We start from the raw sequence: 67562 nt of genomic DNA, 5'->3' as shown, positions 1-67562 counted from the left end.
TTGCTCATCCGGAAAGAGGCGCTACCGCCTCCTTGTCACTTTATTATGAACGATATACCGTATCTCGATAAATATACAATAATATTATGTATCAACTTTTTTTGAGTTCCGTAGGCTGTTATGCGGCAGAACGGCCCTGTAGAAATCAGGGGAAGAGTCACATGTTCTTTTTCAGAAGTATTGTCAACAAGACTCGTGCACTGGAAGCAACAATTAAGTAAAAGATGGTTTCCTCTCCACTACTTTACACACAAATTTTTTTTTTGGTTTGTTTTAGAAAAACTTAAAAAAACGTAGAAATTATAGCGGTTACGAGTAGGAAAGGACAATTACAATACAAATTATGCGGGATGCCCCCAATAATGCAACAAACACACACCGACCGCATAAAAGATGAACATAATCAATAAATATAAAGAAGCATGCACATGCTTGAGGCAGGCAGGCACGGCGTTTTGGTTGGATTGCAAATGGCGATTGCGTTGACTACACACGCTCGATGGGAGAGAGAAGAGAAATAAGACTCGAAGCGAGTCAACATGCGTGTGCGACCCACACCTAACTTCAGCAGGAACGAATACGACTTGCCTTACGCAAACCCTTTAAAACAGCTATAGAGCTATTTATGCAGAAACAAAATCAATAAAATTTTGTTAAAAAGTTATGAAGACCTAAAATTTTTTCAAATTTGTCCATTAGCCTTTCATTAATTTTTACAATAAAAATATTACTTCCATGAAGTTTTGAAAAAATCGAAATTTCCAAAAGTTATGAATTATTGCTTATGAAAATCATTATGCATTAGTTAAACAGTGAAAAGCTTAGTTGGGCCAGGGCCGCCAAGCGCAAACCACTGTTTAACTGACCGTTTATGAAAGATTGACATCCAACTACTTAAATGTTTTCGTTGTACTCGTACTTATAAACTGATGATCCCTATAATTATTTATTTGCTGAATACACTGTTTTCATTGCAATGGCAAGTTGCCCTCCGAGAGTCCGAATGACATCGCCCCTTACTGCACCGACTTTTATTTAGCCGCCATCCACCATGCCAATATGGTTATCGTTATCCTAATATCTGGCGACCGCCAGCGAGCAGCCGTCCCAAATGCAAGTTACGTATTGAAACTATCTGTGTGGCGCGCCATATTATGGCGTTTGGCGTAAGCCGTATGTAAATTTCGATGCGTTATGTATCTTCGAATTTCTCGCCCAGCTTGTAAAATCTGTCCAGGCGTAATAGTTTATGCACACTGTACCGGCTCGGCTGCTGTTGCCGAATAAAAGCAATCATTAGAAGTTTTATTGCCATCGCACGTTGCACGACTGCAATTTACCGTCATTTTCCTGGATAGTCCCTATCTGAGGTTGTTTTATACCACATGTTTTATAGCCACCAATAATCAGAAACGAGTTTTATGAAATTCCAAACTGCTAAGTGGTTTACCTTGCTCAATGACACCGAGGAAGTTATGGTAAAGGTAACCACAAAGAAGTAACAGGGCTCGGATATTACGTATACGGTATACCAATTATAGTCGTTATTTACCGGTATCGACTTTTCTGATACAGTAATACCACGCAATGTTATGCAAAATGGTGGCAGCATAATTCAAAACAACATGACGAAATAAAAACCACCAATTATTTGAAAAAAGTGTACTGCTGCAGTACTCCGCAGCGTCGTCTCCTTGAGTCCAGTTTGTGGGCAGGACGAACGGCGCCCCGGAAGTCCATATGGTTTCCACAAATAGTCCTCCGCGTAAATCTTGCAGTTCAACTGTCCCAGTTGCCAGGCATAACGCACGAAGCCCGCGTGTTGTCCGCATGTTATACTGCCGACCAAGACTATGTTCTGCATGGCTGCGTTCTGCATGATCGAATCCACCGAGCCGTTACATAGTGCCAAACTTTCCACTCTCGGAAGTTACCCAGTTAGATCGTCGGCAAAATGACGGCAGACCTATGCGGCTCCGGTAACAGGAAGTTTAGCAGCAATATATTTAGAATTGACCCACAGACTGACCTAGACTTTCAGTAGTTTTTACGGTTAATAACATCTTTATTGTATTCGATAACGATTTAGTTTCCATCTGGATCTGTTTCGGAAAGAGTTCTCGCCCGGTAGGTGGATGTAATAGAACTGCGACATCATCCCGGCGAACAGGCGGTCCGCAATTTCGTCCTTTTGGCGTGTGTACCGTCTGCTCATAAAAACCGTACGCTTCGGGATTCATCGCGGCGTCCGACTCGCCTGGGTGCCACAGCACCCGCTCAAGCAGAATCTGACCGCCGAACCGGTACTATTAGGGCGTTAACATTCTGTTCATCTGCCTAATCTTGGAAAGGCCAAGCCTAAAATTATTGACAATAAAAACCTCTGGATTTGTAACTACTGTGTTGACGTTTCAACTGAAGACGCTCGGCAAACGGCAGTTAGTAGCCAGCTAGCTAAGGACGTTTGTAGCTTTTCAAGTGACCTAAACAAGCCTGATTGCCTGAAGCCTGCCACGCCCGTTTACAGTGGAACGCAAATTTTGCATTTGTTGCACTAATTTTCCATTCACAACACGATCATTCAACATCGCGGTTTTCACCGCAGTAAAAATCACCATGACAGGTAAAAGTTTTAATCACAAAAAACTTTTATAACTTCAGATTTCTCTCAATCTTCGATCATTTGAAAGGTATGCTCTTATTCAACCGTCTAGAATTTCAGGTATTATTTGTTTTTTGAATAAATCTAATATCTTAACTGTTTATTCTACTTTTTCTTTGATATTGATGAACGAAAAGTTGATTATTAACAGACCGTCATTCTCAAGAATTCGCATTAAAAAACGTAGAAGAACCCAGATTACAGTACATCTATACTAGAAAATTCAAAAGACGCACGCCTCACTAATTTTAGTCAGGGTCGCTATTTTACGTAAATCCAGTAATACTCGTATAAAACAGCAATCTGCATCGTAATAGTTCATACACCTCGAATCCCGCTATATCGTTCATCAGTATTGATTACAGCGCTACGATCGGACTACCTGTCGAGACCAGCTTTCAGCGTTCCTTACCATGACCAAGAGGTCCCGTTGTTCCGTGCCGTTTCAGACTTCCTGTCCACCCCGACATTCTATTACGCCCCGGCTGGCATCTTCCAGCCTAACTCCACGGAAATCGTCTTAAACAACCAGACAGGCAAGCACTCTGTCGTGGCCACCATTCAGTTATGGGATCCGACCTCCAGCAGTTTGTTTAACGGGAGACACACCACTCTAAGCGTGTCTAAGGTGTTGCTGTTGCCTGTTCCGTTTAAATGGATGCGTGTCACGATGGGGTCGGACAATGGTCGCTCATGGACCACAAACGGTCGCTGGCAGCGTATCTCCCACTTCCCACATCACATCCGAATTGCACTTCCTTGTCAGAATACTACCGACTGCCGAAACACGCGGGAATCCAATTAAACTGATAGAGAAGCATTTACAGCGCGTCTGGCCATATCGTTCGGATTTCATATTCCGCATAACAGGAAAGCAGCCGTTTGCAGAGGTCCGCATCATTTGCACCATTCCTCAAATTTTCATAGTCTTATCGAGTAAAAAACCGGGTATGAGTATGTTTTCCTGTCGGAAACGGATTACATTGATTTCGTAGTCGAAGTGGTGGAAAGCGGTATCGAAGACACCGTACATGTTGGTGAATTCGTCGACGACGGACAACTGAAAATCGCCATCAAGCAGATGGCGTCGCTGCTGCGCCATAACATGACATCGAGTGCGGATTTCACGGAGAATATGTGGAATGCGACGTACCGCCGTGGGAATGACCTGCGTCGTGAAGAAAATACTGCTAGACCGGTGGCGATGCATTGCGTTAATCTGAAGAAACTGTCCGAGGGAAGGCCCTCGCACAATATTTCCGTGCGGGTCAGCAGCGGGGACGCGGACTACACGGCAACTGTACGGCCCATTACCGATAGCAACCATCGGGTGCAACGCGCGCCGACGACTCCCGAGCTAATCGGTCCATGGTCTGCCCAAGGGCTTGTCATAGACTACTTAAGCCCTCGGAGGTCGACGACACGACGTCCCATCCAAGAGTCCACAACAGGGCGTACCATGGCTACCACTACCAGTCCGCTACCGGAAAGGGGTAATTTTACTGTTTTCTTTGCTTCGGTCTTTTGATTGCCAATGATTGGTAACCATTAATGAAGTAACTGCAAGTTGCGCTGCAATTTTTTATTGATAGAATTTCGACTACAGTAATTATAATTTTACTCCAAATTTAATTTAGTGCACTGTGCACTCCTTTTAATTTCGGTTCAAGTTACCTCAAAATTTAATTATCTGCACCCACAGCAGAGCGAAACGCTTCATTTAATGTGACAGTCAAACTTTTCCAAATCCATATCTCCAGCACAATTTCCCAGTTCCCAGTATGTAGTACCAAAAACTAGCTTAGTGCAATGATTAGCCTCCCTCGAATAATATTCTGAGTCATCAGCCGTGATTTCTGCATTAAACGTTTTGCTGACGCTTGAATCCATGCAGCTTTTATAAATCCGACTAAAATTAAGCATTATAGCTGGAGAAGAGCATTGCGTGATAATTCTTGCAGGCTCGGCAATGTACAGTAAGTGATAAGTGATTAAAACCATTTTCGTTTGGCTCAGGTTGCGGTGGGCGGGTACACGTGGACACGACCATGCCCGGTTACATCAAATCACCGAATTATCCCGAAGATTATCCCGACCAAGCCTCGTGCACTTGGACCATCACCGCTCCTAGGGGTCAGAGAATCAAGGTACAGTATAAAATATTGGCACTAGACCAAGTATATACGTAACTGAAAGGTGGACTGCAAGTATGACCTCAATAAGCGGTGGGTATTTACGTTAATTATTTTCGATGCACTCAAATCTGATGTTCCCGTATCCAGCAGTTCTTTTTAACTGACATGATTGTGTTCTCTTTGCAGTTTACGTTGGAAGGCGAATTTGAAGTAACGTCATCGGCTTTTGTTATACTGCTATTCTTATACTGTTACTGCCAATACCAGCATACAGGTGGTCTGCAGTCGCTAGAAACAACCCTTATATCCTTGCAGGTCGAGGGCGGCTTCCAATCTAGTGCAACACTCTGTCCGTATGACCACTTAAGAATTGACGGAACCAGATACTGCGCGAATAATCCCTTCACCAGCAAAATCCTGTCAACAGACACAACGGTACGATGCATTCTCCGTTCGAAAAATTAACCGGTATTCACCAGGGCTGTAAACACCTTGATTTTGCTTTAGGTGGCCACATTTACTACCGACAATTCGAATACCGAGACGGGATTCTCCATTATAGTGGAAGCAGTCTCGTAGTTTCAGTACAGGAGTTTAATAAAATCAGTATAGCAGACATAAGGAGTATGTAATTTCCATTAGCTTATGCTGATTTGAGGATGTTTCACCTTTTGAATTTTTATCTTTTCCGAATCTATCTAAAAATCTAACAGAGCATTGCTGCCGGAGAAGTTTTCCTTGCATTTTGATCGCTGAGCTTGTCCAAGTGGTTCCCAGTTTTGCTAAATAAAGGTTTACATGCAGAATCTTCCCGCTAATAATTGCACACTTTCGCCATATGTGTGCAGCCATAAGCACATTAGTCAGCAGCTGAACTGCACCAATAAACACGCAGTCGGTCACATTCACAAAGCTATTTACAAAATGCAAGTTCCAGTGCTGCTTTTTGTATGCCCGTAGGCGTAATTCACCAGTTAGTACCCCGGGTCATTAGTTAATAAATTAGGTAAGTCTCAGTAGTCTGTGTTTTCGAACATACAGTAGTGCCGACGCTTTCGCTGCAATTGGTGCGAACTCATTGAATCCAGTCCGTTAAATTAGCGGTAAATCCAAATGATAATAACAAGACCGCAATTGTTCGGCAACACTTGCGACCGAGTGGATATGGTTTCCTGCAAAAAGTTATGCGCACACCAGTCAGCGATCACACATACAAGCAAAACAAACAAACAGTTTGAAGCGCCTGTTTCCCACCAGATGCTGCAACGAGTTCAGGCAAAACTTCCGTTCCGAGTTCAGGCAAAACTTCCGTTCCGAGTTCAGGCAAAACTTTCACATCAACAATATATATTGGCAACACGGCAAAATGGCATACTACTACCGATGTTTCCATAGGAAATTTCGGTAGCAGCTTGGCAAATTGACATGTCGTCTTCAACAACAGTATCCACATGAGCAATCGCCACTATTCTCATGATAACACTTCGAACCAAATTTACCACTCGGCCCAATATTGTCCGGCATATTCTGCAGCTGAATATCCATTAGCAAAACGTTTATAAAGACATCCGCAGCGGCGACGACGACCTACTGTACCATATTACGCACCATATTATTATTTAGTACATAGTGCGTGCGGTAGCAGCGCATCGCTCGGTAAATATGTTTACTCAGCGCACACTGTGGTCTCAAACTCTCAGCATTTAATGCATTTTGCCAGTCGCATTTAAAGTGCAATTCAGAAAGAGCATAATAAACTGCACCGCACCAGCTACTGTGTGCAGAGTATGCTTGCACAATAGCGCTTTGCCGGTAATCAAACAGCCTTCTGTAGACACAGCTATTACGTAACCGATGTTATTACCAAACAAAGCTGAGAGAAACAGCGTACTATAACCGAAGACTAGAACGTGTTTCTATTAAAAGCCGCGACATATTTTTTTAAAAAAGCCCAAATACGAAGAAGGTGACCAACATGGAAACACAGTTATCCGAGGTGTTTGCGTTTGCTCATACTGATATTGACCTTTTACGGGGACACAAATGACATGCGGTAGCCGGAAGGTATGTGCAAAATAGTACGGACGCAGCCGAAGTGATAACGATATGACAAAGAGAGAACAAATAATATGCCGAAGAAAGGAGCACTGTCCTAATGCAGCCCATTGGGATAATAATTTTTTCGTCCGAACTGACCGTAGCGGTTTTTATGCGTGCTGTAATACCGTCACATACTGATTTTTAAAACTTCAGTAAGGGACGCCAGTTTCTGCGCAGAGCCGTAGAAAAGTTGCAAGGTAGTATTCTTCTCCATTCGTGAACTTCGTGTTCCAACATCAAAATCAAAATTTTCAACAAGACATAACGGCTGCAAAACTACAAGCCAAAATGTGCTGTAGCCGTGCTAAATGAAATTGCACCACTTTCAGATCCGGCCGTTGCCTATCGCACACGTTTCTCAGAACAACTTGTGCGTCATTTTCCGTATACCAGACTCTGCAGTACAATTTCATCTTGCGGCTACTATAACCGCGCACCTAAAACTGGAGGCAATGGTAATTGTATTCCCATATCGTAAACGATCTTTTGGTCATATTCGAAATGCACTTGAACCTTTTCATCTGGATCTGCTGGTTAGAGGATATATGAAATGGCAGGCGGAGGTGGTGCATCCGGGCTTCTATCCCCACGGAAAGCGCTCATGAACTGTTTCTTGTGACGTATAATACATTTTTGCCCCAAGAAAACTTTGCACGATATTCTGACACCAATTTTACGAACGTTCAAGCTGCTAGCAGATTTTACCTTGCTTACTAAAACCGGGGAAGTTATGACAAAGGCATGTACAACGTAGTATGACGACTGGTGCGACAACAGATTTTACCCGGGAATAATGATGATCGTCATTTACCGATACCGATACAGGCCTTTCTAATACAGTAATAACACATGGCAACTGTGCAATATCGTTGCAGCAAAATTTGAACGACTAGACAAAATTAGTGGCACCATTGACGAAAAAAGTGTACGGTTTTAATATACCGTTGCTTCCTCTCCCTGGGTCCAGTTTGTGGGCAAGACGAACGGCGCCCCCGGCAAACCATATGAACTCCACAAATAATCCGAAATGTAAACCTTGCATTTTAAATTTCCCAGCTGCCACGCATACCGCACGAAGCCCGCGTGTTTTCCGCATGTTGCACTGCCGACGAAGACTTTATTGGGTTCTGATCGTATCCAGTTGGTCGTTACGTTGTGCCAGACTTTGCATTCATGCCAACTACTCAACTGGATTGTCGGTGAATGACAGCAGACCTACACAGCGCCTGTTACAGCAAGCTTAACGGGAAGGTACACAGAATAACCCGCAGAGTCGCAGACTGACCTGAAAGCATTCTTTAGGATGGTCTTTACGATAAATGACGTTTGTATCATATTCGATGATGATTTGATCGCTGTCCGTCTGGATCTGTTTCGGGAAGGGTCCTTGGAACGGTAGGTGGATGTAGTAGATCTGCGACATAATTCCGGCGAACAGGCGCTCCGCAATTTCTTCCTTGTGGCGTGTGTAGCGGCTGCTCATAAAAAGCGATATTACCATTTGGGGTGAGATTGAAACTTTCTTAAAGTTATTAAGTTATACCTTGATAATTCCTAATTCAAAATTACTATTACCAATAGTTATTATTACTATTACCAAAAAGCAAAAAAAAACATGTTTAACCGAAAAACCAAATTTAAATGTCTAACCAGTTCCACGAAAAATAATAATTTTTCCTTATGGCGACAACTTTCGAGTAATGTTACATCAGTTTTCCTTCTTCTTTATTCGTTTTAAAGAAGGACAAAATACTGGTTGAGTTCACTTACGACCCGAACGGTGAACCGGGATCGTCCAAGTCAAATGCCGATGCCATGAAAACCCGTGGCAGCGCTTTATTCGGCAGCTGGCCGTAATGCGCGGTCTGCTGCCAGCGAACCAACGCAGTTCCGCCGGGGATCTTCTCCGTGCTCTGCGTGCCCAACTGGACAATACCGAAAGGCAGGCCCTCTGCCCAAGGATAGCGTCCTTGCCAGGCATTGATCAGCGCTTTGAACCGGCATCCGTACACCTCAGGATTCGTCGCGGCGTCCGATTCGCCTTGGTACCACAGCACCCCGCTCAAACGGAATTTCGTTAGCGGCGCAATCATTCCGTTAAACACCGCCGAATCTTTTCCAGGCTCGACCGACATATTTCGTTTATTATTGCACTGCTTGATCGCTTCCGGTGGCGTCCAGGTTCGGATTGTGGTGTTGTCATAGTAAGCGCCGATCAAACCAATCGGAATTTGTTCATCTACAATTTAGAACAGTAATCTGTTACTGCCCGTCCGCCGGCTCCGTAGACCAACAGATCGAAATGGTTATGGTGGGGTCGACGTTCACTTTAACAGCAAGATAAACTCGGTTTTTTCAGACTCGCACGGAGTTCAACTTATGAGGCAGATTGTGACATTACAGTACTGCTACTGACTTTTATTTGCGCACTCTATACAAACCGAAGCAATTGCAAAAGTGTGATCAAGTGGTGGAATGGGTGAAATTTTAAAAATTATCGCATATATCGGGAAAAAATCAAGCAGCATATCTTCTCGAAATAAAGTACAGTGCAATAATCAGATCAGCTTCTGTTTGGCTGCTCAAAGCGATTAATTAGTGCGTTTAAACAGTGCAGCTCTGGATTTGTACGAGGCGTGGGATATACATGTTGCGCCCAGCTGTCTGGAGTAATGGAAAACGGTCGGTTGGGAACGTTACGTGAAAAAAAACGTTCGCACAAACGTACACAGGCCCCGTGTAACGTGTTCCAGCAAGCGGAGCGGAAGCAAGAGAGAAGTGGAGGTTACGGAAATAAGATGCCCTTGCGGACTTATGTGTTGCGCAACCGGTGCCTTTCAAACCTGGCCGAACCATTCCGCTAGACTGATACATGTATTTACTCATAGAACTTATAGTCGAATTTTGAAATGCCTCAGTAAATTACGGGATACTTGGAAATTGGAGTAGAATCCAGTTGCTGCTCAGTCTACTTATCTCATGCATTTTCCGTAAGAGCGTACCTGGCTTGCGCTTGTGGTTAAGCCTGGCATATACGCGGCGCATTGTTGTCCAGCATATAGCCGAGAAGTAGCGCAGCGTGTCGGGGGTGACTTTTGTCCAGTTTTGCAGAATGTGCGGCTCAGTGAGTGGCACCGGCGATGTCGACGGGTATATTGTCATAATACGCATAAAAGGAAAATCTGACGATGCAAGAAGTTCCGCTGTTCCGTTTCGCATCTAGAAATATACACATACATTTATGATTCATTATTACAGCAATAGGCATGCTTTTGATTTTCGGCAACCATGTCAGCGGTCAATTTAAAATATTATAGTCACTGCGCATCACAGTAAATAAAGGAATTATGCTATCTTTACATGCAGTACAAGCGATGGTTATTACTGTATTTGGAACTAATCAAGTAAAAAATCAAATTTATATTAGCATGTTTGAAACCCTGTATGATATTCACGGCTTGTGGGTTAGATAAGTGTCTAGGCTACAAAACACCTCTACCAAATGATGGGAGACCGATGAAATATAAACGAATTAAATATTAATGCATTTTTCTTCTTAATAAAACAGCCAAAACCATAAATTTCTGGTCCACATCGCATAAAGATCTGATTGCGTCGCAGCGGAAAAATGGCTGTTCTTCTGTGAGACGTATCCGAGAACTGATGTTGCTAATTTACTTATAGTTCTCAAAAACCGATCGTGTATAATAATGCGTCGGCGAAACATTTTAGGGTTAAGAATTAATTCGGAAATACACTTACATGTTTGACCGGAAAGGCCATATTCCCTTCGCCGGCACACAAATAAACCTCCCCAAAATAAACGCCGCGAACCATAGCGTGTCCGGCGTGCTTTCTCTTGATCTGTTGTATCACTTCAATGTCCAATGGTCCGCCAGGAGAATCCACACATAAATAGGTTTCCCATTTGCCATTACCTGTGAAATTACGAGTAAGTAGCAATTTAGCAGAAAGGTTACAAGGGCGTAAAAAATGGATCAAATACCATTGACTCTAGTATCATAGACGTCAACACGCAAATCAATGATGATATGAGCGCCGGGTTCTCCATAGCCCCACAACCGGGAACCGGGACAGGTGGCGCTGAGAATCATCCCATCGTGAAAGATGTTAGCTATGCGCAGTTTCTTCCAAGGGCCGTTAGGTTCGGGCGCGTCGGAGCGGTTGGCCTGAACTGGTATATCTAAAATGCGCAAACGACAATTCAACTAGATGGTTCCTGGGAGCGATGAATTTAAACTGTACCTCGGTTGCGCAGAAGAACCGCGTCGTTCCCGCTACAACACAGTAAAAGTGCGGCCCAAACGAAATTAACTGCCGTCATCATCAAGTAATTTTCAAACTGTTTTTTTTAGAACTGAACAGTTTTATCCTAGAAATTCAGCATCCGCTACACTGCAAATGCAAATATACCTCCACAACGGTCCTAATGGCACACATCGTCGGCTACCCCACTGCCTTGACTGGGCCAGAAGTAAACGCAACAGCGGCGTGTGTGTATCTGTCTCTGCGCAGTGAGTTATGATAAATTTGTGGATCGATCGTTCGAAGGAAAAGCTGAACGCTGTGGCTACTCATGACTGTCCTATTTGTGGGCTGATCATTACGGTGGCTGCGCGAGGGAGAGAGTGGTCGGTTCAGACCCAGCATGCAATCCCTACTCTTTTCGCCAACGTATGCGCTCGTGGCTAAAATTAATCGATAGTAATAACTGTATTGCAGCGCCAGACTGCGAATAAAATATCATACAGCTTCGACTGCAACATCGATTCGATTGAATGACCAGCGCATTTGTCCGATGCGGTGGCACTTTACACTGATGAGCGTGAGCCATCATTAGGAGAAAGTAAAAATAAAATTTTACACATGTAATACTTAGAACATGCACACTTTTTGATTTCTTGTAACATTTTTAAAAGAGATTTTAGGTTTAAAGTGAAAAACTGCAGAAAAATGAAAGGCGTCTTAGAAAATGTTGAGAAGCAGCATAAACATGATGGTATATTTTCAGTCTTTGCACAGTTTGTCACAGCGTACAGATGCACCGTGGGCCTACGGTCATTTGCTTTGTGAAATATAATGAATTTAAAATTATTTTTAATTGAATAAAACCCATCCGATGTAGATAATAATTTCCGGTGTTTTTTTTCCTCAGATGGTTATGAAGACTCACAGTTCACTGCCGACTCACTGCACATAATTCTGAGAATGGTGACTGTAACCACCCGCATTGCGCAAGATACGAGTACTTACATTTAATGCTGCGCATCTAATGAGCAAAAAAATTAATGATTACAGTATTTCATAAGGTGTCGTTCGATAACGTGGTGTAACGCATAGCAGTGTACTCGTAGAACGATGCTATTACAGCGCTTCGTGGGGCAAACGACTAAAAGAATGCGCAGTATACAGTAGATTTCAGATTTTTACTGCGCACCGTAATTTCTGGCCTCACTACGACACAAAGTGCAATTTCCCAATGAAGGCTGCCCACGCGTATAGACAGAACTTATTCAGTTTTCTCACGTCCAAACTGTCCAGGTCGGACAACGACCAGTACTGACGGAAGTGGTGCCTGCTCGCCCGCGGATCCGGGCTTTGGTACGTGTCCAAGACCTGCAACAAATAATATAATTTCCCTTGCTTACTTTATCAACTGCCATAGCAGAAGAAGTATGCGGAATGCATGTCACTTACAAAAATTGCCCCGACGAGGGACTTTTCAAGATCCTTGACGTTCCTGGCAATTAGTTCACCGGTCCAATGCTCCAGGATTTCCATGTCCAATGATTCGCTGCTGACCAGCCGTTCTTCAAACAGGTCCCAAATTTGCGCCGCATCCACATTGCTTAGTCCGAAGCGAGCGTAGGGAATGCGGAACTCCATCGGAGGCGAATTGAAACGTAACGAATAATCCTTCCAAATCACACGGTTACAACAGGTCTTCAAGCTGGAGTACAGCTCCGCGATACTGTCGAAATACGCTAGCGAGGCTTTATCGAAGGGTATGACGGATATCGACTGCTGGTAGACGATTAACCGTTCCAGACGGGCACCGGCATCTTCCAGCGCTTCCTGGATGCCGAGCATAATTTTTCCGGCGGGCATACAGCGCTCCAGCTCCATGGTATTCTTAAAGCCAGGAAAGTTCCTCCAACGCTGCATCACATGCGAATTCGCGGCATGATAAATAGTTTGCCGGTCACGCAGACAGATAGTCCGCGTGGCGGCCGTTATGTGCTTGAAGATGCAAGTGTACACAACGTATTCCGCGCTCCAGTCGTTCGGCACGTGGGCGAAAAAACTGGGCAGCTGGAGTGATATGCGCAGATCTTGGGATAGTACGGCGGACGTGAGAATCTCCTCCCAGAGATGACAGGTACGTCGGCAGCGTTGCCGGTCAACGGTTTCCAGCGATTGAAAAATTTCGGTCAGCAATTCCGGCAGCTCTAGAAAAGCGCACTGGTCGATCATGTGGTATTCGGTTTCGCTTGTAACAGCTTCCGAGGCTTCGACTCTCAGTGAACCCATTCTACTGTCATTGTCGAGCTTGAGGCTGCTCCGTAACCTCGCCTGTAGAAAGAAAGCGGCGTCAAATAAAACCTTCATGCTATCGCATATAGCATAACTTTATGCAATAATGAGCTTTTTCAGTGTCACATATTAACGGTTAAAAAGCTAGTAAACAATTCTGGGTACAAACTTCAAAGCATGCGAAGATCAGTGACACATCTGATGCAAAAGCCGATTTACTGTGGCTAAATTGGCATTATTGTTTCCGCTTTGTCATTGGCAGTTACAAAACCTTTAACGAGTACAAACTATGTGCCAGTTCGATCAGCAGACCACCTATTGGCAGTTCGATCAACAGACCTGATGGTCTCTAGATCGGAAGGATATTACGTCTTAAATTGCATTTGCTTTTAAATAATGCTACATAGAATACTCATGAAACCAGTGGCGATTCAGGCGACTAACAAAGCGATCAGTGGTCCGTTGGAAGTAAAACGTCTTTGCATCGGAGTTGGGTGTCCACTGAAGCTCCCTACGGGACATGGCAGACAGTATGGAGTCCACTGGATGCCGGGCGCTACCACTTCCGGGCTGGAAATGGTCCGGCCGCAGAATTCTGCACGCAAGAGCCTCGGGCGACGATAGCTGTCGAACTTGAATGGAGGGCAGCACCACGCGGACGCGATTCCCTTCCAGCAATGCATCCACGAAGATGTTCGCCCCCTCCGCAATCTGATGCTTTAAGGCAGTGGCGGGGTACCATTTCCATGGTTGATCGGGGCGGGTTCGTAGCAGTGCCTCTACGGTCACCTGACGCTTCTCATTACGTCTGTCTCCCCATCTCTGTGAGCAGTCGAAAGCCTTATCGAAATCAACCAATACGGACCGCTGCGATGGACATCCGAAGTCGACGATAAGACGCGGTGAGTCATCTTGGACGTTTTCCAGGTCAATGACATGGCCCTGCTGCAGTACTCCGTCCACTTCGACATTCACCGCATTCCAGACCTATACTAATCGAAATCCATTTTCATATAGATACATTTTTCCCTTCTCCAAGAGCCAGCAAAGCAACAAGTCCCTAAACTTCCCACGTGGCAGGGTAAATAAAATTCAGCTAAAATCAAGTGTAGTTTAAGGTTTCGCCCCTTTGTAACTCAAACAAGGGCTGCTTTGGCTTGCTTTGGCTTCTAGGCAAGCAAGACAAGCAAGCAAAGCAAGAAACGTTTGCAGTTGTTAGCGTTCTGAGTGTAAATAGTGACTAAACACACGCTCGAAACTACAATTTAATCTCGTTCAGCGCTGCTAATCAGTTGGTGGAGTTACACAGCCGTGCTTGAACGGTACTTTGCACTTATAGTCCAAAGGTAACCGGAAACGTTAACAGAATAAATCTGTAAAACAAAATTAACAAATATCGCTATAAAACTGTATAAATTAACAGCGTTTCAGTTTTGAACTTCGAATGTCTGCACTTTGGCTAATTCAAAAGCCGTCGCTGTTTTATACACTTTGCCATTGAAAACAAATTAGCTGTTGGCGATATCGCCAACAGTTTACACGTCATCGCGCGATAACGTTGGCAGTCTTGTTTATTCTTGAAGGAGTCCGGATTGCGTTGCTACTTGTAAACCACGCAAACATCTGTAATTCTGTACACCAGAGACGCTTTCTTGGTTGTCACTGGTTGGGCAGCGCTAGTTGCATTTAAGTATTCGTAACGTGTAACACCATATATTAAAAAGAGTGCCATAAATCCTTTGTTTTTCGCCCGTGTTTATTTTTTTGCTCTTAAGACTGACAAATGTTGTGGTCCAAAAAATTGGCCCAACATTAGATTGACCGTTTTCTTCTAAGAATTCCTAAATCGAATACTTCTTAATTCGAAATGCATGTCATTTTCACCGGGTTTTCACAATGGTTTGTATTCGCCCGTGCAGTTTTCTTACCAAATGTGAACTGTGGAGAATTTGTGCGAGTTATACAACTGTGTGGAAGTTGATTAAAAAGCTGGTTTGTGCGCGTGACCTTGGCACACTAAGGGCCATTACGATAGATCGGCGCAAAACTTTTCTTCGTTCCGATATCCGTATTATTGAAATTTCTGCCAGCTCCGACAAGCGACCACAACGGCAAACTCCAGTGGGGCGAGCACACGCACAAACTATCGGAGAACAAGAAATTCTACCGTAAACCCTGACAGAGGGATTGCCTCTTTAATGCCATCCAAATTTTCGGAACTTGGTCGATGTGTTGGTAGCACGAATATAGAATACAACGGAGAAAAATCCCGCTCCACCCCTTTCAGACATAAAACTCTTGCAAGTTTGACTATCGTTGAAGGTCATAAGGCTGTTGTTGAGGCGGCTGTTGCACCATAAATGCGAAGCGCCAAAATTAATGTACTTAATCACGCAGTTACTTCTTTGTAGCCTAAATTTCCCCAATAACTTTCCGCGGTATCGTATTCATGCATGATACAAAAAATACTTGTACATGTGCGACGATGTTACGCCGGTATACGCATAGCGGTCATTTGAAAGGCGACTCTGTTTATGAGCTTTATTGCTAAACTTGTGTTTGTGCATGATGCGTTTTATTACAGCTTGTTTAAGTGCGTGTGTGTTTGCATGGATGAGCACGTTATGGTTTTGGCCATAACGCTTGACAATCTAAGAGATTGTTCTCATGTTTATTGTCCTCATGAAAGTTACCGAACTTTCTAGAATCGTTGCAACACGGTTGCACTAAGATATAAGGTTTTGCTTTGCTGTGAATGATATCGATCATTCCAGCGATCGGTCTACCATTTCCTGTTGCTTTCCATCTCATTGTTATTCTTGCTTGTTGTGTGATTAAAGTTATAGTTAAGAACTATTACTTTCACTTTCCGTCAGCACAGTATACGAGTATATTGCGCAGTCATATACGGCACTGGCCCCTATTATTGGTGCCGAAACCGTGGACGGAAGCGTTCACAGTGTGAGTTCGTTTAGCGGTGCTTTTACCAGCTATTTATTCCGTCACGACGCGTGACCTTTATCGAACTGATACCAGTGCTTTATACTGACTGTGTTTATATTGCCTGCGTTTATCTGTGTGATCCGAGTCGTTGATTGCTGCTACGGAATTTTTATTTTTTGACACGTCGTCGACAATAATGCCCACCACAGAGTCAGGGACGACGAAAGTCGGTGAAACGCAAGACAGCTCGAGCCGGAATATTGTGCTGGATTCACGAGCGCTGGCCACACAATTTTCTGACCTTTGTATCGGTACGGATATGAGGCCACCCCTTTACAGCGCACGTGCTGGTGAAGACGTCGAGCAGTGGGTGCGCCGATACAAAGTCATCGTTGCTGCCCTGGAGTGGAACGATGCCAAGGCGCTACGTCAGCTCCCGGCTTACCTGGATGGATTTGCCGCAACATGGCGGTACAAGGTGAGCGAAGACGGAGAAAAGAAGCCGTTCGCTACAACGAAGTTGTTTCTGGAAGCCTTAGTCAAGCGCTTCCAGTCCAAAGATTACTGCACCCGTCTCAAACGACAGTTACGTGACCGAAAACAGGACCCCGACGAGCCACTCAAAGATTACTATAACGATGTTCTGACAATGTGTGACCGCATCGACCGCGACATGGACGATGATGCCGTCATCAATCGGCTCCGCAATGGTCTCCTTCCAGTATTTTGTCAGCGCTTTGCCATGAGCACAGCTAACACGCCTATGGAGTTCCTTACGGATATGCAGCGAGTTTCGCACGTACTGTATTTGGAGGCCAAAAACAGTGCGTACGATGACTAGCGTTACGTCATGGCAAGCGACCACACAAGGTGTGGGTCGCAGAATACGGCCGGGATTACGGATCCTGACTGGTACGATGTGTCGTGGCTGGAAGCGATACAGTTGTACGCAGTACCGCCGGTATACGAGAAGGAGCAGTGTGAATGTCACGTTTGGTGCAGCTGGCATCGTCAAGGACGATGTTGCAGAATCGGCCAGCATGCTGATGGCCGAGAAGGACAACGATGGCTGCCTGTGTGGTGATGCCTTTTGGTGCGTATTGAATGCGTTGTCCATTGTACAAGTTATCTGCAGGGATTAACTGGACCTACGACAGCCACGGAGCGTGTCGGGAAGTGTCCGAATCAATGCCGGCTTAACGAGATGCAGGATAGTTCCATATCCCGAGAAACCCCATGCAGAGTTTACCAAAGTGGGACATGGATCCCCTTGGCTCCGCCGGGAATGGAGTGCGGAACGGCGACAGTCTGATCAGCTGAAACCGTGGCCGAAGATACTCAGATGTCCCGAAGACGAAACGCTTTTGGAACAAAGCGGTGTACTGTAGTGAGTCACGCGCGCGTAGCGGTACAGTGGAGGAGCCAATGGTCGGTTGTGGTTGCCGACCGGTAACCGATTACGCACCCGGTTACACGCTGAATGTCCGTTCGACATCCAGTTGCGGGACGTTGGACGCAACGGTGCCCAAATGCGATGCCAGTTTTACTGGCCCAGTGATGGCGACATCCTCCCCCGCCATACTTCCTCTCCAGCCAGTGCGGAGAAGCAGAGAGAAGCCTCATCTCTCTTGTCATGGAAACGTTCCATATGGTTATTTGCAAACGTTGCAAGCGGGCTTGCGTTCGTGAATGCATCGCCTACGATCACCTGGATGGACCTGATGCCCCCGGCAGTTGGCGTTTCCGGTTGCGAGGACGCAACCGTTAAGGAGGGGAGAATGTTACGCCGGTATACGCATAGCGGTCATTTGAAAGGCGACTCTGTTTATGAGCTTTATTGCTAAACTTGTGTTTGTGCATGATGCGTTTTATTACAGCTTGTTTAAGTGCGTGTGTGTTTGCATGGATGAGCACGTTATGGTTTTGGCCATAACGCTTGACAATCTAAGAGATTGTTCTCATGTTTATTGTCCTCATGAAAGTTACCGAACTTTCTAGAATCGTTGCAACACGGTTGCACTAAGATATAAGGTTTTGCTTTGCTGTGAATGATATCGATCATTCCAGCGATCGGTCTACCATTTCCTGTTGCTTTCCATCTCATTGTTATTCTTGCTTGTTGTGTGATTAAAGTTATAGTTAAGAACTATTACTTTCGCCTTCCGTCAGCACAGTACGGGTAAATAACGCAGTCATATACGGCACTGGCCCCGTATTAACGACAAGAGTGCGACTGCAATAACATGTTTCGATTTTGTTATTTTTTGGGATGTTGCCTAAGGGATTAACGGTAAGCGTGAACTATGCGGCAAAAATATAACCAAACGCTTCCCATTGATGTATACGCATTTGAGTTACTGTTTTATTAGAAATTAGCATTACATATTACGATCAATAAATTTTTATTTCCTTGGGATAAGCAACAGATAACACCTACAACGCATGATATGCAGCGCTCCATACGTTTTGTACAACATTGTTCATGGTGTAATTACCCGATACAAGCAAACTGATCATGTGCTGTTATTCGGTTGTGAATCCGTACTATTTTTACACATTGTCGTTTGCTTAACATTAGATTGGCTAAGTCACGGGTTTAAATTATATGGCGCATCTAAATAATGTGAATGGAGCTGCACTAGACAGTATTTTTATACGGATAAATTTAGGCAGTGGGGAATTTCCGCCAGAAAACCGTACGATCTTCGTGATCTTCTTATGATGGCAGTCGGATCAGCAACGGCTTCGCGCACCTGATAACGTTGGACGGTGGGACGTTGGCGAAGCGCCGGATGCCCACTGCGATACTAAGCTCTCGCTCTGGGATAGCAATGCCCCTATTAGCAAGTCCATCATTTTTCTGTACATTCTTATATAATCACTTCGCCAGTGCTGCTTTAAAGCGGCATGCTCCAATAACGACAATCCGCGTGTGCGTCATTGTTCAACAGACAGAAGACAACTGAGGCATAAGCGTTGTGAGTACTGTATTACGGCGCATTTTTAAGTCCGGGATATAATCAGTGATTCCGCTCACTGATCAGAAACGTACTGCCGCTCGACGGGGTGCAGTGAGGATGTTAGGATACAGGTTAAGACGGTTAAGTAAGCGCTGTGCGGGAGCGGAACAAGATGTAGTCGTCAGATGCCGACGACTCAGTTAACGCACGCATGACTGGTTTGGACTGTGAACACTGAGCATTAAGTGTGAGACGCGACGTGCACCTGTGATTGTAGAAAGTAGGGCGGTGATGATTGTGCGGATGATTCAACGTATGCCGTAGACTGAACCGATAATCCGCTGTTCCTTTGTGACGAAAAATCAACCAACTGGATTTGTAAATGACCAGCTGATAACGATCGCATTCAAGGTCGCAAATTTTTATCAGGCGCGACAACCTTAGGCTTGTTTACGGGAACCAGCTAGTCTGCATACATGTGCCTATTTTTAGCATCCAATAATAAAATGGTGAATTGATTCGTGATTCATGCGTTTTCATGGTGCATACCGACGATACCGTACATGACTCACAAGACGCACTTGCGCTGCATACTCCCGTATCATAATACAGTCAACTGAAAAAAAGTTTTAATGAATTAAGTACTCGTTATCACGGTGAACATACAAATAGCTTTTTCTAAAAAATTAACACTGTGTACAAAAAAAAATTTCATTTTTGAAAAAAAAACACTTTTTTGAAAAAATTAGCACTGTAAATCAAACGACGCACCAGCTACACTGTATTGGAATCAGCCCGGTGATTTTGTTCAGCCAGCTGTTATTTAATGTAACGTTGAACTTTGAAATTATTTACATGATTTGTAAATACCTTCGCTTTTTATTTCACAGCAGTTAGCGGTAACCGTTAACACTTAACAGCAAGTCGTTTATCAGTCAGCAGACGATACTCGTGGATGCAAAGTGTGAGCCAGTTTTGTTAGTGTTTGTGCGAATATTCAGAGCAGACAAATAACACAAAACCATGAAGAGATGAAATTATTAAAATTTATATTAATTTAAAATTTGTTAATTGCATAAACAGTGTTATCTCGAGCTTTATACCAGCACCGGTACTGTGGGACTGTTACACCAGAGAATGATGCGACAATCTGATACCGCCACGTTTAATCGCACTGCTGATCAATAACCTCATGGACCCGTCGGAATGATTTCGTCATTCCGTGGCGTTTTCCGCCCATCTTGCACGTGCTGCGGTTTCACTGGACTACGCCGGCAACTTGCCAGGTTTCCCTTCGCACAAATAGCCCTGATGTTTTTGCTGGCTCACCAATGTGATACTTCTTAGATCAAATAATTTCAGAACGAATCGGCTGACTAGAAACATTCTCCAAACCTGACATTGATGGTATTGACATTGCTATTCCCAAATTTTCAATTCCAGCTTTGTAACGGTTTTGGATCTACACGCATTTCTATTGGTACTTTATTTTCACCAGTTAAGAATCCCTTCTTCTACAATGTGCAGGACGGCCGTCTTCGTCATATACATCGCCTTTGTGCTTACGGCTTTCGCTGCTGCGAAGAAAATCGGAGAAGATGCCAAAAATGTCGGTACCATGATTGGCATTGATCTCGGAACAACTTACTCATGCCCCGGAGTTTACAAGTGAGTAAGCGGTTTATCTGTGTTGGACATCGGAAACACTGTAATGCTATTACATTTTGCCCCGAAAACTTTTTTTTGCTTGACCTTGGTTTTCGCATCGCTTATGAGAACAGAGTGTTCTGTTCTAATCGTCGCCGCACTTTACCATGATTTAGCCATATCCTTTCTAATTTAACTGAACGGTCATATTTAAGTCATATTTACAAAGTAATGAGTTACTTTAAATCATATTTAACTTTTGACTGTACGAGCTTAATCAGTAAAAAGAGAAATTTATAAACAGATTTCCTACAGCCTGTCAAGTGTATTTGACGTGGCGCAATTTGGGTGGCGCGCGGTAGCTAGAATTGTTAGCCGATTAGAATTAAATGTATACTGTTCATTGGGCTAAAGTGGTGTGCAGTTAACTACGAAGGACTTTATAATCAGTGAACATGTTTGGCATGATCGTTCTTTAAACTTAAAATTAGAAGCGCATAGTAATACTGATACAGGTATACATATGTTGTATATAGTGCATACAGTAGTTATACAAATTATTTCACCTCACTGTTATTAGGTACAAGATCTGCGGCGCCCCATAGTCTTTAAGATCTCAATAACCAAACCATTTTTTTGAAAGCTGATACTACCAATTGATCGGCCTCAGTCCAGAACTGGTTCACAGGGTTTTCGTTTTTAAATTCGTTCGGCCGGAGCCATGTCGACACGATTCCGCAAACGATCCACCCACTTTAAGGTCACCTTGAAATTCAGAAAAATTCTGCCTGAATATGATACATAACGTAGAGTATTAGGCTCACGCAGTAAACTAAAACATTTAATTATATTCAATTGCACAAATTATCGCAGGTCAAACTCCCGGGTTTCGATGTCGGCACGTTTGACAATAATTTCGCGGAGGGGAAGCCGCCGCTGTTTCTTGTATATAGATATGTATATAACAAGTCAAGTTAATTTTCATTAGCAAAACCGTAAACCGTTTTTTCAAAACATATTGATTTATCAGCATTTAATTTTTTGGTTTTGCTGCTTGTTAACACGTATTTTATTTGATAACTTTCAAATGCGAAGTTTTACTTTTATGGAAAGTAACGGATCATGCTAAAGTTCGTACATGTACAGATGTTGTGTATGTACGAGTGCATGCAATAAGAGATAAAACTAGGATCACCTTGGTGGTGTAGTATCTATATATCAACAGATTGTCACACTGTACGGTAAATCGCATATTACTCGTATAATTGCGTAATTACAGCGTGAACTACTGTAGTCAAACAATTGCAACTCATATACGGATATTGAAAACCGGTTCTCACGTACGTTGTTTGGCCAGTTTTCATGCATTCAGAATTTCTCGCGGCAAATATTGCGCTTTGTCCAGGCATGCTATCAAAACAACAAAACATGAATTTTAGATGATGGTTTGCGCTACACAAACTGTTTGCTGAGCCTTAAAGAAGCTGCAGCCTACAATGTTTTTCTGGGCTGAAATAAGATGCATGCTTATCAGGCTGATTCTCTGGGTTAGGGTAATTCAGTCCATAGATGCCTTCTGGGACGACAGGGATTATCATGACGATTTTGACGACGACTCACCGTCAGATGAGTTGCCAGACGGTAACTAATGAACAAAACAGGACCCTGAATAGTTATGAGCACCTGACTTAATAATAACGAAGTGAACGAAGTACTGTACTGTTACCCTGCACTTGCCGAAAGTTTCAGTGGTTCAACGTGACGTACATTGTATGAGCGCGTTCAGTCGCCATTCACGATTCACATACTAGGCCTGTAACTGCGTGCAGGGGGCTGTCTGCTGACTGAACCCAAGAGGCTTTAGCTCACACACAGCTACAGTATCGTACAGCTTATACTGTACAAAATTTCGGCAAGTGCAAGGTAACAGCAAGGTAACAGCATAAAGGACCAAATTTACAAACACCTGATCATCAGGTGTTCTCTGTTCTTAGACCTCCCGCGCGCGGCTGTTTTCTGCTGATTGAGTGTACTGCGTTGTGATGTTAATTGTTTTCTATAAGCTGAAAGGGTATAACAAATAAAAGTATGCACAGCCGGGGATTCGGAGCCAAAGACAGCTTTAGCTTTGTATGGATTAATTATGGAGGCACAACATTTCGCCTTTTTTTAGTTTTTTATGCTTGAGAAATTTGATGAACTGTTTTCATTTTAAAATTTTTGGTTCTTCGACAAAACACGTTCCAAAGGGTAAAACAACTAAAAATTGTTTTGTGTTACATTGTAACGAAATTTCGTTAATACGTACGTATTCGCTGACCGAGATGTGTGTGCCCTACTAGTTACTAAATAGTTAGCTTTCATAATTACTGGATTAAGAAAAATATACTACATGCAGAGTGTAGACGCAGTTGCGCAGGTGATAGCCTTCGCTTTGCAGATTGGGTAACGCGCATTGATCCCGCTATTATGAAAGCCCACTGGTCCAATATAAGCCGCCGCGGATCGCTGCAAGATGATATTCTGTTTTCTGATGCTGGTGTGGGCGAAGGATCGAAAAGATTTGCAGGTATTAAGGCACAGTCAATATAAGTCATATAACGACCAATTGTTGCTAACGAATTTTCGAAATGATGAAGAGCCATTACCACGTTTTGGCCTCTTAAGCTTAGATATTCAAAAGATGGATGTCATAAGCAGAATTCCACGCTGGCGCTTCTTGACTTGTTGCTTTTCAGCACGCTAAGAGTGACACACCAGAGCAAAAGAAAGTAAAGCGTGCATTATATATAACACTCATTCTTTAGGAAAGAAAAAATTTCCGTTGTGGCCGAAAGGAATGGTTCCCTATCGTATAAGCGAGCTATTTGGTAAGCAGCAGATAATTGATACAAATTTTATTTAGTTCAAAATAACATAAGGCCAGAATCGTTTAAACGGATAGACCGTGTGTCGGATACCTTAACGGCCGTAAATATTGCGTAGCCGGCTTCTTCAGTGCCTTGTAACTAGATTTAAATGTGTTGGTGAACAATTTGGATCAGAAATTCCAAACGTAAATTTTAGGTGAAGTGCCATTTTGCTTCCGTGCGTTTCCTTTTTTTGAAGCCCTCATTTGAATCCGGAAGCTTCTGTGTATAAATTCGTTATCTGAGCGTTATTTTTGGGATTGTGTATTTGTTTCGGGATCGATTTGCTAATGTGTCGATTCATTCCCGGACGTAACGCATATGCTATCTAATGGTAACTTCCTCCCCGATAAAAATTTTTACTCCGTTATAAGCGTGCGGAAACTCTACCAAAAACGTTCTCCGCCGAATTTATACTTCACCCATAATGTCGAGGTACTTATTACTGTTGCCGCGTGACGTGATTCCGCAACAGAATCAGGTGTACGGAATCCGTTTAACTGGTTGCTCGATGTTCGCCATCAAGTGTGCGAGGCCGGCAGGGGTAAGCCAACGACCGGGCATGACAGTGGTGCAATCGCATCGTGCGGCTACAGTATGGTACCTTTGTGTATCGATTTAAAAATGTACGAAAAAACGTAGAAAACCCGGGAGTGGTGAGTTTGCGGTGGAAGTTTAACTGGTCTGGTATACATACGGTTCATCCGTCGAACGGTTTTTCGCGCTAGATATGTTCGTTATCAGATGCGGTAAGCTAGCCGGCAGAGTTAAGCACTTCGTTTTGCCTCTTTTCCGACCTCCTACCGCCTAAAGGACTATGACATAAACTAAATCAGACGACGTACACTGTTGTCACCGGCGTTGCCGTAAAAGATGTCAAGACGATAGGCGGTGACAACAGTCAAAGTTGGAGTCAGGTTACTGAACAGATAAAAGCAAATATTGACTGAATATTTACGTATATTTTGCAGGGTCTCAGGATGCTTTCGTTATCCAGCAAGCGATGTCCACTATACATAGCAAAGTCCGTTGCGTGACATTCCCGGCGAGAAAGCAGGAGAAAAACTATATCAGTTTCGAGCTTGCTAAAAAGTAGGCCTTTGATCTAGAGACGGCAGACGTTTTAAGATAATCCTCATGATATTCGAGTTGGGCACATGTGGCACGCTTCGTACCAAAGAAAAAAAGTGAATCGTTTTTTCTCTCCTTGTAGTCACAGTAGACATATGTATACAGGCTGTAGACTCCCTGTAGAACTATCAGTAGTCACCTAGGTTTTCTTAGGATGTATACAGGTTCTCTACAGATGTCTACCGCTGTATACAGGTAGCCATTCTTAGGTTCAGCTCGATAGTCTGCCTGTATACACCGGTAGTCACCCGTAGACAGCCCGTAGACACCACTGTAGACATACTGTAGTCTCGTTGTTTCTTAGGTTTTCTTAGGATGTACATACAGGTTGTATACAGGGTGTCTACTGGTTGTCTACAGATAACTACAGTGACTACAAGAAGGAAAAAAACGTTCCAGTTTTTTTCATTGGTACGAAACGTTTCATATATAAGTTAGGAAGCCAACCTAATGGTCGCTAATAACTTGCTTTGACCATATACCGCATATAGTGTGTTCGCGGAAACAACTAACCAGTCGACCGCTGCCGAATAATACCATGGCGTAGGAGCATTGAATATCGACTAGCGTGCGCAGTAACTTTCGTCAACCAGGCTCTGTCTTACAATTATTTTGGGGGCCACAGTAACTCGCAGTCTAGGAGTCGCGGACGACCAGAGCAAAAGTCTTGCAGCGGAGTTTTTTTGAATGTGTGGGTATGGCTGGGACACCGTTTATCTGATTGTCAAAATGTCTTTCGGCGCACCGTCCTTGCGGCGAAATGTCTCGCGGCGTGTTGTCCTTCCGACTAAATGTTTATGAGACTAGTATCCTGCAACATTCATGGACTAGGTAGGCGCAGGCCGTGCAGTACAGGTGTTTCCATTAGCCTGTAGATTAGAAAAATCAGTTGTAGGTTGACCTGGTTTGTTTGATAACAGATTTTCATTTTCTTGATGACAGAATAATTTCGTCGACACAGTTGTGGATCAGTCGTCCACCGTTCTGCCGAACCAAGTCAACCAACCAGTCGGCGTGGCTTGAACTAATAATGTCGCCATTGAGTGCATTCGGTTCTATGGTCGGATCAATGCATGCCGTCACTGCTCCGGCAGAAAAGTTGAAGCAGTTATGCAGATATGTTTTTCAATCTGTGTGCAATGCATATTTCATCCCACTCTTTTTTCGTCTGCAGATTGAATTTCTCATTTTAAAAATTTTGATTGAACCCGATAGGTAATCGAGGAGAACGGTAGTCACGCCACTGATAAACTAGTCAGTTGGTTGTCTCCTTAGACTAATAATTCTCTGACTTTCGGTTTGCTGCCCGACATTTTGCTAACTGGCATATTGCTAATTCTCACAGCCTGCAGCCTGCTGCTCGACAGGTTGCTGACCGACAAATTGCTTTTCGATAATTTTGCTGCACGTCGTGCTGCTGAAACTATTTTGTTGACCGATATCCCGCTCACTGTTCTTTTTTCAGGTTTCGTAGCTTTTTTTGTTTATGCTACAGTTTATTAGCTTAGCTTGGTTTCTTATCATGATTTAGATCCCTATGTTCTCTTTGGTTTTCTTGTGTTTGTTATGCTGGCTTTTGTCTTGTTTTCTTATGTTTTCTAATGTTCTTATATTTGTTTCTTTTGATATCTTATGTTTGGTTCTGATTGCCCTATGACTTTTTCTGTTAACTTGTACAGAATAATCTCATGTTTTTCTATGTGATGTTTTTCCGCTTTTGCTTTATTATGTTTGGCTTCGATTTCTTATGTTTAGTAATGTTTTATTCAGCCACCTGATTTTCATCAGCAAAATATTGGGGTTCGGCAAACTGTCGTTCGGCAACTTGCCGATCATCGAGTTGTCGTTTCATTGATTGTCGGCTAAGCATTTTGTCGGTGACCAAGCTGTCGGTGCACTGAAAAAGAGTGGAATGATATATGCAGCTGGAGCAATGGACATATCTGCTTGATTGCATCCACCTTTGCAACGGTTGCAACGCAGACGCTTTGGCTGCACATTAGCAGGGCTATCGGTATACATTCTTCGCCAGTATTTGATTTATGAAGATGTCCATGACGAGGGTGGACGGAGTTTCGTAGAAACAGCTACCATCAACTATTTAGCAGCGAAAGACAGGGCAAGACAAAGCAGTATGCACAAAGTGAAAAAGTCGAAGGACCCTCGATCTGAGGCAGTCGAATATCCGCAGTCATTGACGTGTGTCTTTAATTGGTGATACTGCAAATGAGATTTTCAGTTGCTCATCCTACGTCGGAGTCAAAGGTGGCATACAACCAATATTTTTGGACCCAGTCCAGTGCATGCGTCCGGGAATCGTTCAGCATGAAATTCTGCACGCTCTTGGTCTGTTTCATGAACACAGCCGGAGTGACCGGAATACTAGTGTAAAAATTTTTGTTGACGAAATAATGGACAGTCACAAATCACAATATGATATTATTCCTGACATGGATACATTTGGAACGGATTACGATCTGGAATCACTGATGCACTACGGACCATATGACTTTGCTAAAACCATATACCGTCCGGTGATCATTCCCCGAATGGAGCATGTTTACCGAATGGGACAACGGGAAGCACTAAGCGTGCGCGATGTCGCCAAGTTGCGCAATGCTTACCACTGCCAAGCTGACCAGAGATTCGAGATAGACGAGCATGACTATGAGGAACGTTCGTTTCCTGGGTTTTCTGGATTAGAGATGCAAGCAGAGCAGTGTGCCTGGCAGTTCAATCAGTACTGCAGCGTCCCGGAACTAAATAGCGAGAACTGCACAACAACTAGGTGGCTGAATATTTGGTTCAACGCATCGGCCGATACAACGCTTTTACGATCAATGGCTATGGCCATGGCCAAGGCGCCATTACGGCCGATCGGTATATTGTTAAAGGACCAACAAATAACCGGTGAATTGCTATCTCCAATTGAGAAACAAGTTCTGATTTTGTGGATGCTCGACTGTCAAGCTCACGACGCAACAGTGAAGCTTTCCAGCTTCAATTTGATTAATCTCCAGCATTTTGAAGTGCGCAGATGTATCGACATGCGCATCAGAATGTCCGATTTCCGATTTTTGTCGGCGCTGAAAATTATAGTCTTCGAGAAGTCGACGATCTTATACTTGGAAAAAGGAGCCTTCACCAACTTGCCGCAACTGCAGATGCTTGTTTGGCATCGATCGATTTCGTCAAAATTTGGTGTGGTGATCGGCGACAAATTGCAGAAGAATCTTGCCCGAAGCATGCCCGGCTACTTAAAGCGAATGCACTGCGATTGCGAATTTGCTTGGCTACGGAAGTGGCTTCCGGAACGCGGTCTGCTCCGGGCGACATTTGAACCATCTGCAATATTTTACTTCGCCAATGGGAAATTCATTGATCAACCAGAGATCACGATAAACGATGTGTATATTCCAATTGACTGCGCCGTGCAGCCATTTCCTTCCGATTTCGACGCAATAAATTTTAACCAGAGCGAATTCTCAGTTAACGCACCGCAGTGTCCAAACAGCACGTTCAATGCGACATATGAATCTCTCAAGGTTAAACGAACCTTTACTTTTTCTCCCATCGACATCAGCCAGTGTCAGATGCAGTTTGGAAAATCTTGCCGACCGTGGGAGAGGCATTCTTCATTGCCAGCTACGGAAACGACAATTCTGATTTATTGCCAGCAAGTGCACAAGAGTTCCAAGACCGCTTTGGCCATTGGATGTTGGAGCAACGCGACGGTGCGAGACGTACAAGACATTGCCTTCGCGCTGGCCAAACCACCATTACGAATGGTGAAATTAAATGTCAGCGACGGAAGTTATCTGTGTTACCGTGCGTTTGCTCCGGTAAAAACGCAAATTCTAGTGATGCAGCTCTACGATTGCTTGCAACGACGGACAACAGGCAAATTACCTTCCTTGGCTTTCGAAAATCTGCTATACCTCGAAGTAAACAACTGTCACAATATTACTGTTCGGACCGAGGATTTTGCTGACTTTCCTAATATTCGCGTAATACTGTTCGCACAGTCGACGGTGGACGGAGTGACCCAGTTTACGTTCAGTTCGCTTCCGAATCTTGAAGCTCTGTCCATGGAAATCGGAGCGCGCGAAGCGCTGACGGGTGACTCAAATTATTATCAATATTTACGTAGACTCCACTGTGATTGCCAGTACAATCACTTCCGATCATGGCTACAGCAACGTATTATAGACCGCATTCCAACAACTGCGGTAGACTCGAATGACAAAGGAAATAACGCTTCGCGCAGCTGGACGGCGCTAGCGCAATTGGACTACGATGTGGAGGGCGAAACATACCGCTATCAGTGGTGGACAAAAGAAATGTATCAGTCTCTGGATTGCGCTACTGGGCAAGCTAGCAACGATTTTTGGCTGACGGTTAACAATAATCACCGGTTTATTTACTCTGTGAACGCTCCAAGTTGCCCGCATGCTTATGCACCGACCCATGCACCAACAACAAGAGGTTCTAGACCTTACCTGACAGGAAATAAGACGCTGGAACGCTCCAGTACCGGCAATAAAGAAGGTGAGCGTTTATTCACTAGCATGGCAATTACGCTCCCCAGAGTACTATTAATGCGGCAGATTCCAGTTTTGTTCTTAGACAGTAACATTACTGTCTTTTGATGTTTATTAAACTAAAAATGCATAATGCAATTTCCCATAACAGAGCCGTATATAAGCCCAGGTGAAAACAAGGCAACACGACCTGCATTGCAACACGAGCCCAGGAGCGCAGTCAGCAACTTTCTGGTTTGATTTGATTTGATTTATTTTTCAGTAGCCGAGCTCGTAAACGGGCACTCTCACAAATGCGTACGGCAGTCATATTGCCATTCAGCTAATCAGTTGGCTTTCTCCATGGACTTATAGTTATCACCAATTTCTCTCGTTCAGTTCTGAGTATAAAGCACCCTGATCAACATTCTAGAAGGCACAGAAACCTGCAAAGCTGTTGGTACCAAAAACGGTGCTATCGGTGGGCTATAACGAATAACGCAAGCTGAAGCCATACTGTTTTGAATTTTGATTGAGTTAAGATAGGTCCTCTGCATATAACCACAGTAGCGCTTCCTATGATAAGTTGTATGAAAAACTAGAAACTTTCCTTAGTCGCCACAAATAGCCATTTCTTTGGCACAAAAAACTTTTGAATATTTTTACTTCCTTTAGTTATGTTTATCGCATGATTCAGTCCCGAACGGAACGAAAGAAATATGTGTGAGTTTTCTGCACCTGAGGCGCAGAAAACAGCAACAAAACCTATTTCACTGGTTGCTGGGTTCGGAAAAATGGAAAACGAATCGTGCAAGCGCTACTTCTACTACTGCTAATTCTCGTTTAAGCAGCGCTCACAACAGGCGAACAAACTTTCTAGTAGAAACTCTAGAATGAAGGGAATGCAAATCTATCTTGGACACCGGCAGTTTCAAGTGCTAAAGTTAGATGACTTTACTGTGTTCCAGACTGGACCGCCAGCTTGAGTAAACCGATTTTGCAAGAACGACGATCCGAGCTAACAGCGCAGGCGATTGATGAGGCAGGCCGTATATACCATTACGATGACCAAGCGCTCAGCAGTGACCCCGCTGCAGAGTCCGGACTTTTGTCTAGCAGCCGATTCTGGCTCAACAATGGCAAAGATATTGCTTATTTATTCAGCGAAGCGCTCGGTACGATAAACCGTAAAAATGAAATAGGTCGAGAAATGCAAGAATTCTGACTGAAGTTGTTACAATATCTGGTGTCATCTAACTGTTCGTATTCTTTGGGTGAAGACATCGCAGATCGAGAAGAAATCAAGGAGGCATTACATTCCATCTCGATCTACACTGCACAATGTGTGACGTTTAAAGCCAGGGAACTCGAGAATGACTACATCTTTTTTCGGTTGGGACAGAGGTGAGCCATCTGACAGATTCGGTGCCAAACGTAGTACGTACTAGAAAACACGGCTGTAACCGGCAAAACCGTCCGAACGAATGAACCGTCCGCCAGACGCTTTTTTATCTGTACGCCGGCAAAACCGGACGGTTTTACCAGCTCACAGGCAAAAACGCCCGGCAGACGATTCATTCATCCGGACGGTTTTGCCGGTTATACACGGCCTCGGCTGCGGCAAGTTTTATTCAATGCTATGTGAGTGGAGCCCTGTGCAAATACGGTGGTGAATAATAAAAATTTTTTGAACTTGTTTTAGTGAAACTGAATATCAGTACAGTACTTTTCTAATCTGAATGTAGTCAATAGCGGCAGGTGTTTTCACTGGTCACTGGTTAATTCATTTTTGAGCAATCTCTGCATAGCTCAAGCTACGATACGCTAAGCGCAATGCAGATCAAATATGTCGATTCTTGAAGGCCCGCGCTCAAGTTTGGACTTTGTCCGCTGAAAATATGTCTGTGGCCATTAGAACTCTTCCCAATGAAAGTCTAAATTTGAAAATTCCCCCCGGATATGTGAGAGTGCCCGATTACGGGCTTGGCCCCTCGAAAATAAATAAATCAATCAATGGAGGTTCCAGCTTTTGCGGGTATTTCAGCCGAAAGGCATGCCCGGCAGATGATGTTGTTCATACTAGTATATCCAATCCGCTGTGTCGCTCTTGTCTTTCGGCTGAATTACTACACGAATGCTCGTGATGTCCAAGTTTGCCAACTCGCTTCGCACGTTTAGTGCAACTATGGGGGCCGCTTAAATCGGCTCCATGGCGCAAACCAATAGAGATTTTTGCCGTCTCATACTTAACGTGCTTCAATACAGTGTACATCATAAAGATGTTACATCCACAGTCGTATAGTGCTATGCATGTGTGCGGGTCGAGTGCGGATATTGTGTAACACCGTTTCGAAGTCCAGTGATGTGTACATGTAGTTCTTTAAGGATGAAATTTCAGCCAGCATTCATTCTAACAACGTTGCTGCAGATGCCAGTCAAGTGTTGGCAGACAAGGTGGTCAGCAAAACATCACTCTAACGCAAGCATGTATTTTTCGCGGGGCCCTCCAGCATCTGGTTCTTCACGCGTTCGGTCTATTTCACGAACATCACAGAGCTGATCGTAGCGAGTACTTGAGCATATATCTCAATCGAACAGAACTCCCGCCAAACAGCGTTCTGATTCGCCAGCTACCGCAGATGGCCACTTACGGGACCGAATACGATCTGGAATCCATTATGCATTACGGCGCATTCGACCTAGCCGATCCCGAACATCCCGATCTGCCTGTCTTCCTCCCTAAAACAACACAACCAGGGAAACGCTTTAAAATGGGTCAACGCCGGACTCTGAGCGCCAAAGACATTGTCAAATTGTACACAGCCTACAACTGCACGATACAAGTCGGAGACGGTGGTGTTCGCGAACCGATTCCCAATTTTGTTATTAGCAATCTTCCTCCGTCGGAGTGTGATAAGTTAGCTACGCTGAAATGTGCTAGTGAACGTATCCATGACTGCTCATTACGGGGGTTCATACCGCTGTCCTGCGACTCCACGACCACATTGGATGACTGGCACCAAACGGGTGTTACAGTGGCGAACCTGACAATGCGCGTGGTCGAACTGAAAATGCTTGATAGCGATGAGATGAACGGAGCCCCCGCTGCTTTCATGCCGATTCGAAACCAAATACTTTTTACGTCATTTAGTATGTGCCAGAACTCCCGTTTTTCATCCAGGCTCGCCGTTTTCCGTTTCATCAATTTAATGCAGCTGCATTTACGGTTTTGTTATGGGCTGATAGTGCGGAAAAAGGACTTTTGCGGATTCCCGCGCCTGCTCATTCTCCTTTTTGTCCACAGCACGATACTCCACCTCGATGCGGGGACCTTCAGCGCCTTGCGGGAGCTAACGGTGCTGAGCTTGGAGTCCGATTTGCTCAATCCAACCAGCTCCCAGTCCAATGTCAGCCGGTCGCAGCTGATGGATTACCTACGCCGACTGCACTGTAGCTGTGATTTCGCTCATTTTCGACGATGGAGGGAAAGCAATAAGGTGTTGCGACTGGAACTAGGGTCAGGCGAAATAACCTATGTTGTCGGCATCGCCCGCAGTCGACGAATAAAGAGAGACCAGATATTTTATCCTGTAGACTGTCTCGCCGATCCGCACGCATCAAACACTACGGAACTGAAAATCAATTCGGACCAACGTGAATATTCCATTAACGAACCAGTGTGTAAGAACACTCTAGTCGCCTCTTGCTGCCGGAACCAGTTACGCTTCCATGCATTGGTGAGAATCCGTTGAATAATAATTGTTTTAACCTTAGGCGACTTAGACACCATCAAAGCTACAATTACGCCGTCCTACAGCAGCCTTTGCGGAAATACAGAAGTTAACAATTCATCTATACCTGGTACGTTGCTCTTAACCTCTTTATACACCATCGACCGAAGCGCAGCAAAAGTTATTCAAGTGCACGTAGTGCGAAAAACGCGTTATCAGTACTTTTGTCACCGCAAGCGTTGCAACTCCTTATAAAAGCGCTCGGTGGCCGTACATATTCACCTAAACTATTGCCAAAATTTGCTTTCCTAGTTACAAATTGACTTATTTCTTTTACGATTTATGCAACCGTACGAAATATTGGTCATGTCGAAGTGATTATTAATCGAATAAATCGTTTGTTGTAACAGAACCAGCGGGCAACAGATCGTTGGACAAAACACAAAATGTTGATGCAGGAAAATTTCATAAATTGTTCAACGAGTCAAAACAGGAAGCGCCGTTGCATTCCGACTTTGTCGAGCCATATCGGAAAGGTAGTAAGCCAATTATCCACAGCATTTTGCTACCCGACCTTTCTTCAATAGATTGTGTTAACCGTCACCCTTCACAGACAGCGCGGTACACGAAGACGCCAAATCGTACAGCTGGATATACGGCTGTGTAGGTGGAGTTTTTGGCCTGTGCATCATATTGGCTGTCTATGTGACATGTCGCTGTGTTTGTCGCTCGTTGCAACGTGCCAAGAATGCCGTAAGTCTGGAGAATGGTCCACTGCTGGGGAGACAGGTTGCTACAGTATCCAGGCCGAGTGTACAGATCTCCACGGCGTCCACTGAATTGACGCACACATTTGGCGGCGAAGTGGACGAAATGCCGAGTCTGGATTTGACAACAGAAGGCAGTGGCACTGAATTGTTGCCGCTAAACAGCGCTACACTCGACGCACATATTGAGCAGTCTGTGTAGTCAGAAAATTAATCCCGTTACGCGGTTACAGTACCCGAGGGGCCGCGCTGACGCTTGGAATAGGATTCGGATTGCTCAAACTTGGACTTGGATTACTCATCCAGAGAAGTTAGAGAACCACACTTGCTTATGTAAAAATAAGCGTTCTTTAAAATTCTATAACGTGTAACCACCATCGGGTGGAAGTCTCCTCTAGGAATTCCCGATTAACTGCCTTTTGTTGATGTTTGTTTGTTTGTGTGTTTAAGCAACTGCACAGCTTCAACAAACAGGTGAAAACCTGTGTGTAATTTGCCCATATGTAGCACAGTCTGACATACTTTAAGGTTGTTAACCGTTTGCTACATGAGCAGACAAGTAACTAAAGTAGCAAAATCAAAATCACAATTATCAAGACTTCTATTTTTTCCCGGTAAAGTTCCTAAAATCGCGGCCGCATTGCCTTTATTAATTGCAAGGCTAATGCGCTGCTTTAAAAAAGCCATAGATCTGCCTTATCCGGAACTCCCTTTGATTTTCCGTCCAAAGAAGCTGACCATTTCTCTGGCACTCCAAAGGTTTCCCCGGCAAAAGGGTAAAACCAGTACTATCCCGATAATTGCATCGTTTCCGGCTTATATCAAGACAACAAAGTCGACGGCCTAACATCAAGAGGTCTACGGAGGTGTAACAAAGTCTACGGAGCTGCTCAAAACGTTTCTTCAGGACGCTGTCGTCTGCAGGGGTTAGATAGTTTTTGAAGGTTGCCGCGCTTCCACGGGCGGGTACGGTCCTTATTAAAATTAAAACATTCATTTTCTGTTGTGTCTAGAGTTTGTGATAGAAGTGGGAGCTGTAGGCGACGCCCAGCTGCGAAGTTCGCGAAGTAAACAGACGACAAATCAGTATTTGTTATTAAGTAATATTTTTTTCAATTTAGCAATTTTTAGTGTCCGCCCAGGAAGGAATATTAGTACAAGCATCCCTCGAATGTTTATTTGTATGTCCTACACTGGAACATAGTTCCGCGTCACTTCCGCGTATTTACACGATATTAAGGGACAGAGAAATCCCCAGGACCGCCCGCACTAGGCAGCTCCAGTGATGTCAAAGGAACCGACAACTAATGCGGGCGGTCCTGTGGATTTCTCGGTCCCTTAATATAGTGTAAATACAGTACATTTTTTTAACGATTGCCACTTGTTATGAAATTGACTTCGTATATACATACCAGTATACCACTGAAAACTAAGCACGAAAATAATAATACGAGTAACTCAATATGCAAATTTAAACTGGAATTGGCTATAGGCACCCCTCTCGCACCCACTTAGACTATGGGCACCCTTTTTCGATTAAATAATCCTTGCACTCCGTAGCGCGCGAAAGCTATAGGCAGCCCTTTTTGCCGTCGCTTATTCTTTACCTAAGAGAATACTATGATTGTGTAATATGTGTTTTCTCACATAGTACACATATTACAAGAGAATATCTTTTCTCTTGTAATAATTATGTGAGTTCTGCAGTAGAAACGTCTCTGTAATAATAAGGTCTGACAGTTCTGGAATAAATATCCCATCCGGAGATAACCCACGATCTGACAAGTGACTTCGTTTACGCAAACGCTACCCAAGAAATGACCTTAAGGAAGGACAGTTACCCGGCCTTTTCCGCATCGAAGCTACTTGCAAGCAGTGTCAAAGAGATGCGCTCCAAACATTCGTAGTAAGACGATCTGAACGCGGCCCACTGTCTCTATACCTAGACGGACTGCCTATTACTTATACCTTTTTACGTAAATGCCTTTTTAGCGTATTTCTTTTTTTATAACCAAAGTCGTATCAGATCGTCGAAAAATCTTTGTAAATAAAAAAATCTGTCAAAAATTCATTGTCTGTCCAGTGGGGGAAAAAATACAAATGGGTGCCTATAGTCCGCGGCAGTGCCTGCTGACTGGAGTGACAAATTTATGTGCATAACCGGAAACGCTAAATTAGCATTAATCCGTTAAACAAATCTCGCTAAGAAACCATAAAAATCATAAGCATTTCATCATCAGCTTATAAATCAACATTTGAACTGCGATTGTCTGCACTCTGGCGTATTCAAAGGCTGTTGTCGCTGTTTTATGTATTTTGCCAGTGAAAACAGTTGCTATTGGCAATGACGTTAGCTGTACTTTGTATACTTTTTTTATTTTCGAAAGAGAAAGAAAACATCTACAGAATATACAACAAAGACGCATTCGCAGTTGTCATTGAACGGACAGCACTGATTCTACGTAATTATGTATTCGTAACTTGTAACACCATAACTATAATAAAAAATGTGCCAGAAAATCAGTGTTTTTCGCTCGTGCTTATTTTTGCTCTTTCACTGAGGAAGTGTTTGCCCCAGAAAATTGGCTATACATTGTGGTGCGAGAAGGGCTGTTTGCCTATAAGTATTCGTGACTCGAATTATGCCTCACTCGAATAAATCCTCACTCAAAACGCATTTCCTTTAACCGGGTTTTTACAACGAGTTTTGTCCGCCCGTGCAGTTTTTTTACTATTTTGAATTGCGGAGAATTGGTGCGCACTGTACCCTGTACCGTACAAGTGGGGAAGTTGAACTAAAAGCTTGTTTGTGCACGTGTCCTGGTTCTGTTTAGGTCGCTGCAAAGTCATCCTTCGTTCTGTATTACGGGTATTTTTCCGCCAGCCTTGACAAGCGTGAAGTGACCACAAGGGCAAAATCCCGAGAGGGAAGCAGACACACAAACAATCGGAGAACGGGAAACTCAACCGTGGCGTCGCCCTTAAAATTGGATTACCTCTTTAGTGCCCTACGAACTTTCGGAACTGATTCGATCCGTTGCTACTGACACTAGCTGGGATAAAGAACGTGACAGTGAAAGGTCCCGCTCTGCTGCTTTTCCAGATAACGATCATGCAAGTCTAAATATTGATAAAGGTCATAAGGCTGCTGTTGAGGCTGCTGTTGCACCGCGAATGTGAAGAAGAAAAGGTCCTTAATCATAAAGTTGCTTCTGTAACGTCTAAAGTTTTACCAACAATTTTCCGCTGAATCGTATATGTCCTATGTAAACATACATACACGGCGACAGCAGTATGACTGCATCGACATGCCTTTATGTTGTGGTTTTGTTAGCTATTGCCAAAAGGATTAGCGGCCAACATGCACTGTGCGGCGAAATTATGGCCACGCGCTACTCATGGACATGGATTTAATTTATTGTTTTCTTGGAAACTATAGTAACATCACAGAATACGGCCATTTTATTTTCTTGGAATAAGCCATAGATAAAAGCTGCAGCGCTTCATACGTTTTGTACAACAGTCTTCATGGCGAAACTACTCGATAGAAACAAACGGATCATTTGTTGTCATTCGGCTGCGAATCCGTACTATTTTTACACATTGTCTTCCCTCCAATAGTTAAACATGCCTGCCCATCAGAGGATGCAGAGATGGAGAAGCGAGGGTGACAGGTGAATTCACCGGCTGACGTACGTTCACACGCCATTTCTCCAATCTCCGTCATGCACATCATCCTGGATCCATCCATCCGGCAGTTCTTCGGCATGTCAGCATCGCCGGATTGTGTTCCTGACGGAAAAAAAGTAAACCAGCTACCTTTCGCATAATTCTTAGAACTTCTTGCATCACCGTACTGATTGTAGTATAATATTTGTACTATAACGTACTGGGTGAACTTAATATTAAGTGTGACTTTCTGGCTTTTCAAATTCATTAAGGCTCTGTGACTGTGGTGTGTAAAATTCTTACCGTTTGACGAAACTCCTGTGGAATTAGCGGAAGAAGACCCAGTGTTTTCTACTGGGATACCTACAAAACCCAACCATGTCAACTGAGCGCCATAACGGTGCTAGGTATATCGACCCATATTCCACCAGTTTCCGCAAAAGGTATTACGTACCCTGTACCGCTATCCAGAGACAACCGCACGCAATCGTAATCCACATGTATCTGCGCAGCATTGTAGGATAAAAGGCAGAATCGCCAGAAAACCGTACCGAATACTTGGATAATTTCGAATTAATCTGTTAATCATCGTTATACACCGCTCGCCGAAGTCGGCTTCTGCAACGGTAACGGACTGATAATAATCGTATTGCAGCCTACAGAGTAGACAAAGTTGGTGAAAACAGCATATTATACGGTCGGTGTGAAAATAACAAGCGGTGTAAAGCAGTACAACAGCATGGTTGTTTTCATCCGCCATTCCGGCTAAGTGGGTATGACTGCACGATGCCTGTAAGCAGGGAAAACGTAACAGCTTAGCTATAAAATAATATTTACTTGTTTTTGCTGATACAGAGTATATGCAGTTTACCTACACAAGTAACACAGGCGAAAACAGTTCAGACGATCCGAATACAACGCTGCAAAGCAGACGCGAACGGGCCAGTGCAAAAGAATAACGAAAACTGCCAGCAAAGATGAGACGGTGCTCTACTATTCCCGCGTATTTTTTTGTGGTGAAAATTTAGTTTGTTCTTCCGTAGTGACAAACAGGTGCAGTTCGCAGCACTAACTGAATCTGCTACAACAGCCGTAAGCGTTTGCGTATGAACAACGATACATTCGGAAAAACGTTAACGATTTTATGAATAACCGATCTAACAAATTTGAAATTTTGCTGGACTAGGTAGAACAGTATGTCCTGCTTCTGGCAGAAAGCCACCGGCGCCGACTGGTGATGCTGGTGCGGGACTGTTCCGCCATCATATGACACGGGCACGGTTGCACGCAGTTTAGACTATTTCTAAAACCAATTAAAATCTTTATTCTGCCGTGGGTCAAATGGTACTCAATGAAGCCGAAGCACTTTCCTTAACGGCAGCTAAGTTAAAAATGTTGCTCATGAAAAACAGTAGAACTCTGCGATTGTCAAGTTATAATCCGAAACGTGGATTTTACCGATTTGCACCACTGTACTGGCCTGATTGATATCTGCGATGATTGTTTTTCGGTGACCGACATTAAACTACGAGCCGAAGTACGGTAAGGTGCTTTTTATTGTTTGCAAATCGATTATACCGGACCCGCTTATACTCGTACTGTGTCGCATCGTTCCGAAAGGCTCTTATCAAAAAAAGGAAAACAACGTATGTCATATACTAAACATTTGTCTATGATTGTAGAAGCAGGTTAAACGATTTTGATAGGTTGTAAAAATAATCGGTAATATTCACGGCGCAATCGCTTCCACTTTTACAGAGAATCCTTCGTGCTGGTGGTATCTGGAGGTGAAGGAGGCAACCTAAAGCAGAGTTTATGGTAGTTGCCAGTAAACGTATGATTTTAAAGTGCCTCCTGCGCAGAAAGCACAACAACTTTTCCAACCACCATACCCACCGCTGTGCTTGCTGATACGTTGACGCGAAGTGCTTTGATAATGCCACAGTACGCATGCCCATCAATTACCAGACGCTCGCCGGAACAATCAGTTCAGTCAGTCGACTTGAAAGAAAAGTTTTGTCGCACGCACATTTCAATACAAACATCTCGAGTACAAGTACTGTAATTCTAATTAACAGTTAAACGGTCTATTATGCCTGCTAAATTTCGAGATGCATTTTATTATTTATTGTTATGGTGCGAAATATTACTGTAACTGTTACTGTAAGTGGAACCTTTAAAAATAAATAATTATTAAGTGACAAATGTGTAAATGTAATAATCAACAAATTAGATTGAAACTAGGTATAAATTTCGGTATGCCAGTACTGATGCTATTATCTGATTGTCAAGATATCACAGCAAACCAGCATAGGAAAAACGAAACTTTTTTACCCGGATAAAACCTTCCGCGGAGAAGTAGAAAAAGCAGCAACAATAATTTTGCGTTAACCACAAACTTTATCGGCGGTAGTACAGATAGCATAGTTTAATACGGTGCACTAATGCGTAGGTCTATTCTACACTGGAGAAAACCATTATGTCCCCATTACAATAATGGGAGAACTACAAACCCTAAGTGTCGTTCCGCTCGCAGCAGTGTCATTCCACAAGCAAAAGACATTTTGTGGGATATTGCGACGGATACCCTGGTGTTCGTATGTAGCTGGGATTACCCACGGTCACTCGAATTGAACTATCGCAATCTGCAAGTCAGGTCAGGTCAGTAAATATATATTCTTGCTTTTGATGCAGCGCGGGAAATTGTGAGTTATTGGAAAGAAATCCAGAAATCTTTGGCTGGAGAAATAATTACCAACGACCATGAAAAACTGCAGACCATGCAGTATCACCAAACTGACCAAAGGTGAATGGAAATGTACCTGGAGGGACGATGATGATGGGAGAACGCGTTTGCGTAACAACATCAAGTTCGCTCCATTTTATCGGTGGAAAGCTATTCTGATCACCTGAACGAAAATTTAGCACGGGTAAAAACAAAGAAGCTCTTTTAATGAGCTAATGCTGGCAAATAAAACCAAATATGATTAAATATAATTATTTTTGTCGACCCTAATGTGGCAAAATAGCCACTATGCATGTTTTTCGCATATCCGTAGCAAACCCACCTTGTACAGCACTGGTTGTGCAATTAGTCAACGCATTAACAGCTTTCAAAATGGCGTTCATCGTGACGTCCGCGGCATCCAGTCGTTCGTTCACCGTGCGTTGCATCGCGCTGGTCAGGTTCGTGAATTCTGTCCGTGCCGGTTGTGCCTCGACATCACTTCGCAGTGCATCGATTCGGTGAATAGTTTCCGCTGAGGCATTCAAAACCATATTCAGCGTTTTGATATGTTCCTGGAGGCGTCTATCATAGGCACGTTCAGCCAACAGGACTCTCGTCCGGTTCATCACGAACAGATTTGCAACAAAGTCAGCAGTCTTTTTACTAATTCGAACAGCAAAATTACGGAAGGTTTCCTGTCGATTCAGCTTTTCTAAATCCAAACATTACAGCTTTGTCGTTTTGATCACTGTCTTTTCGCCATCCCAGCCGACCGTACTGCTTCCGGATTTCAGTTCGTTGACCGCTTCGATCACGGATATTAAACGGCCAAATTCACTCGATTCATCGGCGGCGTTCTGTCCCAGAAGTGCCTGTTTGAGCCAAGGCATGTGATCCGCAAAAATGGTCTGAAAGTTGTGCACTTTCTCATCGGGACGTTGATCATTTTCCGGCCAGTATGTTGCCGCCCATATGGCGTCCGTAAAGTTTACGGTCGACGTGACATTTCGCCGGAATACTAGCAGCATCTTGTTCAGCAGACTGACCACCTGCTGGTCATCGAGGAATTCCTCGGGTTCCAAGATCCCGCCGACGCTGTCCATGAGCACTTCATAGATGAGATTATAATAATCCCTGCGCTGAACGAAAACGTACTGATATCCGGAAAACTGCTCCGTCAGCAGGTTAAACTTACGCGACCCGAGGAGATGCCCGCTGTCCAGAGTAATGGTAACTTATCTCGATTTCGGCAGCTCGTACGCGAGGGTCAGCTGGATGTTTGGTTCGCCTCCCTGGGTAGCGCAACGCAACCGAAAGGTCACCATTTGCGGCCGACTGGCAATGGGCTGCCATTTGCTGGCCATCTGGTGTCCCGTTTCGTGTTCGCTGGCGTTTCGTATGTGCATCCATTTGAAGGGAACCGGAAGAACCCGGCCACTGCGATTCCCGGTTAACGGCGCCAAGAAATTATGCATAGTTTCAATATAATCACGATTCCACAGTTGGATCTGCATGGTAGTCGACTGCCACTCGGGTAGGTTGTTGGTCGACCACGGGCTCGAATCCAGCTGGACACCGGTTGGCAAATAGTTAAACACTGCATTGGCTGGCGATAAGGAGGCGTTGAAAATCTGAATGTGGAAGTCTTTGTATGGAATCGCAATGGTGGGCGTTGAAAGGTTAGGCGTTCCTGTACATTCACGTTTCAACGGCATTAGGTCACATGCGTCAACAGTTTAAAGATATTACATATCATGCATTATGGCGCACGAGCTAATTTTGTACTCAAACCCAAAGCTCGTATAATTACTATACTAAGATTTATGCACGCATTCATGTGCCCAACGGCCAGCTAATACTATATGACCGAGGGTACCGTACATAGATTCTGTTTTTATTGTCTCTTGTTGCTTATTACTTTGCACAATCTATTTCAGAAATTAGTCGCCATCGTATCTGCATCTCTAGGCACAATAAAGCATTTAAAAGAATAGATGTTTTAATTATAAAAAGCTTGGCCGGTTCGTCTATGAATTCAACTCGTAAACTGTGCAGAAAACAACTAGGGAAGGTGTCCATCAGTCCATGAATTATTAACTGAAGCTAAAAACCTCGATGCCGGATACACAATCGTATGCAAACAGCAGTGACTTGAAAAGGGCGCCACGCAAATGGAGGCCGGTGATCGATTTAAAAAAAAAATATCCCGCAAACAAATCAATACGCTAAGGACTGATACAGGATAAATCAATACTGTACTAACAATATAGGCAAATTCAAAAATAATCGAAGTCAGGCCTTTGAATTTTATCCAATTAGTCAAAACTCAAATGTAATAATCGGACGTTCACGAAAGATTTACGAGATTCGAAAACCAATTTGCTTTGTACAATTGTTTTTATATCCAAAAATACTGTACCTTTCCTGTCTGTATCCAAATTCATTTTCCGCATTAACGGTACCAGAAGCCGACATCGTCTTAGTCCTTACCTGATGCGCCGATACCAGCCAACACAAAGGAAAAAAGGAACACATAGAGCCGAGTGGCAGTTCCCATTTCACTTAGCAGTTCGATCAAGTACGAGTATCAATGTACACAAATCCACTTAAACTTGCTTTGTAACTTAAATAATGAAGCTGTAAAACTGCCTTTAGGAGTTCCAATTTACGGTAAATGATTTGCATCACAGATGTGGCCACCACTGTCCATTGACAATGTGATTAGCAACATGGTGGAAAACTGCAACACAGAGAATGACATCTCCAAATCGCGGCAACGCCGACGTCGAAGGCGCGGTAGGTCGATGAAGCAGAGATATAGGGTAAGTTCTATAAATACACAACAGTAATATTCTATCAGAGTGTCTTATCTGCAAAATAATTGTTTCGCGTTGACGAAGATAAAGTACATCGAGAGAATAATGCGGCCGGATATCCTGTTGACCGGATGCGCACCATTAGTTTTTTACGTTTTTCTCAATTAGGTTCAAACGCTTTAACGGCCAAACAATTGGCCATGATATCTGAATTTTATCACACCACAGTTTTCTTTTATTTATGCAAGACCGAAGGCTGCTCATGGCAGCAAAAAATTCGGGAGCACAACAAAGTCATCAACCAGCTTTCACTTCTGGTGCGGATTTAGGTTTAAAAAACCGAAGCAAGTCTTCCGCAGTTGGATGTGAACAGCGGCGGCGTTTCAGAACAGAACAGCACCGATGCAGACTTCCACGATTTTTTTCAGATTTTGAAATAAGTTTTCAATTTTATAAATTTCATTTCAAAATTAGAAAAACATGCTGGAACAGTGGATCGGTGTAAAGGATTTTTGGTTATGTGCATTTACATGCCAGTTTGAGGGACATCGGTCCATAATGAGACTTTTGGTACACCTGAATGTATTTAAACTTTTTGGAATTTTCTAACAGCCATAACTTCTAAACCGGATGTTACGCGCACAAACGGTTTTCACTCGAATGTATACAATTCTTCGGGCCACAGAATGTTATAAACCGGAACGCGAATGTGTTTGGAAGTGCGCGAAAATGAAAGCTTTCATGCATGTACACGAATTTGGTACCATGCACCCGGCCACTTCTCCCTTAAATATACGCATACCGTAAAGGGCGTGAACTTCTGAGTTTCAACCAGGCCGAGCTACCCTGGGTTCTGCTTTTGCCTCTCAAGCCAAATAAAAAGCGTACACGAAATTTAGAAAAAGAAAGTCCGTTTGCTTAGATAAATCTCAACCACAGTGCTTCGGATATTAACAACTGTTTCTGGCAACTTGTTCTAGTTAAAAAAAACTGCTCAACAGCAACTTTTGTCGCTTAACAATCCCATGTTCAAAGGCTTCTAGTACTTTGATCCGTAGTAGTATCGTTACGCTTTTGCATTCTTTAAATGGTGACATTACTTTGTAAAAGTGCCCGGTATTATGTAATTAGACAGGTTTTGCATAACTGAAGATAAGAAGAAACTAGCGCCGATAACGGGCAAGCGCGCTCAACTGAAAAGTATACAGCTGGCGCATTGTTCTCGGCACTAGTAAATGCCAACGGAATCAAAGGAGATAAAAATAAAACGCAGCTTTGCGTGGACGGAAAGCCAACAGATTGCACATAGACAGCGTAAAACTATCACCTATAAGGTAGTGGTTATCAGCTAAATTTGACGCAACGATGCGATTGCAAAATTATTTTACCGTGTAGAACCATGTAACTTGTTTGCAACATTCCCTTTGAGAAAACCACAATCACTGCGACACATGTACTGGTCCGCATCTGGAAGGCCCTTTCTTATAACCGACTTGACAGAAGGATGGATTCGCCCATGAAAATTACTTCAAAGAGTCACAGTGAATTACGGACAGTAATAACGCTTTTACTGCTTGGTAAGATGCCTTTGCATTAGGGACGTCGTCAAGGAGATTCTTTATTTTCTTCAAAAATTACATGTGATTTCCCGTATTGTTGTTTTGTTTCCAGTTACATACAGAACAACTGCTAAAAGGGGCATATTCTTCATTGTAAATACACAGCCGCATAGCAAACAACCTCATGACAAAAGACAGCAAACAAAAAACAAAATAATTGCAGCAACGAATGGTACATCAATGCCGAATGTGGCTAGGTACACTGAACGCGCCCTTTTTATACTCCAGGCTGCCAACTGGCCACAAGGGGCGATGGTGCACAGTGCTCTAGTACTCAGATTAATACGCATATTCTTGCCCTACATTTTCGTTAACTACTTACTGCAGCCTGTAAAACAAATAGATGCTAGATTGTCAGATTCTGAGTAACAGTAATAAGAAAAATAGTAACTTGATGACTACATTTGTATTATAACTATGAGTAATAAGTGTTAATGCGAGCAACTATCAGTAACATTACAAAGTAATAAGCCAGCGCCGAGATATTCTACGGAAATTCTTTGATCTCACGCGCCCAACCAGCTGCACCAAACTTTTTTCCATTTTCAGGGGCAACTTCAATAAAGCGCTTTGGCGCACTTTGTGAGAAAAGTGAGCGGGCTGTTTGCCCTCTACCAACGCCATGTTACAGGTGGGCAAATTTGAACGGAGGCAGTTGTGATTTTGGAACGGAAATCCAGCTGGACAACACAGCCACAGGCATTGACATCTGCCCCAATTGGTTCCGCGGCTATAGATACTTTCCGTATCAATTTGATTTGGTGGAAAATTATCCGAATTTTGATGAGAAAATTCGTAAGTATGAATCAAGGATTGCTAGAAGTTGTGGGCCATGACTGTGGGTTATTTAAGCCTTTTTTTAATTGTCGCGTCATGTTTTTTTTCACTGTAATTTTTCCCTCGATATGTATTTCTTGCAGTTGATGTGATAGCTTTATCACGTTGCACCAGGCGACCTTTCGGTGCTGCGCCCGAAAGTCAAGATGCCGTGGCCGTCCTGAAGAGCCCCAACATCGGTGTGACATCATGTACTGTGTGGCGCGTGACATTTTGGTATCGATTGTCCGATTATCCGGTTTTTGATTCTGTTAATCCACAAAACCAGTTTCATCTCCAAGTATTTGTTGAGGATTATGGGCACACATTTCCCATTGAGCTGATCTGGGGCAGAGAAGAAGACTACGATGGAGTTCTTCCTAACGTTTGGAAATCTGTCGAAGCAGTCTTTCACCGTGACCAAAGCGAACCGTACGTATTATACTGGTTCGCGTACCACAATGATAACTGTGAAGTCAGTCTTAAAGAGATCGCTGTGGACAGTATCAGGATCCAATACGGTCAGTAAGCGCTTTGTCGTTGTTTAATTAGCTGGAAATTGAGCAGGAAGCGTTCGTTAGCTGATAAGCTGCGCCGTTTAAAGTTCAACAGGTTGTGCGGAAGAGCTGCCCACTTAAATGAAACAGTGTTTGGTGTTATTTCTAACATATAATTCGGTTTAATTTAACAACTTTTGTGACAACTTATTATTGTTATTGAAAGTGATCGGCTCAACTGAAGAAAATATAATTATACTACACGTACCTGTACAGAGTACGACTGAAAAACTGGGGATAGGGTAGTCTGGGTAACAGGATCAAATCCAATGCGCGCAAATCGTCCGCATTGGACCGCTATGTTGGAACTGAAATGCGTGCGTTTGCGGCAGGAGATAAAAGGTGGCAGTGGCACCTGCCACTGGCAACTGCCAGCGGCAGTGGCAGTTGCCACTACGCGTTGTGGCAAGCGATAAAACGTGGTAACTGCCAAAAACTAAGCATCAGCAAGAGACGAATCTGCCAACCAACGACAAGTTTTAAAGGGAGAGTCTTTGTATTTTTCCAAATCGACTCTATAGAACACTGAACACCCATGGACACGTAAGCCGGGGTCTTGTGACCGAGCGCTGCACCGCGGTTCAGCAGGTTCAGCGCTGTCACAGTTACAGAGCACTCACAGTCTGTGCCTCTCACGATTGAAGCACGGTATTTCGGTAAATGGGACGGTATTTTACTAGGGTTACTCAGTAAGCTGTTGAAATCGGTACGCACACCTCCACTGCATCAGTTTTTCTTCTTCGTTTCCATAAACTGTATTTCTTTTTTCTGCCTGTATATAATACAAGTAAACAGTGCAAACGTGTTCCCTAATTTTAGAAACGTATTCGTAGAAAAATCGTACGGCAGAGAAGAGATCGCCCCTTGAAAGTTTCCTGTCGGTTTCTCAACTGTTGTTATTTTTTCTTACGCAATAATTGCTTCAGAGTCAAAGATATTTTAACAATGTAACGGACTAAGGTATGTGAATAAAATAAATGTATAAGGATGTGCCGCTTGCGGCATATCCTTTTACAAGTAAACACCGCGACCAGAAATCGCGACCTGCATGAGACCGTTTTCGTGATTCTGCACCGTACGGGGTGATGCCGTGTCGAAACATATAAGTTTCTTCAGCGTTATCACAGAGGACCTGCGGCCCTGCAGCACAAGCTCAACACTGTTTCTTCCAGAATAGTTAGTCCCTGTGCTATTGCTCCAGGTAGGCCCGTTCATATCGGGATCATGGCTGTTGTCACGAAACTTTCTCGAGGTTGAAGCTAAATGTCGATTCCAAAAATTCGAGCACCTCGATGTAAACGGAATGCTCATTCCGAGATCGTAGAAACCCAGCGAGCAAAAGTAGTACCACAGAATGGCAGTCATTTAAAAAAGTGGGCAAGATATCCAGTATACAAGAAACCTACACTGTTCTCTGTGAATATTTTTTTCAAAATATTATTATTGTCCTGAAAATCGCGTCATATCAAAATAGACGCTTTCAGTGATACTTACTGCAGTGATTAACTATACTTCAGTTAAAATGCCAGCGCGGTTGACCCTGGCAGACAAACAGCTCGTCTGCTTATTATCCTTTATGTGAAAGTGCAGTATGGTCGCTGTACAAACGAATTTTTTATTCTGGTTGCTTTCGATTTTTCTTTTAATGTTTTGGATAAGCAACGGGCGAATACTCGATATGCAATCGGTTCGCGTCCCTCCTATAAAAAAGGCTTTTCGTAATTACGGTTCAAGATACCGTTTAATTACGGTATCTTACTTGACGTGGTCCATGCGTATATAAGTACGCATTTAAAAGTATTAAGTGTTTTTGAGTTCCGTAACGAGAAAATTAGCGTCCTCCGCACCTCGAAGTTCGCAGTTTTAAAGTGTGTTTGAGTGCTTTTAAAACTGACATGTACAGGGAATAGGACGATATTCTGGCAGTTGCCACGTTTCATCGCTTGCCATAACGCGTAGTGGCAACTGCCACTGCCGGTGGCAATTGCCAGTGGCAGGTGCCACTGCCACCTTTTATCCCCTGCCTGCGTTGGCGCATTTATCGTAGTAATGGTACCCTTTCACTTTTACGTTATTGTGATATGAAGCCGATTAAAAAGCTCCAGGCGAACGTCCGCTTTACAGAAGTAGTCAGCCCTATTCAGTGCCGTTTGGCCTTAAAAATTCAGCAGTGTTAAAGTAAAAAGCAAGCCGACCTTGCGTGCCGTGTTTCAGCCACAACGGCTACGCCCGCGTCCGGCATCTGTCCAACAACCACCGAAGCTTCCCCTGAAACGACTCCACCATCAACACCGACACCAGTCGTACCCGACACAACACCTCCCACAACTCCCTTCATAACCACTGCAGAGCCGTCTCCGACCACCTCAGTATCGTCATCTCCGACAGATATTGCAGACACTGCCACAACGTCCGGCACAACCACAGTGTATCCTGAACAACATTCGAGCACCCCCTCCACTGACACCACAATATCCACATCGACGCCACTCGTTGAAACCGACACCACTACATCGGAGACAACGCCCAGTACTGCAACGGGCACTTCAGATACTGGTTTAACAACAACAAGTACAACGACTGTCCCTGTCAAACCAGGCACGGAAGCACATGAACCAAATGAAACTACGTCTGTATCAGAAGAAACCATATCCATCCCAGAGGAAACCACACCTGGACCAGAGGAGACCACTCCTATACCGGAAGACACAACACCCTCGCTAACGGAAATCACTCAAGAGCCAAGCTCCACCACGCCCAAACCGACTGAAACTGTGCCTACACCATCGGAGGAAACTACATCGGAGGAAACTATATCTGAGTCAGATGAAAGCACACCTACATCGGCCATTGAGTCAACTACGCCGATGACAGCCGATACGACCACAACGAAAGAAACCACGACAGATGGTGTTAGTGGAACGAGTCTCGATTCAACTGAAACCAGTGTGACCTTAGATACAACGTTAGAGGAGACAACTTCCAACTCTACAGCCATTTCATACGATTACTCTTCATCGACGGATTCTGCTGTTACCGCTTGCCCAATTCAAAATTCTCCCTGTGTGGATTGGATGCCGCTTGGTTCGAGTACCGTAAATAAATTAAACTGCGGTTTCGGGATTCGGCAGCAGAGGCCTGACGAGCTGAATATCGTGATGTGCCGCAGTTGGAACAGGACGATTCCCTGGTTGAACTTCGTATTTGATATTGTCACATCGCCCACAGGTATACAGAGCGCCAACACACCACGATATTGATCCATCAGTTAATTTTTTTACGGTTTTGTTTTTTCAGAGACTAAAAATTTTGCTGTCTCACGGTGCTCCCGAAGAAGTGGCGTATCTGTAGTAAGGCCAGAAGCCGTTGCAGCAATTATCACACCGCCTGTACAAGTCAGCGAAAGTGTGATGTATAACATCAGCTTCCGCTACATGCTTTCCGCACCGCCTGATTTCGACAGCAAGTATTTTTTCGACGTAAGAATTGGCAGGCCAAACGAAGCAGCGATTCCATCAGAAAGCAGCATCATCTGGGGGAAGCCAACAGATTATCCGACAGACTTCGCAAATTTGACCAATCAGTTTCTCTATAACTCGACCACTTACACAGTCGGAGCAAACGGGTCCTTCAATGTTCATTTTATTGCACACCACAATGACGGCTGCCGGATAAACCGAGCGACAATTTCCATCGATGACATTGTAACCAAGCAAGGTACATACATTGTAATTGAATTATCGACCGGAGCGTAGCGAAGGTCCTCTATATTCAAGACTAATACTTTCGTTGATTTCTGTCCGTTACGAAAGGTTATTACGAAATCCATTTCCAAAAAGTAATTGGAAGTGCATGCTTATGTTGCTAAGTTGTTTTGAAAAATGATATAAAAATTTATTATTCTACATATGCATATAGTAAAGTGCTCTGACAGATCAAATTATTAAGTGCTTCAAACTAAAGTTTGTAGTATTAAAATGTATTATACAAATACTTACTCAAAGGAGATGCTGCGCTCCGGTCTGACAAATGCACGCCAACGTGCATTTTTCCTAGTAATATTGTTTCTTCCAGAAATGTGTTAACAGCAGAGTCCGCCCAACTTAAAGACTTGGGCTACTCTAACTTGAGCTTTCTAAACGGTAGTTCTAGACTTACATTTGGTCTCTTTAACCCGGACGCTTTCATCCCTTCTTAAACATGACAGCGAAAGAAAAGGCGTGCCCAACCACCCCGCCGCCTACAACACCCTGGACCACAACACCGTCCCCAAAATTATGTGCCGACCTAATGTGCGCGTCCTGGATTGCGTTGCCACAATCGGAGAGTTCAAAATTGGTATGTAGTTTTGGTCCGTACCAGGGAGTTTGGTATTGCCGAAACTGGGATCCAAAGTTCACTTGGCTTCGTCACCGCTTTGATGTGGCCCAACGAGGTAAATGTAAACAAAATTCTGAATGAGAAGACTTTCCGTTTGCTGTGAATTTTGGCCATCTGCAAAAATGATTGTATCTGTTTGCAGCGTCCAAAAATATGCAAGCAGTGTCCCAGTGCTCGGTGGGGACTTCTTCTGCCCGTGTTGTGGGGAAAGCTGTGTTGCGCACTCCAGTTGTTACCGTCGCTGCATGTGTGCATTATAACCTCACATTCATTATACAGTTCTCACACGCGCCGGTCATTAGCGACAACGAATTAGAGAGCTATTTTTTGGATGTCCGTATCGGGAACGGCAGTGAATCTCGAATTCCGGATCGCGTAATCTGGGGCAGCACAGCGGATTACGCAAAAGACAATATTAACATGGGAAATTACACCTACACTGTTACGACCGCGTTTGCCATTGCGGAGAACGATAGTTTCACTATCAACTTTGTCGCACATCACAGCAACCAGTGTACGACCAGAGGTCAATCTATTGCAATCGACGATATCGTAACGCGGAAAGGTAAGAATTATTCTATTTACGCGTCCAGCGGAACGTAATTATGGTACATTCACTATGTTGCCACGACATCGGTTGCAGGTGCTGAGACGGACATTTGCGAGACTACAACCACGGCTGGACCGAGAGACACGACGTCCGTTGATGGGTCGGGTAAAAGGGACGACAACAGTGAAAGCGACAGGAGATTTGATAACGGGTCCGGAGGGCGTTGAAGCGACCGAAAGTGCTAAAATATCTCTGCAAAAGGAAACCACGGTTTTAGATAAGGAAGAAACTTAAAGACCATCGTTGTTAGCCCTCCTCGGCTGTTAGACTGCTAGTACCTGTTAGTACCTCAGCGTTCTGCTTGTGTTTATGGTTATACGTGTGACGACTCATATATTATCCGGAACAGCAGGTACCGGCATTGTGCGTACTCGTAGTGACTGCGTCCGACGAGTATCATAGCTATTACCTGCTAGGTTGTTTGCCGCTTAGTAAAGATTGTACGAGTAATTAAGACTGATCATCGTCATAATGTCGTTCATATTGGGTACACATTGACATTACTGTTACAGTGTTACGTAGTAAAACTTGAAAACGATGTAACTTAAATTTCCGATTGGGCGAATCAAATCGTTTTCTAAGGATATGCGGATCATCTTTAATAACCGGCCACCGTTCTTGGCGTTCCTGAGCTCGTGAGCAGTGTGCGAACAGACGACGCAAAAGTAGATGACTTCCACCGTTCCCAGGTATTGATGCCGTCGCCCGGCTGGAGTGTGACGTTATGGCTGAACATGGAGCTACGTAACGCGTCAGAATTAACCATATGTGATGCCGTTAGGTTACACTCCAGGCGGATGACGGCAGCAATGCAGAGAAACGGTGGCAAGCATCTGGTTTTACTCCTTCTGTTCTTTTCCACTTGTGCAAAAAACTCAAGCATAAAAAAGATAAATATTAAAGTTCTTTAGCGGCTTTTTGCACGGTTTCCAACCGCTGTGACGGCGTCAGTACTTCATTGATGGCTTCGGTCACCAATAATAACGGCTAAAGGGAAAACGCTCACAAGTCAGGGACTTTTTGCGAGTACTTTCCATAACAAGCAAGCAACCTTTACCGACTGCGTTAACCTACAGTCCGCTTCAGTAGTGTTTGGTTCAGGCGCACCGCGGTGAGTGGGGTTGCATGCGCACTGTGCTTGCTGCACTACCGCGGCACACTGATTTTGAATCTGAATGGATGTCGGTGAACGCAAAGAGCCGACGCATTGTCCTTCTCTCTAACGCTGTGTTTTAGCCGCACCTCTTCTTTTAAACCTCTGGACCAACAAATACAAAACGGACTGTACACGGACATGGTCACACTGCGTTTGATAACATGCCAGACGTCCTTTATTGAGAAATGCTAATAAAGTGCTAACACACACATATTAAATGCCAGAAACATGAAAATTGTATTAGTCCATTTTGTTTTTGTGTCCATTTAACGCTCATCTCCTGCCGCAATACTACTCTATCGGCTTGATTTTTGAGTGTTTTCTAACGGTTTAAAAGTTAATACTAACGTAACATCGCGAATGGATCATTTTCAGGCCTTGGTAGCTGGTACTATCCGGAAGATGACCGGATAGTGCAATGGGTCTTGTGTCCCTGAGAGTAGCAATGACGCACGTTAGCGCCCTGTGGTCTTCGGGCTCCACCGGGCGACGGGATACCGGATCTTAACCGACAGATGGGTCTATTTCCGGAGACTGTACACGGCAGTTCACCGTGTTTCGTCTTGCACCACAATGTTGCTCCCACCGTGCGACAGTTATAATTAGGCAGCAGTCGGGTTGCGTCACATCCTCTTGTCCCTGCGCCTCCGCAACCTCCTGGTTGCAAGACACCATTACTTGGCCCGGGAGCAGGAGTGGGATTATCTTCTCGAAAATCCCCTGGTGGGCTTTCAGGGTTTGCAGGATGCGCGGGGGCTGGAATAGGTTGGGTGTGGGAAGGGGTATCCCCGTTGGTGACACGTTGGATCCATTCTGTAAAGTGGCTGACTTTGGTGAAAACGTCCGCTGTGTTGAGAGTGCATCTGCGGACACAAAACAGTTAAGCAGCGTTCGAGAGTGGCGTACAAATAACGACAACATCCTGACTCGGTCCCTTGACGAGTGATCCACATGAACGACAGGTGAACTGAATCACTTAAAAAGATGACAGTAACCCAGCAGAACGTCAGGATGGTCAAGGTGCCCGACGGAGATTTTGGTCGTTGAACCGACCACAATGTCAGCGGACCCGAAAGAACATTTGTTGAAAGCTACCTCTCCCTTTTTTATAAAATTTGATTAGGCATTCGAAGAGACGTTGGAGGATGGCAAGCCGAAGAACAAGCCAATCAAATTAGCGGCCAAAACCAATGCCAAAGAGTAAATATGTGTACCGGGTCACTTGCTAACTAAACAGTGCTAACTACAAAATATTGCAAACGTCGTATAATGCTACTGTACCGGCAACATTCTAAATGCAAGTTATTTACAATGCATTCCTGCTACGCTTCGGTCATGCAGTGCCCGCCAAAAGCGAGTGCACTTTCCTAGTTTGTAATATTTAGTAGAATGACCAGAACCGGTTTTCCCTAATGCATCGAAGACTTTCTAACGGTATTGCTAAATGGTGTTGCTGAGCTTGCACTATATCTTTCTTTTCAGATATAATTATCCGTTCCGTTAACGTACCCTCTGAGGCCGTAGCTGGTCAAACCAACCAAATAATCCCCACCACTCCGCCGATTAACCAGCGGACCGCCGCTGTCGCCCTACCACAAACGCAATTATTACGTAAGTAACAGCATTATTTTCATGGTTATTGACGCTGTTTTAACATCCTTCAATATACCACGAAATCAAATTCCTTGATGATTATTTGCAGTAAAAAAATAGGCTGTGCCACGGTTACAAATGGCCAGAGGTACAACGTACATTGCACGTGCCGGACGCCTGATTCTCGGTACAGATTTGGCTGGGAGGAATATGACTCCGTCTTGTTGCACCCAGGGAACGTCGACACCGCTCGCGATCCACGACCTTCAGCGTGGTCTTTAGCAGCTGTTCTGACGCCGCACTCGCCTCTCCCTCTTGCGTCCGCCCCCAGCCTGCGGTGTGCAGTGTTGTACCCGGAGCCGGCTCGGCATTGGCGGGCGGAAGTTTCACGCTGGATACGCCCAGTATTCCGGCGGCCGTGGTCGCTAAGCGCAGGATGGTGATGTCGTTGAGGATCTTTTTATGATGGTAGTCGGGATGAACAACGGCTTCGCGCACCGTGATTACGTTGGACGGTGGGACGTTGACGAGGCGGCGGATGCCCACCGCGATGCTGAGCTCCCGTACTGGAATGCGCCTGCCCCTGTTAAGGAATCCGTCAGGTGCTGCTATTTTTTAGACATGATGTGGTGCTTACGATTTTTCATCATGCACACAATGAGCGGCGGTGATGACGGATTTCAGATCCGGCATGAGCGACCCACCACAGATATGGCTATCGTCTCGGCGGATGCTGACGATAAAGTGGAACTCGTTGTTCGGTGCAGATTCACCATCTAGAAACATTCAGCGTGAGCTGATAACCAAATGGGCGAAACGCACAATTAATTTATCAATACAGTAACAACTGGAGCCAACGCCGATTTAAGGCTAAGCGCTACATACTGATCAGGTTTCCCGCACGAGTAACATAGCAGTAAACCGATAGGTTTTCCGGTTCCTACTTCCCTGTAATCGGCTACTACGCTCTGCTAGTACACTACTTGGTCGTTGCTAAAGTGCTGATACCTAATCAAGCCTTAGTTAAGGCGAGATATAGGATCACCGCGAAACCGTACGTTACCGTAGGCTGTCGAAATGAGTGACACACACTTACTAATGATTAGTCCACCGATGGGAGGTTTTATTGTGCCAGTGGATAGGTCTCTTCATCGGGATAACTTGGCGGGATAACGGTGGCACTGTCTGATTCGTCAAAATCTGCATTTCCTGCAAAGACGTCCTCAGGTGAGCCATTCACGACCGCTCCCTCGACATCTGGATATTCGGCAGGAATTATGCTTTCCACTGGGCCACCTACAAATCCATCCAGCGGAACTCAGCACCATATGGATGTCGGTCTGTGTGATCGTGCAAGATGTTTACATACCCAATGCCGCTGTCCAGCAGCACGCTCCAATAACGACAATCCATGTATACATCATTGTCCAACTGCCCGAAGACAGAATAAGGCATAAGCGTTGCGAGTATTTTATTACCGCGCATTTTCAAGTCCGGGACATCATCCGTGATTTTGATTCCTGATTAGAGCAGTACTGACGCTCGGCTGGGTGCAACGAGGATGTTACAATAATTATACGAGTTAAGTAAGCGCTCGTGTGGACGCGGAACAAGCTGGAATCGTTAGATGCCGACGACTCAGCCACTGCATGACTTGTTTGGACTATGAACACTAAGCAGTGAGCACGCGACGTGCACATGTGATTGTAGAAAGTATGGTGTTGATGAATGTGCCGATGATTCAACGTTTGCCGCCGATTGCACAGGAAACCCGCAGTTCCTTTGTGACGAAAAATCGACCAACTGGATTTGTAAAAGACCAGCTGATATCGCATTCAAGGTCGCAAATTTTTATCATGCGCGGCAACCTTTGGCTTGTTTACGACAACAAGCCAGTGTGCATTCATGCGTCTGTTTGTGAACACGTTTGTGAATCATTGTACATACGATACTATACATGGCTCACAAGACACTTGTGATGCAGGCTCGCGCACCTTAATTATTCAATTTAAAAATAATAATTAATAAACTAAGTATCCGGTTATTACTGTGAACATGCAAACAGCTTTAACTGAAAAAATTTGCACGGTGTTAATCAAACGTCGAACCAGCCGCACTTTAATCAATCAGACCGGCAGTTTTTCAGCCACCTGTTACATATTTAGTGTAAATTTGATCTAAAAAAGGTATTGACATGATAGGAAAATACCTTTGCTTTTAATTTTGCAGCAACTACAGTTAACCGTTAACAGTAGTCTGTCAAGCATTCAGCAGCTTAAAATCGAGGATGCAGCAGTGTAGGCAAGAAATTTTGTTGATGTTTGTGTGAATACAGTATTCAGAGCTGACGAATAACATAAAACCACGAAAAAAATGATTAAAAATATATATTTAAAATTTGTAAGTACCATACACAGATTATCTCGAACTTTATATCTGCAACAGTTGTGGGACTGCGGTTGAAAACTGTTACACAAGAGAATGATACGATACGTTGATACCGCCACGTTTAATCGCACTGCTGATCAATAATCTCATGGACCCGTCGGAATGATTCCACGATTCCGCGGCTTCTTCCGCCCATTTTGAACGTGCTGCGGTTTCATTGGACCACGCCGGCAACTTGCCAGGTTTCCCTCCACAGAAATAGCCCTGATGTGTGTGCTGGCTCACTATTGTGATATTTCGTAGATCAAATAATTCCAGAACGAATCGCAGAACGAACGACTGACTTGAAATACTATCTTAACTTGACACTTGTGGTAGTTGACACAGTTATTCCCGAATTTTCGATTACAGTTTTGTAACGGTTTCGGATCTACACGGATTTCTATTGATAATTTTCACCAGTTTAGAATCCCTCCTTCTACAATGTGCAGGACGGCCGTCTTCTTTATATACATCGCCTTTCTACTTTCGGCTTTCGCTGCTGAGAAGAAAGCCGAAGAAGATGCCAAAAATGTCGGTACCGTGATTGGCATTGATCTCGGAACAACTTACTCATGCGTCGGAGTTTACAAGTGAGTAAGCGTTTTTCTGTGCTAGACATCGGAAACAGTGAAGCACCGTGATGGACAGCGTTATGTCCCAAAAACTTTGTTTTTGCTTGACTTTGGTTTTTGCATTAGTTAAGAGAACAAAGTAGCCGTCGACAACGTTAACCTTTTTCTTAAATATCCCTTCTACGTTTAATTGAACGGTCATATCTACAAAATAATTAATACATTTAATTATTTACCGTTTTAACTGCACAAGCCGCACCGGTATGTACAGCTTAGTAAAAAGAGAAATTTACGGACAGATTTCCTGAAGCCTGTCATTGTTGTGTTTTTGACGTGGCGCAAGCCGCGTAATATGGGTGACGCCGTGTAGCTAGGTAGAGTTGTTATCCGAATAGAACTAAATGTATTCCGTTCATTCGGCAAATGCGATGTGAAGTTTACTACGTAGTACTTTATAATCAGTAAATTGGTTAGAACAGAATACTGAGACGTACTCTGAGGCGTATTTATTTTGTCTGATTAGAAATGGCCACGTGCAGATCATCGCCAACGATCAAGGCAACCGCATTACGCCCTCGTATGTGGCCTTCACCTCCGACGGCCAGCGTCTCGTGGGTGACGCCGCGAAGAACCAGCTGACGTCCAACCCGGAGAACACCGTCTTCGACGTGAAGCGTCTAATTGGGCGTGAGTGGGCGGATCCCTCCGTGCAGGCCGACATCCCGCACTATCCCTTCAAAGTGGTCAACCGCCACGGGAAACCCCACGTGCAGGTGACCGTAGCAGGCAGAAAGAAGATCTTCACGCCCGAAGAGATCAGCGCCATGGTGCTGGGCAAGTTGAAGGAGGCCGCGGAGGCCTACCTCAGCCATCCCGTGACGCATGCTGTCGTCACCGTGCCGGCCTACTTCAACGACGCGCAACGGGCGGCCACTAAGGATGCTGGCACCATCAGTGGACTGAATGTGATGCGGATCATCAACGAGCCGACCGCCGCAGCCATTGCCTATGGTTTGGATAAGTTGGGGGAAAAGAATATTCTGGTGTTTGATCTGGGCGGTGGCACCTTCGACGTGTCGCTCTTGACCATTGATAACGGGGTCTTCGAGGTCTTGGCAACCAATGGGGACACTCACTTGGGTAAATACGTAACATAAAACTGTAATATATTTCCAGTACAGTATTTTCATGTAGGCCCTGCACGGTCGGAACTGGCTGTGCCGGAATAATATATGATGACAGTAATATGATGTACATAATTACGCTGCCATAATTTGTAATTTTTTTTGTAATTTTGATAGACATAGTCGGTCTACAGACTCTGTTGTAACCGACCAAAACGTCCGGACGACTAAGACGTCCGGCGGACGTTTTGGTCGTTAAACCGACCAAACCGTCCGGGGGCCAAAAAAACGTCCGCCGTAAATTTTGCCCACTCAAAAATTTTTGCATTCTTGATAGCTTCTGAGAGCGTCTGAGAGCGTCTCAGCCCGGACACTTTGGGCGGAGCACTATTTTAGCCCGGACACTTGGGTCGGAGCACTATTTTGGCCGGACACTTTGGTCGAAGCACTATTTCAGCCCGGACACTTTGGTCAGAGCACTATTTTAACCGGACACTTTGGTCGGAGCACTATTTCAGCCCGGAAACTTGGGTCGGAGCACTATTTTGACAGGACACTTTGGTCGAGCACTATTTCAGCCCGGACACTTTGGTCAGAGCACTATTTTGACCGGACACTTTGGTCGGAGCACTATTTTAGCCCGGACACTTGGGTCGGAGCACTATTTCAGCCCGGACACTATGGTCGGAGCACTATTTAGAGCCGGACACTTTGGTCGGAGCACTATTTCAGCCCGGACACTTTGGTCTGAGCACTGTTTTGACCGGACATTTTGGTCGGAGCACTATTTCAGCCCGGACACTTTGGTCGGAGCAACATTTCAGCCCGGGCACTATGGTCGGAGCACTATTTAGAGCCGGACACTTTGGTCGGAGCACTATTTCAGCCCGGACACTTTGGTCTGAGCACTGTTTTGACCGGACATTTTGGTCGGAGCACTATTTCAGCCCGGACACTTTGGTCGGAGCACTATTTTGACCGGACACTTTGGTCGGAGCACTATTTTAGCCCGGACAATTGGGTCGGAGCACTATTTTGACCGCACACTTTGGTCGGAGCACTATTTCAGCCCGGACACTTTAGTCAGAGCGCTATTTTGACCGTACACTTTGGTCGGAGCACTATTTCTGCCCGGACACTTTGGTCGGAGCACTATTTTGACCGGACACTTTGGTCGGAGCCCTATTTCAGCCCGGACACTTTGGTCAGAGCACTATTTTAGCCCGGACACTTTGGTCAGAGCACTATTTTGACCGGACACTTTGGTCGGAGCACTATTTCAGCCCTGACACTTTGGTCGGAGCACTATTTCAGCCCTGACACTTTGGTCGGAGCACTATTTTAGCCCGGACACTTTGGTCGGAGCACTATTTCAGCCCGGACACTTTGGTCGGAGCACTATTTCAGCCCGGGCACTATGGTCGGAGCACTATTTAGAGCCGGACACTTTAGTCGGAGCACTATTTTAGCCCGGACACTTTGGTCGGAGCACTATTTTAGCCCGGACACTTTGGTCGGAGCACTATTTTAGCCCGGACACTTTGGTCGGAGCACTATTTTGACCGGACACTTTGGTTGGAGCACTATTCGGACCCGGACACCTTGGTCGGAGCACTATTTGGAGCCGGACACTTCGGTCGGAGTACCATTTCCGGCCGTTTGAATCGTGGTTCGAACCCTTTGAATAGACTCAGGATGCTTTTTTCTGAGCCTGAAACTGTTGAGTATTTTTGATCGAAATATTAAATCTGCCCGTTAACCGGTTTCACACAGTTATTTAAGAATTCATTTCTCTTTTGGTGTAGCCAGTTGTTACGTGTAAATCAAAAAAGTTTGTAGTAATAACAGCCCAATTTACTGTTTTAAATAGAATCATAGTTTGAAAGTCTTCGGCTTCTTCGGTTTTCGCACTTAGTCTCTAAGCAGCCTTGTATTTGTGCCACCGTTATTCATAGCGTGCTTATGCCGTCGCTGTCAGGTTTTTGCCTAACTGTTTTCCGTGCTTTGCCATAAATTTAGTTAGTTTGTGAGTTTGGTTCACTGTGGAGATTTGTAGTCTCTCTCATGAACTACTTTACTGCAGCTTTGTGTTCGTTCTACTTTTGTTGTTGAAACAAATTTCCGATTGTGTGATTCCCGAAATGTAATCAATAATCCAGACTGACGTTTTGAAATGTGGTTGAGTATGGGCTGAACGTCCTGTTTCTTGGAGATCTGTGCTTCTTTCTTCGGTTTACTGTCACGGAAGCGTAAAAATGCACTGTGATTTGAAATCCATATACGTTTTTCTAAGTACAAAGCAGTATCCTAAAGGGTTAAGCGAAAGCCAGAAACGTTCCATCCGTCGGCGACGAGACAAATTTGCCGTCATTGGTGAAAAGCTGTATTTCATTGCATCGCAACGGAAAGGACTCAGTGGATGTGGTTATCCGATTGTTGTGTTTGAGGATGCGGAGAAAATCCAGATCACTGCTGATTATCACGGGTATTTGACTTGTAATTTATAGCAGTCCTGTCAGTTTAGATCATCGCTCACCTTCTTAAAGCGCTTTTTACAGCGGTTGGTACACAAGCTTTGAATGTGTATTCAGCGGCGTCATTTCGATAATTGGCGGAAAATATAAGAGTCGATGTTGCTAAATATACAATGTTTTCTGCCTACTTTACGTTTTTAAAGTATCGGCTTGTAACCTTTGCTTACTTTTGCTTTCAGTAAATTAGGGCATGCTCGGAGGGAGGGTTTAGAGCAGACACTTGCAAGAGACTACTTTTGGGATGGTATGCGATCCACAGTTCAGTCCGTGGTAAGAGACTTCGGAATCTGTTGCTACTGTTTTCCAAAAAGTTAGATGAAGTTATGATTAAGACGTTCACTGCCACCACTCATCATTGTAGATTGACAAATGTGACGTTTGCAAATCCCAAGGGAAAGGCTTGGATGTCGTTAAAGAGCCGCTTGCGTCAGTAAACGTGCCAGGCAGACCATGGGCACTAATCGGATACGATTTAATTATCCTCCCTGAAACCTCGAAGGGACACAAATATCTGTTGACCATTATCGATTACTTCTCCAAATTTCGCGTTGCTTATGCTTTAAAGAACAAAGAAGCAAAGACAGTGGTGAAGAAGTTACATCATACGTTTTCCATGTTTGGTATTCCGGAAGCAATCATTTCCGACAATGGTACTGGTCATGTTTGTTAATTAATTTCTTATGCAAAAGTGGTTGGGGCTTTGGGTACAATAGTGCTGCGTAATCGATGATTGAATAAAAGCATTCCTTAATGAATCAGGTACCGAATTCAGAAACGCTGATAATAAAGAGATGGAGCGTCTGCTGGGAGTGGAACATCGCTTTGCCCAACCTCGACACCCGCGCACTTGCGGCCAAGTTGAGAACCTGAACAGGCAGATCAAAGAGTAAGTTTTATTTGCGCTGTTTAAGATTGTTATAGATATGTAGGTACAAAGAAGTGACGATTATTCATAATGAACGAACACCTGCAAATTTGGGTCGGTTTATGTACAGGCGAAATAAAACTTAATTTTTAAATTTCTAACGCAACCACCGCTTAATATATTGGCGTTTCGTCTTAAGCTTTGCTTGAATCCGATAAACAGTGAAAATCTGATGAACACTGTAAAGCTATAAAGGACATGCTATAGAACGAAAGTCGCATGTCTACATACATAAGACTTGAAGGGCGTTACTCATAGCAAAACCTAAACGGTGACTGCCGGCTCTACTTTACAAATGGCATAACTCCCTTGTCAATTTCTGATGTCGCGGAAAAGGAGCTTAGCTACCTGTTTCCCGGACCGAACATGTTTCTTGTCTTCTCACGCATAGTTACGTAATTATTCATTAAATGTTGCACGAAGCACTTGTGTGATGACTAGTCTGAGATTGGGAAATCGATGTTTGCAGAGACTTGAATCGCAGATTTGTGGAAGGTGGTGGAGAATGGAGCGATTATGTTGATTCTGTTATTTGGGGGCAGAATAACAAAGTGCATAGTGTGACTAAAGAAATTCCTTTTGAGATTATGTTCCAAAGAAAAGCTACGATTTCCGAGTTCCCCACGCTGACAACTAAAATACCCGAGCTTGAACGAGATCCTGGGGAATCTGCGACACCAGAACCGATTGACGAACATTTACTGGAAAAGTCGTCTGCGCAAGTAGAGGAAAAATTAGCTGCTCCTTTACCCGACGGCATAGGTGCACTTGATACAGCCAAGGAAAATGGAGAAAATTTCTGGTTCAAAATGATTTCGAACAACATTGCAATCGGAAAACAGAAACAGGATAAAGCTTATCAAAAGCAACAAAAGAATAAGCGCAGCGTTTCGGTTGGCATGCTGGTGCACCATAAGAACCTTATGAAAGGGAAACGTGGTGGGAAACTAAAAGGCAAGAATATTGAAACCCCAAAGTTTTTGGGTCCATTCAAAGTCTTGAAACTGATGAACAGAGGTCACAAGGCGGTGATTGAGTCCACTGTGGACAAGTCGACAGAAATTGTGAACGTGAAAGATTTAAGAGCTGAAAAGGACAGTGGCCAAGGGAAGGCGGATTCCGTGAGAAACAACAGTGAGTAATAGCCACAGTGTTGTGTTACTTACTGCTAAGTCGATATGCGTCGGATTATTTAATCGTAAGTTAGTTCAGAATAAATTATTATTTTTACATATTACGTAGTTCTAGTAACAACTAATGAGCGAAATAGTGTTTTTCTGGAAGTCTCAGTCCAACAGTCACAAAGTGGTGAACAAAAACAAAAATCTATACCGATTTTAGAATAATGTGACTGCACATTTTACGATGCAAGTTTGGGCACTCTATTTTAAAATATAAGTAACCCTGAACTGGATGGCAGGTATCCAGCCCACGTTAGATGACGCCGCGCAAACTTTTTCCAAGCAAGCAGAACTGAAACAAACAGCAGCAAACGTGGAAAAAGCATTTCACACACTTGGACGTGTTTTCCTGCCCTCGGCGATGGAACCGTTAGTGGGCAAGGCAGGGCAAAAACTAACTGCGGAACACCTTCGTGGCTGCTTGCTGGAGCAGGATGTACTGCAGGAAATCAGCGGTCAGGTGACTTACAAAGATTTCGAAAAAAAAATTCCAGCTTCCATTCTGCGATGGATTCACTTTACTGCCTGGGAAAAATTCATGAATTCCTTAAGAAGCGCCAGCTCACAGAACAAGAGCGGAAAGCAGGTAACTAGAATAAGTGTGCTTCATAATTTACAGGTAATATTACGTACAATACAAGATATCATATTCTTAAAAAAAATTGCGCTCCTTAATTCAGCTCTGCGACATTTAGCCGAGGACAACTAGGTGCAGAGCATGTGGAACAGACATTTCGCCATAAGGTCATATGGCCGTTAGGCAATTTCTTGCGGCAATTTTAGCAGCATAACTTTACGCCGCAAGAAATTTTGCCGCGCGGTCCTTTAGACGCCGAGACATTTCGCCGCAAGGCTGTTTCGAGAAAACGCCATTCATTACGGGATGCAGATAGTTAACTGGCTTGTAAAAATTTTCAAGAAGCCGAGAATAAAACGTAAAAAAGCAAAAAGGAAATCCGATAAAACATCAGAAGACAAAAACACATGAGACAGCATAAGAAGCCTATTCTTATGATCGTTTGATTGGCTGTTGACGGCCGCTCGGTTGAACAATCATAAATAAAAAAATTCTCCAAACCGACTCCCATCCGCTTCTGTTATTTGCCAAGCAAAGCTGTAATCCCTACCTGTGTAAAGCTGTAACGTTTGTAATTACAAACGACCTTCCCTGCGAACAAATTAAAACGCAACTTTCAAGCGAACGCCTTTTACACCGGAACCTGTAGTGCGCGTTTAAGCCAAGCCAACCATGCCGGTAAGATTGTGGCATAACAGATTTAAACCTCGTAGACGCATACTAGCCTTGGTCATTATGCTCTACCTAGAAAAACACCAAGTTTTAAATCACAAAGAGCTTGTTAATTGACAGAGATGTCTTTATCTTGTTCTCAGCGTCAAATGTGCATGACCTCATATCCTGGATGGTGATTGGGAATTGGCCGTTAACTTTCACTGATTTCTTATGCGTGCGCGAAGAAGGACAATGGATTTACGGCGAAGTGTTGAGCGCAGCGCAGTATATTTTGAAAAGGCAGTTTCCGCATGTGGTGGGCCTGGAGCCTCCGCATAAATTCGGCATATCCAGCTCGGGAAAAGGCTTGTATGAACGGATACAGGTCCTCAGAGACGCAGGGGCGGACGTTTTTCCGCAGCAATTCAGTTCCACAAGAAAGCTGCAGATTCTGCATGTGAACGAGAATCACTGGATACTCGCCCGAAACGACCACCCTGGATCCGAAATAGTCGTCATACTGAACGACAGTTTACCATCAAGAGGATGTGGAATTGTAGTACAAACGCAAGTGGCAGCAGTTTTTCGATTCGATTCGGACAGTTTCGAGATCGAAATACCAAAAATGCCGTCGCAGCCTAACTTTACGGATTGCGGGCTTTATTTAATTGCCAATGTAGTCGAAAGATGTTTTGGAAACGATCCAGCCACAAAAAAATATATCAACAAGGTAATTAAAAAACCATTTTAAGCACAGCAGTAACCATCGAAGCAACATAAAAGAGCAACAAAGTTCTTACTACGTAAATTCATGAATTACGAGCAAAACAACGTTTACGATTAATACTTAGGTGTTCGTACGACATATTAGGCAATTAATACTGATAGTTATAGTCGTAGTTGTAGTTGTAGTGATAGTTTTAGGCAGTTAAGACTGATAGTTGTTCGTACTGATAGTTGTAGTCTTGTAGATACAGTTGTAGAACGGCATGAAATTTATTTACATGGTTTTTCCAGTGCTCCATTTTTAAACGTTTTCTTAGGAAATGCGTCCGCATTTTCTGGGTTGCCTGGAGAATCAGACATTTACGCCATTCCCGAGCACCACTTCCAGACTGAAAACGGATAAGATTGTCGTGAATGTCCCAATTATGTGTATTTGCAGAATGCCGAAAACACATTCTTTAGAACCGGTTGTGAAGTGTGCCCAGTGTTCGAAACCGTATCACGAGGCTTGCGTGTCGAAATCACCGGGTGCAATTGACGCGATACGTAAAAGAACGTGGAGATGTAACACCTGTTGCACAAACGGTACGTACGATTAAATAAAAATTATGGCGGTCTGCATAATAATAAACATTACGGGTAAACACGGGTGTTGGCTGCTTGCACGGGTGATATTTTTGGGTCCGCACGGGTGTTGGCTGCGTTCACGGAGTTTGGGAACGGGTGTTCGCTGCGGGCACGGGATTCGCACGGGCGTTGGCTGCGTGCACGTTTAAATCATTTAAAATTGTTTAATTTAAACTTAAATGTAGATTATAATTATAATGTTTTTACATAATTACTACTTATGGACATTTGCTCACTTAACCCATAATTTTTCAACGAAAAACAGTAACTACAGTGCATTACCTACAGGCTAAACAGGCTAAACAGGCTAAACAGTTACTACGAAATTTGCTGTACATAGCAAGTACTATCTGTATGTTACCGGTTAATGCTTGTTTGTGCAGCACCATGTAGTATTTCAGAGTCACAGTAAGAAGAGTCGAAACGTGAGAAGTTTTGCAGTATAGCCCTGGCGTTCGTTCTCGGGACAGATCCTGAAACGGCCACCTTTGAGCAAGGTCTGATGCGAATACACCTGGTGGCCGCTTATAAACTGTGCAACTAACACCATTCCCATTTGCATCAAGCCGCGTAGAAAAAGTATCTGTTACTATTACTGGATTATGGGCCTTGAAAAAATATGTCAGAAACCGGTTGAAAAACCTGTTATGGTTGAATAAGACCTGGAAAACTCTAATTGTTCCGACCATAATTCGAAAATAATAAGAAAACTAAAATTGAAAAGGCCGTGCACACAGCCAACACTCGTGCGGACCTAAAAGGTCACCCGTGCGCACAGCCAACACCCGTGCACGCAGCCAGCATCCGTGTTTCCCCGTGCACGCAGCATCGATTTTAAGTAAATCGTAATTTAAACGGATATGTACGTCGATGCTCACAGAGTGCGTCCGAGAAATCAAACTGATCAGGACTTGTTCTTCGTCACCAGCCGACAATCGGCTATTACCCGTAGTCATAATATACGAATTTGGTAAAGCTTCCCTGTTTTGTGTTATTGTTTATGTACAAACTGCGCACATAATTCGCAGTTACAACTTTTGTCTTTTTGCTTAGCAGAAAACAATCTCGGCAATACTGCTCGGTTGGAGCAACCTGCACTGCTCGGCCCTTTCCCAGAAGTTCCCAGCCTCACTTTATCCCGTGCCGACTTAGTTACCGTAGCCGACGAAGAAAAACATCTCGCCTCCACAGTGATGCAAGCTGCACAGCTCTTTTTGCATCGCCAATTCCCGGATACTGTTGATCTGCCGGATGCACTTTGCTTTAATCAGGAAGGCGAAGCTGGAAAGGGTTTGAAAGTTGATGCTGTGAGAAAGCTCCGCAGACAAGAAAGCGAGGAACAAAGCTGTAGTGACAAAAGAAAACTGGTTTTGTTGCGAATTAAAGATGACCACTGGGCAGTTGTCACTAACCAGCACACTGAGCCTTTGGATATCGTCCTCGTGTACGACAGCCTGGCGCCCTATACCGACATATTTTCTGAGTCCCAAATTGCGGCATTGTTTCGGTTTCGGGATAGCGATGTTATGCGTCTGCGCTGGCCATCCGTTTTACTTCAGAACGATTTCTGCTTCTCTGCGGTATACGCTATTGCCTATTATACAGACAAGTGCTACGGCTTTGAACCATCAGCAAAGCGATACGCTAAAAAGGTAATCGTTTGTGGATATTTTACAATCATTCTTCTTTACAACTAAAATTCGTATATTTATTAGGAAATGCGACGGCATTTAGCCATATGTCTTGAGAATCAGCAAATGACACCGTTTCCGAGTAGAAGCAGGAAGATTGATGGAGGCCCAAAAGAGGTGTCCGTAAAATTAATTTGCGACTGCAGGATGCCTATTTTGTTTGACGCTGAATCGATAATGACTTGTACAAATTGCGGGAGGTTGTACCATCGTTCCTGCGTTACGACCAAGAAAGCGCACGACCCTTACCAAACTAAAGTCGACGCCTGGCAGTGCATTAAATGCAAAGCTAAGTGTCTAGTACAAAATTCGTCCGATATAAGAATTATTCTAGCCTGCTGTGGATTCGGTTTCCGATTTAATCTTGTTATTTTGGACTTGCAATTTGGTCATTTTAGACAGATTACATCAATTAATTACGAACTTCATTGCAGAAAGAAAGGGAACTGATGCTTGTGCCGCCCCTTTGCTTGATATCATCACTGCCAGCCAGTCAGACCGCATCGCCAGGGTCGTT

General features: G+C 44.0%; 6 protein-coding genes across 15 annotated transcripts; 3 read left to right on the top strand and 3 right to left on the bottom strand.

The window, feature by feature from the left end:
- Positions 1 to 7617: 7617 nt before the first annotated feature.
- LOC129592983 (sialate O-acetylesterase-like) lies at positions 7618 to 11635 on the bottom strand. Its single transcript, XM_055489159.1, has 7 exons — positions 11164 to 11635; positions 10904 to 11101; positions 10660 to 10835; positions 9900 to 10116; positions 8668 to 9136; positions 8183 to 8372; positions 7618 to 8112 (listed from the first exon to the last, which is right to left on the bottom strand). The coding sequence occupies exons 1-7, from the start codon at positions 11243 to 11245 to the stop codon at positions 7831 to 7833; spliced, it is 1614 nt and encodes a 537-aa protein (XP_055345134.1). The 5' UTR covers positions 11246 to 11635; the 3' UTR covers positions 7618 to 7830.
- Positions 11636 to 12095: 460 nt separating this feature from the next.
- On the bottom strand, positions 12096 to 14680 carry LOC129592984 (uncharacterized). Its single transcript, XM_055489160.1, has 3 exons — positions 13897 to 14680; positions 12616 to 13491; positions 12096 to 12534 (listed from the first exon to the last, which is right to left on the bottom strand). The coding sequence occupies exons 1-3, from the start codon at positions 13972 to 13974 to the stop codon at positions 12373 to 12375; spliced, it is 1116 nt and encodes a 371-aa protein (XP_055345135.1). The 5' UTR covers positions 13975 to 14680; the 3' UTR covers positions 12096 to 12372.
- A 6000-nt stretch (positions 14681 to 20680) lies between these two features.
- On the top strand, positions 20681 to 34623 carry LOC129592980 (uncharacterized). 9 transcript variants are annotated; one of them, XM_055489148.1, is made up of 12 exons: positions 20681 to 20762; positions 20854 to 21023; positions 23443 to 23571; positions 23810 to 23872; positions 24883 to 25003; positions 27282 to 29590; positions 30531 to 30737; positions 30843 to 30966; positions 31991 to 33243; positions 33337 to 33423; positions 33704 to 33829; positions 33907 to 34623. In XM_055489148.1, exons 3-12 carry the CDS (start codon positions 23472 to 23474, stop codon positions 34260 to 34262), a joined length of 4746 nt encoding a protein of 1581 aa, XP_055345123.1. In that variant the 5' UTR covers positions 20681 to 20762; positions 20854 to 21023; positions 23443 to 23471; the 3' UTR covers positions 34263 to 34623. The 9 variants fall into 9 exon arrangements, with proteins under 9 accessions (XP_055345123.1, XP_055345122.1, XP_055345130.1 ...); XM_055489147.1 differs by lacking the exons at positions 20681 to 20762; positions 20854 to 21023 and adding an exon at positions 22449 to 22643; XM_055489149.1 differs by lacking the exons at positions 20681 to 20762; positions 20854 to 21023; positions 23443 to 23571 and adding an exon at positions 25534 to 25873 and having other exon boundaries at positions 23855 to 23872; positions 25985 to 29590.
- A 9978-nt stretch (positions 34624 to 44601) lies between these two features.
- LOC129593044 (mucin-2-like) lies at positions 44602 to 51755 on the top strand. Its single transcript, XM_055489225.1, has 8 exons — positions 44602 to 44850; positions 45442 to 45687; positions 45813 to 46229; positions 48480 to 49493; positions 49563 to 49982; positions 50473 to 50700; positions 50788 to 51210; positions 51289 to 51755. Exons 1-8 carry the CDS (start codon positions 44778 to 44780, stop codon positions 51420 to 51422), a joined length of 2955 nt encoding a protein of 984 aa, XP_055345200.1. The 5' UTR covers positions 44602 to 44777; the 3' UTR covers positions 51423 to 51755.
- Positions 51315 to 55615, bottom strand: LOC129593046 (chymotrypsin-like protease CTRL-1). Of its 2 annotated transcripts, XM_055489227.1 has the most exons (7): positions 55374 to 55615; positions 55101 to 55300; positions 54642 to 54780; positions 54164 to 54587; positions 53921 to 54000; positions 52760 to 53274; positions 51315 to 51447 (listed from the first exon to the last, which is right to left on the bottom strand). In XM_055489227.1, the coding sequence occupies exons 3-6, from the start codon at positions 54695 to 54697 to the stop codon at positions 52803 to 52805; spliced, it is 1032 nt and encodes a 343-aa protein (XP_055345202.1). In that variant the 5' UTR covers positions 54698 to 54780; positions 55101 to 55300; positions 55374 to 55615; the 3' UTR covers positions 51315 to 51447; positions 52760 to 52802. The 2 variants fall into 2 exon arrangements, with proteins under 2 accessions (XP_055345202.1, XP_055345201.1); XM_055489226.1 differs by lacking the exon at positions 51315 to 51447 and having other exon boundaries at positions 52547 to 53274.
- Positions 55616 to 56737: 1122 nt separating this feature from the next.
- LOC129593047 (endoplasmic reticulum chaperone BiP-like) lies at positions 56738 to 60249 on the top strand. Its single transcript, XM_055489228.1, has 3 exons — positions 56738 to 57024; positions 57530 to 58146; positions 58468 to 60249. The coding sequence occupies exons 1-3, from the start codon at positions 56876 to 56878 to the stop codon at positions 58482 to 58484; spliced, it is 783 nt and encodes a 260-aa protein (XP_055345203.1). The 5' UTR covers positions 56738 to 56875; the 3' UTR covers positions 58485 to 60249.
- The last annotated feature ends 7313 nt before the right edge of the window (positions 60250 to 67562 follow it).

This window comes from Paramacrobiotus metropolitanus, unplaced genomic scaffold (assembly GCF_019649055.1).
Source record: "Paramacrobiotus metropolitanus isolate TYO unplaced genomic scaffold, Prichtersi_v1.0 Parri_scaffold0000058, whole genome shotgun sequence".
Taxonomy (NCBI): Eukaryota; Metazoa; Tardigrada; class Eutardigrada; order Parachela; family Macrobiotidae; genus Paramacrobiotus; species Paramacrobiotus metropolitanus.
The sequence above is the reverse complement of the archived record's forward strand: the minus strand, read 5'-3'. Positions and strand labels throughout refer to the sequence as shown.

What these genes read in the sequence shown, in the direction of transcription:
- LOC129592983 (XM_055489159.1), bottom strand. Translation starts at nt 11,245, where the DNA reads ATGATGACGGCAGTTAATTTCGTTTGGGCCGCACTTTTACTGTGTTGT. An exon ending in GGTTCTTCTGCGCAACCGAG is followed by an intron (nt 11,102 to 11,163) that starts GTACAGTTTAAA and finishes TGCGCATTTTAG; the next exon opens with ATATACCAGTTCAGGCCAAC. An exon ending in TAACCACAAGCGCAAGCCAG is followed by an intron (nt 9,137 to 9,899) that starts GTACGCTCTTAC and finishes TCTAAATTGTAG; the next exon opens with ATGAACAAATTCCGATTGGT.
- LOC129592984 (XM_055489160.1), bottom strand. Translation starts at nt 13,974, where the DNA reads ATGTCCCGTAGGGAGCTTCAGTGGACACCCAACTCCGATGCAAAGACG. An exon ending in AACGGACCACTGATCGCTTT is followed by an intron (nt 13,492 to 13,896) that starts GTTAGTCGCCTG and finishes TTCTTTCTACAG; the next exon opens with GCGAGGTTACGGAGCAGCCT. An exon ending in CCCTCGTCGGGGCAATTTTT is followed by an intron (nt 12,535 to 12,615) that starts GTAAGTGACATG and finishes TATTTGTTGCAG; the next exon opens with GTCTTGGACACGTACCAAAG.
- LOC129592980 (XM_055489147.1), top strand. Translation starts at nt 22,499, where the DNA reads ATGTTTTTCTGGGCTGAAATAAGATGCATGCTTATCAGGCTGATTCTC. An exon ending in TCGTATAAGCGAGCTATTTG is followed by an intron (nt 23,873 to 24,882) that starts GTAAGCAGCAGA and finishes TATATTTTGCAG; the next exon opens with GGTCTCAGGATGCTTTCGTT. An exon ending in AGTTTCGAGCTTGCTAAAAA is followed by an intron (nt 25,004 to 27,281) that starts GTAGGCCTTTGA and finishes TGAGATTTTCAG; the next exon opens with TTGCTCATCCTACGTCGGAG.
- LOC129593044 (XM_055489225.1), top strand. Translation starts at nt 44,778, where the DNA reads ATGGATTCGCCCATGAAAATTACTTCAAAGAGTCACAGTGAATTACGG. An exon ending in CAGTATCAGGATCCAATACG is followed by an intron (nt 46,230 to 48,479) that starts GTCAGTAAGCGC and finishes GCCGTGTTTCAG; the next exon opens with CCACAACGGCTACGCCCGCG. An exon ending in CGATATCGTAACGCGGAAAG is followed by an intron (nt 51,211 to 51,288) that starts GTAAGAATTATT and finishes CATCGGTTGCAG; the next exon opens with GTGCTGAGACGGACATTTGC.
- LOC129593046 (XM_055489227.1), bottom strand. Translation starts at nt 54,697, where the DNA reads ATGCCGGATCTGAAATCCGTCATCACCGCCGCTCATTGTGTGCATGAT. An exon ending in AGGCGTCCGGCACGTGCAAT is followed by an intron (nt 54,001 to 54,163) that starts GTACGTTGTACC and finishes CGTTTGTGGTAG; the next exon opens with GGCGACAGCGGCGGTCCGCT. An exon ending in ACCAGCTACGGCCTCAGAGG is followed by an intron (nt 53,275 to 53,920) that starts GTACGTTAACGG and finishes TTGTGTCCGCAG; the next exon opens with ATGCACTCTCAACACAGCGG.
- LOC129593047 (XM_055489228.1), top strand. Translation starts at nt 56,876, where the DNA reads ATGTGCAGGACGGCCGTCTTCTTTATATACATCGCCTTTCTACTTTCG. An exon ending in TCATGCGTCGGAGTTTACAA is followed by an intron (nt 57,025 to 57,529) that starts GTGAGTAAGCGT and finishes TTGTCTGATTAG; the next exon opens with AAATGGCCACGTGCAGATCA.